This window comes from Triticum aestivum, chromosome 7A (assembly GCF_018294505.1).
Source record: "Triticum aestivum cultivar Chinese Spring chromosome 7A, IWGSC CS RefSeq v2.1, whole genome shotgun sequence".
NCBI classification, from domain to species: Eukaryota; Viridiplantae; Streptophyta; class Magnoliopsida; order Poales; family Poaceae; genus Triticum; species Triticum aestivum.
Genome location: NC_057812.1, coordinates 177,373,811 through 177,445,899, shown reverse-complemented (window position 1 = coordinate 177,445,899; position 72,089 = coordinate 177,373,811). Strand labels below are relative to the sequence as shown.

The following is a 72,089-nucleotide window of genomic DNA, read 5'->3' as shown; positions in this document are numbered from 1 at the left end:
CATCTTCTCGCGTCTTCTCCTCCCTGTACGCATGCCAATGCAGGAGCTTTGCTAGCTTAGGGTCCGCGAAATACCGCTGCAGACAAGGAGTGATCGGAAAGTACCACACCACTTTTCGAGGAGCTTTCTTCCTCTTCTTGTATCGAGTGACGCCGCACACCAGACATATGGTAGACTCCGGGTGCTCGTCCCGATAAATGATGCAATTGTTCATGCACACATGGTATTTCAAGTGCGGTAAATCCAGAGGACACACGATTTTCTTCGCCTCCTCGAAACTGGTCGGGCACTTGTTCCCCTTGGGAAGACGTTCATGCCAGAATGACATGTCATGGTCGAAGCATGCATTGGTCATTTTGTGTTTTACCTTCATCTCCAGAGCCATGACCGTTACTTTCAAGAGGGTATCCTCGGGCCTGCATCCTTCATACAGTGGAGTAACCGCGTCTATCTCCAGTTGATCCAGCTTGGCTTTCTCTCGGGCGGCAGCTCTTGTGTTATTCGTCTCCTTGAGAAGCAGCTCTTCAATATGAGGGTCCTGCACCCAGCCCATCGATGGTCCATCATCATCTGCTTCGGCATCTTCATCTTCATGATCATGCCCTTCGTCTGCTCCGGCATCTTCCTCATCATCATCTCCGGCATCTTCTACATGATGACTGTGTACTGCATCTACTTCGTTATCATGTCCTGGAGATTCTTCGTCTTCTCGCTCGCCCTCGCCGCGATTGTCTTGCTTCCCTTCCTCATTTCTTGCCCGGCCCCCATGGACGACTTCATAATCATCTTCACCACCTTGCCACCGATAGCCATCCATGAAACCACGCAAGAGGAGGTGGTCCCGCACCTGTACGGAATCCGGGTCCATAAGGCTCCTCAGCTTGCATCTTCGACACATACATCTTATCTCCGTCTCGTTCTTTTGAAGCATCTCGGCCTCGCGGAGCTCAAAAACCTATTCACGAAGCCTTCGGTCATCATACAGACCATGGTCGCCTGCGGGGTAGAGCAAAACGATATTTTAGAACCAAAAAAATTGGCATGACTTTGCCTAAAAATAGGACCAAAAAGAATGCATAGTGCCAAATTCTCGTCGAAACGGAAATGAAACAACATTCCGGCAAAATATTGGCAACTATCGCATTTCAAATACCGGTACCTGCAAACACAAACATATGCAACACCACAAACATACGTAGATCTAGGCCATAAAAAGTGCATGTGCATGTTGTTGGAGGGAGAAAAAAGTAGATCTACAACATAAAGAAGCTTTCCCCTTACTTACCTATCAAAAAAAAGGAAATTTAACCACTTAATTTGGGTGAATCTATGGTGCAAATGAGGTTAGGAGGAGGAGGCAGCCGAGACAAGCTTGGAGGAGGACGCGGAGAGAATGAAGTGGGGAAAGTGAGTGTGGTAGGTGGCTGTCCAAAATATCTAGCTAGTCTCAGGTTACTAATGGCGCACCACCTAATAATGCGCCATTAGTAACCCTGGTTACTAATGGCGCATTATTAGGTGGTGCTCCATTACTATTTATGCAAAAAGAAAAATTGTTAGTAGTGGCGCACCTTGGTTGTGGTGCGCCATTACTAGTTTGACCTAGTAATGGTGCACTCTACCCTGGTGCGCCATTACTAGTTTTGAAAAAAAATTGTTAGTAGTGGCGCACGGAGTGTGTGGTGCGCCATTACTAGTTAAAACTAGTAATGGCGCACTGTGCCTTGGTGCGCCATTAGTAGTTTTGGAAAAATAAAAAAAATTGTTAGTAATGGCACACCGTGTGTGTGGTGCGCCATTGGTAATGAGGACACTAATGGCGCACCTGTATCCGTTGCGCCACTGCTATATAGCAGTGGCGTACCACATATATGGTGCACCATTAATGTCCATATTAGCTATAGCCCTTTTCCTAGTAGTGCCTTGAACTTGTCAAAAACCTTCTGCGACAATTCGAGCTTTGTAGATAGTAACACTACTATCAGCGTCCGTCTTCCTCTTGAAGATCCATTTATTCTCAATGGCTCGCCAATCATTGGGCAAGTCAATCAAAGTCCATACTTTGTTCTTTATACATGGATCCCATCTCAGATTTCATGGCCTTAAGCCATTTCATGGAATCTGGGCTCATCATCGCTTCCTCATAGTGCGTAGGTTCGTCATGGTCTAGTAACATGATTTCCAGAACAGGATTACCGTACCACTCTGGTGCGGACCATACTCTGGTTGACCTACGAGGTTCGGTAGTAACTTGACCTGAAGTTTCATGATCATCATCATTAGCTTCCTAACTAATTGGTGTAGGAATCACTGGAACTGATTTCTGTGATGAACTACTTTCCAATTTGGGAGAAGGTACAATTACCTCATCAAGTTCTACTTTCCTCCCACTCACTTCTTTCGAGAGAAACTTCTTCTCTAGAAAGGATCCACTCTTAGCAACAAAGATCTTGCCTTTCGGATCTGTGATAGAAGGTGTACCCAACAGTTTCCTTTGGGTATCCTATGAACACACACTTTTCCGATTTGGGTTTGAGCTTATCAGGTTGAAACTTTTTCACATAAGCACCACAACCCCAAACTTTAAGAAACGACATCTTAGGTTTCTAGCCAAACCATAGTTCATACGGTGTCGTCTCAACGGATTAGACGGTGCCCTATTTAATGTGAAAATAGCTGTCTCTAATGCATAACCCCAAAACGATAGTGGTAAATCGGTAAGAGACATCATAGATTGCACTATATCCAACAAAGTACGGTTATGACGTTCGGACACACCATTATGTTGTGGTGTTCCAGATGGCATGAATTAGTGAAACTATTCCACATTGTTTTAGTTGAAGACCAAACTCGTAACTCAAATATTTGTCTCCACGATCAGATCGTAGAAACTTTATTTTCTGTTTACGATGATTTTCCACTTCACTCTGAAATTCTTTGAACTTTTCAAATGTTTTAGACTTATGTTTCATCAAGTAGATATACCCATATCTGCTCAAATAATCTGTGAAGGTCAGAAAATAATGATACCCGCCGCGAGCCTCAACACTCATCGGACCGCATACATCAGTATGTATTATTTCCAATAAGTCAGTTGCTCGCTCCATTGTTCCGGAGAATGGAGTCTTAGTCATCTTGCCCATGAGGCATGGTTCGCAAGCATCAAGTGATTCATAATCAAGTGATTCCAAAAGCCCATCGGCATGGAGTTTCTTCATGTGCTTTACACTAATATGACCTAAACGGCAGTGCCACAAATAGGTTGCACTATCATTATTAACTTTGCATCTTTTGGCTTCAATATTATGAGTATGTGTATCACTACGATCGAGATTCAATAAACCATTCACCTAGGGTGTATGACCACAAAAGGTTTTATTCATGTAAACTTAAATGAATAACCATATTGCAATAAACATGATCCTATCATATTATGCTCAAAGTAAACACCAAATAACATTTATTTTAGGTTCAACACTAATCCCGAAGGTAAAGGGAGTGTGCGATGGTGATCTTATCAACCTTGGAATCATTTCCAACACACATCATCACCTCGTCCTCAACTAGTATTTGTTTATTTTGCAACTCCCGTTTCGAGTTACTACTCTTAGCAACTGAACTAGTATCAAATATTGAGGGGTTTTCTATAAACACTAGTAAAGTACACATCAATAACATGTATATCAAATATAACTTTTTTCACTTTGCGATCCTTCTTATCCGCCAAGTATTTAGGGCAGTTCCACTTCTAGTGACCATTTCCTTTGTAGTAGAAGCACTCAGTTTCAGGCTTGGGTCTAGCTTTGGGCTTCTTCACGGGAGTGGAAACTTGCTTGCCATTCTTCTTGAAGTTCCCTTTCTTTCCCTTGCCCTTGTCTTGAAACTAGTGGTCTTGTTAACCATCAACACTTGATGCTATTTCTTGATTTCTACCTTTGCCGATTTCAGCACCGCGAAGAGCTTGGGAATTACTTTCGTCATCCCTTGCATATTATAGTTCATCACTAAGTTCTAGTAACTTGGTGGTAGTGACTAGAGAACTTTGTCAATTACTATCTTATCTGGAAGATTAACTCCCACTCGATTCAAGCAATTGTAGTACCCCGACAATCTGAGCACATGCTCACTGGTTAAGATATTCTCCTCCATCTTGTACGCAAAGTACTGTTAGAGGTCTCCTACCTCTCAACACGGGCATGAGTATGAAATACCAATTTCAACTCTTAGAACATCTTTATGCTCTGTGGCGTTCAAAAACATTTTTGAAGTCCCGGTTCTAAGCCGTAAAGCATGGTGCACTAAACTATTAAGAAGTCATCATACCAAGCTTTGTCAAACGTTCATAACGTCTGTATCTACTCCTGCAATAGGTCCGTCACCTAGCGGTGCATCAAGGACATACTACTTTTATGCAGAAATGAGGATAACCCTCAGATCATGGAGCTAGTCCACATCATTGCTACTAACATCTTTCAACTTACTTTTCTCTAGGAACATATCAAGAATAAACGGGGAGCTTGCTACCTCTTGAGCTTGCGTTGGGTTTCCCTTGAAGAGGAAAGGGTGATGCAGCACAATAGCCTAAGTATTTCCCTTAGTTTTTGAGAACCAAGGTATCAATCCAATAGGAGACTACACGCAAGTCCCTCGTACCTGCACAAACAAACAAGAACCTCGCAACCAACGCGATAAAGGGGTTGTCAATCCCTTCACGGTCACTTACGAAAGTGAGATCTGATAAAGATAATAAGATAAATATTTTTGGTATTTTTATTATATAGATTGGAAAAAAGATTGCAAAATAAACAAGCAAGTAAATAGGAAAATAATATGATGGAAGATAGACCCGGGAGCCATAGGTTTCACTAGTGGCTTCTCTCAAGATAGCAAATTCTATGGTGGGTGAACAAATTACTATCGAGCAATTGATAGAAAAGCGCATAGTTATGAGAATATCTAGGCGTGATCATGTATATAGGCATCATGTCCGCGACAAGTAGACCGAAACAATTCTGCATCTACTACTATTACTCCACACATCGACCGCTATCCAGCATGCATCTAGAGTACTAAGTTCATAAGAATAGAGTAACGCATTAGGCAATATGACATGATGTAGAGGGATAAACTTAAGCAATATGATATAAACCCCATCTTTTTATCCTCGATGGCAACAATACAATACGTGCCTTGCTACCCCTGCTGTCACTGGGAAAGGACACTGCAAGATTGAACCCAAAGCTAAGCACTTCTCCCATTGCAAGAAAGATCAATCTAGTAGGCCAAACCAAACTGATAATTTGAAGAGACTTGCGAAAATACTAAATCATGCATAAGAGATTTCAGACAAGAATCAAATATTGTTCATAGATAATCTTGATCATAAACTCACAATTCATCGGATCTCGACAAACACACCGCAAAAAGAATTACATCGAATAGATCTCCAAGAGAATCGAGGAGAACTTTGTAGTGAGATCCAAAGAGAGAGAAGAAGCCATATAGCTAATAACTATGGACCCAAAGGTCTGTCGTAAACTACTCACACATCATCGGAGAGGCTATGGTGTTGATGTAGAAGCCCTCCGTGATCGATTCCTCCTCCAGCGAAGCCCCGGAAAAGGCCCCAAGATGGGATCTCACGGGTACAGAAGGTTGCGGCGGTGGAAATAGGGTTTCGTGGTGCTCCTGGATGTTTTCGAGGTATATGGGTATATATAGGAGGAAGAAGTACGTCGGTGGAGCTGCGAGGGGCCCACGACGGTGGGGCGCGCCTACCCCCCTAGGCGCGCCCTCCTGCCTCATGGCCTCCTCGATTCTTTCTTGACGTCCACTCCAAGTCTCCTGGATCACGTTTGTTCCAAAAATAACTCTCCCGAAGGTTTCATTTCGTTTGATATTCCTTTTCTGCGAAACACCGAAATAGGAAAAAAAAACAACAATTTGCACTGGGCCTTTGGTTAGTAGGTTAGTCCCAAAAATAATATAAAAAGGTATATTAAAGCCCATTAAGCATCCAAAATAGGTAATATAATAGCATGGAACAATCAAAAATTATAGATACGTTGGAGACGTATCAAGCATCCCCAAGCTTAATTTCTGCTGGTCCTCACGAAAGGTAAATGATAAAAATAGAATTTTTGATGTGGAACTCTACCTAGCATAATTCTCAATGTAATTTTCTTTATTGTGGCATGAATTTTCAGATCCGAAAGATTCAAGACAAAAGTTTAATATTGACATAAAAACAATAATACTTCAAGCATACTAACAAAGCAATCATGTCTTCTCAAAATAACATGGCCAAAGAAAGTTATCCCTACAAAATCATATAGTCTGGCTATGCTCTATCTTCATCACACAAAGTATTTAAATCATGCACAACCCCGATGACAAGCCAAGCAATTGTTTCATACTTTTGATGTTTTCAAACTTTTTCAATCTTCACGCAATACATGAGCGTGAGCCATGGATATAGCACTATAGGTGCAATAGAATGGTGGTTGTGGAGTAGACAAAAAAGAGGGAAGATAGTCTCACATCAACTAGGTGTATCAACGGGCTATGGAGATGCCCATCAATAGATATCAATGTGAGTGAGTAGGTATTGCCATGCAACGGATGCACTAGAGCTATAAGTGTATGAAAGCTCAACAAAAGAAACTAAGTGGGTGTGCATCCAACTCCCTTGCTCACGAAGACCTAGGGCATTTTGAGGGAGCCCATCATTGGAATATACAAGTCAAGTTGTATAATGTAAAATTCCCACTAGTATATGAAAGTGAAAACATAGGAGACTCTCTATCATGAAGATCATGGTGCTACTTTGAAGCACAAGTGTGGTAAAAGGATAGTAACATTGTCCCTTCTCTCTTTTTCTCTCATTTTTTTTATTATTTGGGCCTTTTGCTCTTCTTCTTTTTTTGGTTCCCCTTTTTTCGTCCGGAGCGTCATCCCGATTTGTGGGGGAATCATAGTCTCCATCATCCTTTCGTCACATGGGACAATGTTCTAATAATGATGATCATCACACTTTTATTTACTTACAACTCAAGAATTACAACTTGATACTTAGAACAAAATATGACTCTATGTGAATGCCTCTGGCGGTGTACCGGGATGTGCAATGACTCATGAGTGACATGTATGAAAGAATTATAAAGGTGGCTTTGCCACAAATACAATGTCAACTACATGATCATGCAAAGCAATATGACAATGATGAAACGTGTCATAACAAACAGAACGGTGGTAAGTTGCATGGCAATATATCTCGGAATGGCTATGGAAATGCCATAATAGGTAGGTATGGTGGCTGGTTTGAGGAAGGTATATGGTGGTTTTATGGTACCGGCGAAAGTTGCGCGGTACTAGAGAGGCTAGCAATGGTGGAAGGGTGAGAGTGCGTATAATCCATGGACTCAACATTAGTCATAAAGAACTCACATACTTATTGCAAAAAACTCTTAGTTATCAAAACAAAGTACTACGCGCATACTCCTAGGGGGATAGATTGGTAGGAAAATACCATCGCTCGTCACCGACCGCCACTCATAAAGAAGACAATCAACAAATAAATCATGCTCTGACTTCATCACATAACGGTTCACCATACGTGCATGCTACGGGAATCACAAACTTTAGAACAAGTATTTATAAAATTCACAAGTACTCAACTAGCATGACTCTAATATCACCATCTTCATATCTCAAAACAATCATCAAGTATCAAACTTCTCATAGTATTCAATGCACTTTTTATGAAAGTTTTTATTATACCCATCTTGGATGCCTATCATATTAGGATTAATTTTATAGCCAAAGCAAATTACCATTCTGTTCTAAAAGACTCTCAAAATAATATAAGTGAAGCATGAGAGATCAATAATTTCTATAAAATAAAACCACCACCGTGCTCTTAAAGATATAAGTGAAGCACTAGAGCAAAATTATCTAGCTCAAAAGATACAAGTGAAGCACATAGAGTATTCTAATAAATTCCGATTCACGTGTGTCTCCCCAAAAGGTGTGTACAGCAAGGATTATTGTGGTAAACTAAAAAGCAAAGACTCAAATCATACAAGACGCTTCAAGCAAAACACATATCATGCGGTGAATAAAATATAGAATCAAGTAAAGTTACCGATGGACGAAGACGAAAGAGGGGATGCCTTCTGGGGCATCCCCAAGCTTAGGCTTTTTGTTGTCCTTGAATTTTACCTTGGCATGCCTTGGGCACCCCCAAACTTAGGCTCTTTTCACTCCTTATTCCAAAATCCATCAAATCTTTAACCAAAACTTGAAAACTTCACAACACAAAACTCAATAGAAAATCTCATGAGCTCCATTAGTATAAGAAAGCAAACCACCACTTCAAGGTACTGTAATTAACTCATTATTTATTTATATAGGTGTTAAACCTACTGCATTACAACTTCTCTATGGTTCATACCCCCCGATACTAGCCATAGATTCATCAAAATAAGCAAACAACACACGAAAAAACAGAATCTGTCAAAACAGAACAGTCTGTAGTAATCTATAGGTTTTGAATACTTATGTAACCCCAAAAATTCTGAAATAAATTGGTGGACATGAGGAATTTGTCTATTAATAATCTGAAAAAAGAATCAACCTAATCACACTCTCCAATAAAAAATGGCAGCAAATCTCGTGAGCGCTAAAGTTTCCGTTTTTTACAGCAAGATCGCAAAGACTTCCCCCAAGTCTTCCCAAAGGTTCTACTTGGCACAAACACTAATTAAAAACATAAAACCACATCTAAACAGAAGCTAGATGAATTATTTTTACTAAACAGTAACAAAAAACAAGAAACAAAAATAAAATTGGGTTGCCTCCCAACAAGCGCTATCGTTTAACGCCCCAAGCTAGGCATAAAAACAAGAATAGATCTAGGTATTGTCATCTTTGGTATGCAATCCATAAGTGGCTCTCATAATAAATTCATAAGGTAATTTAATTTTCTTTCTAGGAAAGTTTTTCATGCCTTTCCTTAACGAAAATTGGAATGTAATATTTCCTTCTTTCATATCAATAATTGCACCAATCGTTCTTAGGAAAGGTCTACCAAGAATAATAGGACAAGTATGATTGCAATATATATCAAGAACAATCAAATCTACGGGCACATAATTCCTATTTGCAACAATAAGAACATCATTAATCCTACCCATAGGATTCTTAATAGTTTAGTCCACAAGATGCAAATTTAAAGAACAATCATCAAATTCACGGAAACCTAACACATCACACAAAGTTTTTGGAATCGTGGAAACACTAGCACTCAAATCACATAAAGCATAGCATTCATGATCTTTAATTTTAATTTTAATAGTAGGTCCTCACTCATCATAAAGTTTCCTAGGGATAGAAACTTCTAATTCAAGCTTTTCTTCATAAGATTGCTTTAAAGCATCAACGATATGTTTGGTAAAAGCTTTATTTTGATCATAAGCATGAGGAGAATTTAGCATGAATTGCAACAAGGAAATACAATCTATCAAAGAGAAATTATCGTAATTAAATCCCTTAAAATCTAAAATAGTGGGTTCATTGATATGTAAAGTTTTGACCTCTTCAATCCCATTTTTACCAATTTTTGCATCAAGATCTAAAAACTCTGAATCATTGAGACGTCTTTTAACTAAAGTTGACTCATCTCCAGTCCCATCATTATCAAGATTTATATTGCAAAACAAAGATTTAATATGAGACACATCAATAACTTTTAGATCTTCATCCTTATTATTGTCTAACTCTTCCGGTTTGGCGGCCATCTTATTAACTAAGGTGGCCTACTTATCCGAAATTTGGGCTATTAATTTTCCAAGATGAGCAAACTGAGATTTCAAACCATAAAATTCCTTAGACATATCATCGAGCTCTTTATTCACGTACTCCATAAAACCTTTTTACTCTTTAAGCTCATTTCTGAAGAAATTATTATGCTCAAATTGCAAGGACATAAAACTTCTAACGTTGTTTTCAATTTCTTCCAACCTTCTATGGTGAAGATCAATACTTTTTGGCAGAGACATCGTGACAACCAATCCGACACACAAGGAAGCAAGAAGCAAGCAAAAAGAGGCAAACGGAAAAGAGGTGAATAAAATGGCAAGGGCGAAGTGGGGGAGAGGAAAACGAGAGGCAAATGGCACATAATGTCATGCAAGGGATAAGAGTTTGTGATGTGTACTTGGTATGTCTTGACTTGTGCGTAGATCTCCCTAGCAATGGCGCCAGAAATCCTTCTTGCTACCTCTTGAGATTGCGTTGGTTTTCCCTTGAAGAGGAAAGGGTGATGCAGCACAGTAGCGTAAGTATTTCCCTCATTTTTTGAGAACCAAGGTATCAATCCAGTAGGAGACTACACGCAAGTCCCTCGTACCTGCACAAACAAACAAGAACCTCGCAACCAACGCGATAAAGGGGTTGTCAATCCCTTCACGCTCACTTACGAAATGAGATCTGATAAAGATAATAAGATAAATATTTTTGGTATTTCTATTATATAGATTGGAAAATAAAGATTGCAAAATAAACAAGCAAGTAAATAAAAAAATATGATGGAAGATAGACCCGGGGGCCATAGGTTTCACTAGTGGCTTCTCTCAAGATAGCAAATTCTACGGTGGGTGAACACATTACTGTTGGGGAACGTAGTAATTTCAAAAAAATTCCTATGCACACGCAAGATCATGGTGATGCATAGCAATGACAGGGGAGAGTGTTGTCTACGTACCCTCGTAGACCGTAAGCGGAAGCGTTATGACAACGCGGTTGATTTAGTCGTACGTCTTCACGATCGACCGATCCTAGTACCGAAAGTACGACACCTCCGTGATCTGCACACGTTTGGCTCAGTGACGTCCCACGAACTCCCGATCCAGCTGAGTATCGAGGGAGAGCTTCATCAGCACGATGGCGTGATGATGGTGATGATGATGCTACCGTCGCTTGGCTTCGCCTAAGCACTACGATGATATGACCAAGGTGGATTATGGTGGAGGGGAGCACCGCACACGGCTAAGGGATCAATGATCAACTTCTGTGTCTATGGGGTGCCCCCTGGCCACGTATATAAAGGATGGAGGGAGGAGGAGGCCGGCCCTCATAGAGCGCGCCCAAAGTGTGGAGTCCTACTAGGACTCCCTAGTCCTAGTAGGATTCCACATCCTACATGGAATAGGAAAAGTGGAAGCGAGAAGGAGAAGGAAGGAAGGGGGCCCCCTTTCCCTAGGGAAGGGGCGCGGCCTTTCTCTCCTTTCCCATGTGGTCCATTAAGGCCCAATACGAATTCCCGTAACTCTCCGGTGCTCCGAAAAATAACCGAATCACTCGAAACCTTTCTGATGTCCGAATATAGCCTTCTAATATATCGATCTTTACGTCTCGACCATTTCGAGACTCCTCGCCATGTCCCCGATCTCATCCAGGACTCCGAACAAACTTCGGTCATCAAATCACATAACTCATAATACAAATCAACACAGAACATTAAGCGTGTGGACCCTACGGGTTCGAGAACTATGTAGACATGACCGAGACTCATCTCCGGTCAATAACCAATAGCGGAACCTGGATGCTCATATTGGCTCCTACATATTCTACGAAGATCTTTATCGCTCAAACCACATAACAACATACGTTGTTCCATTTGTCATCAGTATGTTACTTGCCTGAGATTCGATCGTCAGTATCATCATACCTAGTTCAATCTTGTTACAGGCAAGTATCTTTACTCGTTCCGTAATGCATCATCCCACAACTAAGTCATTAGTCACAATGCTTGCAAGACTGATAGTGATGTGCATTACCGAGAGGGCCAAGAGATACCTCTCCAATACACCGAGTGACAAATCCTAGTCTCGATCTATGTCAACTCAACAAACACCATCGGAGACACCTGTAGAGCACCTTTATAATCACCCAGTTACATTGTGACGTTTGGTAGCATAGAAAGTGTTCCTCCGGTATTCGGGAGTTGCATGATCTCATAGTCATAGGAACATGTATAACTTATGGAGAAAGCAATAGCAATAAACTAAACGATCATTGTGCTAAGCTAACGGATGGGTCAAGTCAATCGCATCATTCTCTAATGATGTGATCCCGTTGAGGGAGTCCTGAACTAACGGATGGGTCCTCGGGCGTCCGGCCTGTTATCCATGGGCCGGACTGATGGGCCGAAGACTGCACCGTGTCCGGATTGGACTCTTCTTGGCGTGGAAGACAAGCTTGGTGTCCGAAGATTCCTTCTTATGTAACCGACTCCATGTAAACCCTAGATCCCCTCGGTGTCTATATAAACCGAAGGGGATAGTCCGGAAAGGACATCATATATACTCATTACCATACACACATAGGCTGGACTTCTAGAGTTTAGCCATTACGATCTCGTGGTAGATCCACTCTTGTAACACTCATATTCATCAATATCAATCAAGCAGGACGTAGGGTTTTACCTCCATAGAGAGAGCCCGAACCTGGGTAAACATCGTGTCCCCCGTCTCCTGTTACCATCGATCCTAGACGCATAGTTCGGGACCCCCTACCCGAGATCCACCGGTTTTGACACCGACATTGGTGCTTTCATTCAGAGTTCCACTGTGCTGTCGACAAAAGGTTCGATGGCCCCCTCAATCGTCAATAATGACGCTATCCGTGGAGGAACTTTCCTCTCGAACATATCCTCGTATTCGGTGGCTTCGCACTACGGGCCAACTCGCTTGGCCATCTGGAGCAGATCGACAGCCACGCCCCTGGCCATCAGGTCGGATTCAGAAGCTTGAACCATGCCAGGGATATCCGTGGAGACTTGATCTTCGAGGGACTGGAGCCCACGGATATCGCTCCCCCTCATCCTGATGAACGTGACTTACATCTGTCATCGGATCACACCCACGAGATGGTTCCTGCGGCTGCAACGACCTTAGAGCTGAAGCAGACCGAGCCATCTGAGGCCTCAGAGTCCGCGGCATTGGAACCGCACGTGGACTCGACGCCCTGTGATATTCGCTTTAACAGAACTTCAGACTCGTCTCCGGTTACAAGTTCCGGACTGCGTAGACCCGCGGACACCGAGCTAGATCGGTTATCGATCCTCGAGTTCAGCGCCGCTGACGTGTTCCAACACTCGCCTTTGGGTGACGTGCTAAAATCTTTAAAGAATTTGTCCTTGGAAAAGGACTCACAGCCGAACTATGTCCAGTTCGAGCTCGAGACGGATGATGATGAATTTCGCTTCCCACCCGCCACCCACTTCATAGCCACCGTCGATGACTTAACCGACGTGCTTGACTATGGCTCCGAAGACATCGACGGTATGGACGACGATGCCGACAAGGAGCAAGGCCAAGACCCGCCATTCAATGGACAATGGACGACCACCTCTTCATACGTCGTGTACATGGTTGATACACCTAAAGGATCTAGCGACAACAAAGAAGAGCCGGATACGAACAAAACCTCCGAGACACAGTCCAAGTGCCGGCGGCCCAAACACTGCTCTAAGCACCGCCGCTCAAAGAACGGCAACACTAGCACCGGAGAAAATAGTGCTCCGGGCGACGACGAAAACAATGAAGGCCTTGTTGGGGCTACATCCGAACAGGACCACGACAACAGGCAAAACAACCCTGACGAATAGGCCATAGAAGATGACCCGGAGGATGATAGTTACAATCCACCCTCTGAGGAGGATACAAGCCTTGGCAACGGAGATTTCATCGTGCCCGAGGATCCTCTTGAGCAGAAACGCTTTAAGCTTCAGGCCTTCAGCTCATAGCCACTGCAAGAAGCCTGAAAAAGAAACAATAGTAGCTTCAAGCTGAACAAGACCTGCTCGTCGACAGATGGACTAATGTCCTGACAGCTGAGGAATATGGCCTCAAGCACCCAGCCAAGAGGTACCCAAAATGCAGACTACTACCTCAGTTCGATGAGGAGGCAACAGATCCCATACCTCATTCGCACAATGCGGATCGAGCACCCCGTGGTCGGGATAAAATGGCAACTCAGACCGAACAGCAGCCCGCCCAACCGCCTCGCAAAAACAGGGACAGACTAGCTCGAGACCACACATACGATCTTCGGCAGAAATTGGATAATAGAGCAGGACACACCAGATCTATATACGGATTGTGAGGACGCTCCCATACTCGGGAAGACAGGTACCTACTCGGACGTGACAAACTTAATCACATCCGGGCCGATAATCATAGACGGACGTCATCGGAGATACGTCGTGACACGGCCTGTTATAGAGGCGCTGCACACCCTCTCTGCATCACAGACGAGGTGCTGGATCATCAATTCCCCGAAGGGTTCAAGCTTGTCAATATTGAATCATACGACAGAACAACTGACCCCGCAGTATGGATAGAAGATTTTATTCTTCACATACACATGGCCCGAGGAGATGACCTCCATGCCATCAAATACCTCCCATTAAAACTCAAAGGACCAGCTCGACACTAGCTAAATAGTCTGCCTGAGAACTCCATCGGCAGCTGGGAGGACTTGGAAGAGGCCTTCTTTGACAACTTCCAAGGTACATACGTCCGGCCACTCGATGCCGATGACTTAAGCCACATAGTTCAACAATCTGGAGAATCGGCCAGAAAATTCTGGACTAGGTTCCTAACCAAAAAGAACCAGATCGTCGACTGTCCAGACGCTGAAGCCCTAGTGGCCTTTAAGCATAGCATCCGGGACGAATGGCTTGCCCGGCACCTCGGCCAAGAAAAGCCGAGATCCATGGCAGCCCTCACGGCACTTATGACTCGCTTTTGCGTGGGAGAGGATAGTTGGCTGGCTCGCAATACAAACACAGCCAACGAAACAGGCCCCTCCGAGGCCAAAAACAGCACCGGCAAGCTCCGGCGCAACAGACACAAACGCCGAAGCAATGGCAATAAAGCCGATGACACTACAGTTCACGTCGGATTCAGTGGCTCCAAGTCCGGCCAGCGAAAGAAGCCCTATAAAAAGGGCAGCGGAGGACCATCCAGCTTGGACCGCATACTCGATCGTCCTTGCTAGATACGTGGCACCCCAGACAAGCCGGCCAACCATACCAACAGATATTGCCGGGTATTTAAACAAGCCAGCAAGGTCAACAGCAGAAACAAGGAAGGAGAATCACAGAGTGAGGACGATGACGCGGAGCCCCAGCAGCTGAACACTGGGGAGCAAAAGAAATTTCCCCTCAAGCCAAAACGGTGAACATGATATACGCTACACACATCCCCAAAAGGGAGCGCAAGAGCGCACTTCGGGACGTCTATACGTTAGAGCCCGTCGCCCGAAATTCAATCCGTGGTTGTCATTCCCGATCACCTTCGACCGCCGAGATCATCCAACTAGCATCCGCCATGGCGGTTCAGCCGCACTGGTCCTCGACCCAATCATCGACGGATTTCACCTGACGTGAGTCCTAATGGACGGTGGTAGCAGCCTCAACCTGCTCTATTAGGATACAGTACGTAAAATGAGCATCGACCCCTCACGGGTCAAGCCCACGAAGACTACCTTTAAAGGAGTCATAGCAGGCGTAGAGGCCCGCTGTACGGGCTCAATAACGCTGGAGGTAGTATTCGGTTCCCTGGATAACTTCCGAAGCGAAGAACTAATCTTCGATATCGCCCCATTTCGCAGCGGCTATCACACTCTGCTCGGACGAACCGCATTCGCTAGATTCAATGTGGTGCCACATTACGCTTATCTCAAGCTCAAGATGCCCGGCCCACGTGGCATCATTACAGTAAATGGAAACACGGAACGCTCCCTCCGTACAGAGGAGCACACTTCCGCCCTAGCAGCAGAAGTACAGAGCGGCCTTCTCAAGCAGCATTATAATCCGGCTACCGAGCCCCTAGACATCATCAAGAGGGTCCAGACCACACTGCAGCAGGATAGCTCGGCTCGGCCGAATTAGCAATTTGACCTCCGTCCCAGCCCTGACGACGCAACGACACCAATACCGCGCATACATAAACTACGCACTCAAAACCCCAGCAGAATTGACGGAGGCATAACTCATTCACGATCCACTATACGGTTCGACCGACCCTGGGATTCGCACGATTTCACTTTTACTTTTCACGAGTTTTCTTCTATTTTGAAGGTCTATGCGGACAACCTACTTGCAGAACACACCAAGGAGGCAAGGAGCTCTGGCTTACAAGGGAATCCCCAGGTGGTCTCTACTAAACGATTGCCATACTTGCTCTTCATACCCGCATGTAGCTCGCCCTTAGTTGCGGCATGTTAAATAGCCCTATTCTTGCTTATCATATTACTTGTACAAAGTACGCCCCGGCGTAATAGTTACATCACAATGGCGAATACACAGTAGCGTCAGCTCATTATTTCATTTTTTCCGTTTACTCGCCTCGGTATTAATCACTTACCGCACACGTACGCCATGGTACGTATTACTACGCCAGGGGCTTCATTACACCCAACACTACGACAATAAAAGTCCGAACACTTTCATAGTATAGTTCGGCACCCTGAACTTATAGCATTATATGCATCGGCTCAAAATCATGTCTTTGGTCAATAGTTGGGTTGCCCGGCTCCTGTGCTTACTACCTTACGTTCCGCTATATCAGCTAGGGTAGTAAAGGGAGAACTACTGCGATTGTGTCCCGGTTCTTCCGGACGAGCACCTCAGTAGAGAAAGCCGAAAAGTGACTGTCATGATGCGGCGAGAGCCGGTCAGCTGTTCGAGAGGTTCCAAATCATTAGAATTTTTTTTCCACTTCTTGCGAAGAATCGGTTCCCCCAATTAGGCGTGCATAGCGCCCCTAGTTTGGTCTTCAGAATACCTGGGGCTTCGCCAACTTTCTTAATTGTCAAACTCCTATGGCTAAGTGAGGGCGGTAAAGGTCACATAGTCTGATAGCCTTGTTCGTTGCACTAAACACCTCCTTTAAGGACCATAATGTGGAGTAAAGAGTGTTTAGATTTATCCTGAACACCCCCGTACTAGCTACGTGGGGGCAGAAGCCGACGACTGGTCAACCCTCAGAGTTAATAAACGGCCGCACAGGAGGTAAAATTTAAATCATAAGCATTATACTACATAAAGACCATTGTTCCATATTACAGGGCAAGGTAATACACATGTTCTCATGAGAATGTGATATCCTTCGAACATTGCTCCGCCACAAGGAGGGACCCCTCTAGCACACCTTCAAAATAGTGCTCAGGTCGACGATGCTCCTTGCCCTCCGGTGGTCCCTCGGTCATTAGCTTCTTGGCATCCAGCTTTTCCCAATGCGTCTTGATGCGGGCAAAGGCCATACACGAACCTTCAATACAGACCGACCGCTTCACGGCTTCGAGCCGCGGACAGGCACTCACAAGCCGTTGCACAAGCCCGAAGTAGCTACTAGGTATAGGATCAGCAGGCCGCAGCTGGACTATTAGGTCCTTCATGGCTAGCTCTGCCAACCTATGCAACTCGACCAACTGCTTTAGCTAGTCGCTAAAGGGCACCAGATGTTTGGATCCCAGATATTGGGACCAGAACAGCATCTCTGTAGACATCCCTTCTTCGTCTTTATAATGCTCGGCAACATTTGACACACTGTGCGGCAGATCTATAAACGCCCCTGGAAAATCCAAATTCGGGATAAGTACAAGGAACATTTCTTCTACGCACTTGCTACGCGGGAAGGATTTACCCGCCGAAATATTCTTGGCCGCCTAAATTTCCTGGAGGGTGATCTGGGCTTCGGCTCGTGCATCCTGCGTGCTCTGGCGGGCCTTCACCAATTCGGACTCTTGCACCTTACAATCGCGCTCCAAGGACTCAAACCTCTCTATCGCGCCCTAGAGCTATGCTACCTCTTGAGCACTGCGTTGGTTTTCCCCGAAGAGGAAGGGATGATGCAGCAAAGTAGCATAAGTATTTCCCTCAGTTTTTGAGAACCAAGGTATCAATCCAGTAGGAGGCTACGCGTGAGTCCCTCGCACCTGCACAAAACAAATAAATACTCGCAACCACCGCACATAGGGGTTGTCAATCCCTATAGGGCCACTTACGAGAGTGAGATCTGATAGATATGATAAGATAATAATTTTGGTATTTTTATGATAAAGATGCAAAGTAAAATAAAGGCAAAGTAAATAGCAAAGGAAATAACTAAGTAGTAGGAGATCAATATGATAAAGATAGACCCGGGGCCATAGGTTTCACTAGTGGCTTCTCTCAAGAGCATAAGTATTCTACGGTGGGTGAACAAATTACTGTTGAGCACTTGACAGAATTGAGCATAGTTATGAGAATATCTAGGTATGATCATGTATATAGGCATCACGTCCGAGACAAGTAGACCGACTCCTGCCTGCATGTACTACTATTACTCCACTCATCAACCGCTATCCAGCATGCATCTAGAGTATTAAGTTAAAAACAGAGTAACGCCTTAAGCAAGATGACATGATGTAGAGAGATAGACTCATGCAATATGAAGAAAACCCCATCTTGTTATCCTCGATGGCAACAATACAATACGTGCCTTGCTGCCCTTACTATCACCGGGAAAGGACACCGCAAGATTGAACCCAAAGCTAAGCACTTCTCCCATTGCAAGAAAGATCAATCTAGTAGGCCAAACCAAACTGAAAATTCGAAGAGACTTGCAAATATAACCAATCATACATAAAAGAATTCAGATAAGATTCAAATATTATTCATAGATAGACTTGATCATAAACCCACAATTCATCGGTCTCAACAAACACACCGCAAAAAGAAGATTACATCGAATAGATCTCCACAAGAGAGGGGGAGAACATTGTATTGAGATCCAAAAAGTGGGAAGAAGCCATCTAGCTACTAACTATGGACCCGTAGGTCTGAGGTGAACTACTCACACTTCATCGGAGGGGCTATGGTGTTGATGTAGAAGCCCTCCGTGATCGATGCCCCCTCTGGCAGAGCTTCGGAACAGGCCCCAAGATGGGATCTCGTGGATACAGAAAGTTACGGCGGTGGAATTAGGGTTTTGGCTCCTATTCTGATCATTTGGGGGTACGTGGATATATATAGGAGGAAGAAGTACGTCGGTGCAGCAACAGGGGCCCCACGAGGGTGGGGGCGCGCCTGGTAGGGTAAGGTGCACCCCCTACCTCGTGGCCTCCTGTTACGTGCCTTGACGTAGGGTCCAAGTCTCCCGGGTCTTATCTGTCGAGAAAATCATGTTCCCGAAGGTTTCATTCCGTTTGGACTCCGTTTGATATTCCTTTTCTTCGAAACCCTAAAACAGGCAAAAAACAGCAATTCTGGGCTGGGCCTCCGGTTAATAGGTTAGTCCCAAAAATAATATAAAAGTGGATAATAAAGCCCAATAATGTCCAAAATAGTAGATAATATAGCATGGAGCAATCAAAAATTATAGATACGTTGGAGACGTATCAAGCATCCCCAAGCTTAATTCATGCTCGTCCTCGAGTAGGTAAATGATAAAAACAGAATTTTTGATGCAGAGTGCTACTTGGCATAATTTTAATGTAATTCTTCTTAATTGTGGTATGAATATTCAGATCCGAAAGATTAAAGACAAAAGTTCATATTGACATAAAAATGATAATACTTCAAGCATACTAACAAAGCAATTATGTCTTCTCAAAATAACATGGCCAAATAAAGTTCATCCCTACAAAATCATATGGTTTAGCCATGTTTCATTTTCATCACACAAGAATGCTCTCATCATGCACAACCCCGATGACAAGCCAAGCAATTGTTTCATACTTTAGTAATCTCAAACCTATAAACTTTCACGCAATATATGAGCGCAAGCCATGGACATAGCACTATAGGTGGAATAGAATATAACGAGGGGGTTATGTGGAGAAGACAAAAGAGGAGAAAGTCTCACACCAACGAGGCTAATCAATGGGCTATGGAGATGCCCACCGATTGATGTTAATGCAAGGAGTAGGGATTGCCATGCAACGGATGCACTAGAGCTATAAATGTATGAAAGCTCAACAAAACAAACTAGTGGGTGTGCATCCAACTTGCTTGCTCACAAAGACCTAGGGCACTTGAGGAGGCCCATTGTTGGAATATACAAGCCAAGTTCTTATAATGAAAATTCTCACTAGTATATGAAAGTGACAAAACAAGAGACTCTCTATCATGAAGATTATGGTGCTACTTCGAAGCACAAGTGTGGCAAAGGATAGTAACATTGTCCCTTCTCTCTTTTTCTCTCATTTTTTTGGGCCTTTTATTTTTTATGGCCTTTCTGTTTTTTTGGCCTTCTCTTTTTTTAATGGCCTTTCTCCCCTTTTTATATATATTCCTCACTTGGGACAATGCTCTAGAAAATGATGATCATCACACTTCTATTTATTTACAACTCGATACTAGAACAAAGTATGACTCTATATGAATGCCTCCGGTGGTGTACCGGGATATGAATGGACCAAGAGTGACATGTATGAAAGGATTATGAATGGTGGCTTTGCCACAAATACTATGTCAACTACAAGATCATGCTAAGCAATATGATAATGATGAAGGTGTCATGATGAACGGAATGGTGGAAAGTTGCATGGCAATATATCTCCGAATGGCTATGGAAATGCCATAATAGGTAGGTATGGTGGCTGTTTTGAGGAAGATATAAGGAGGTTTATGTGTGAAAGAGCGTATCATATCACGGGGTCTGGATGCACCGGCGAAGTTTGCGCCAACTCTCAATGTGAGAAAGGGCAATGCACGGTACCGAAGAGGCTAGCAAGGATGGAAGGGTGAGAGTGCGTACAATCCATGGACTCAACATTAGTCATAAAGAACTCACATACTTATTGCAAAAATCTACAAGTCATCAAAAACCTCGGTACTACGCGCATGCTCCTAGGGGGATAGATTGGTAGGAAAAGACCATCGCTCGTCCCCGACCGCCACTCATAAGGAAGACAATCAAATAACACCTCATGTTTCAATTTTTTTGCATAAGGTTTACCATACGTGCATGCTACGGGACTTGCAAACTTCAACACAAGTATTTCTCAATTGCACAACTACTCAACTATCACGACTTTGATATTATTACCTCCATATCTCAAAACAATCATCAAGCATCAAACTTCTCTTAGTATTCAAAACACTTTTAAGAAAATTTTACTAATCTTGAATACCTAGCATATTAGGATTTTAAGCAAATTACCATGCTATTAAGACTCTCAAAATAATCTAGGTGAAGCATGAGAGATCAATAGTTTCTATAAAACAAATCCACCACCATGCTCTAAAAGATATAAGTGAAGTACTAGAGCAAAATTATATAACTCAAAAGATATAAGCGAAGCACATAGAGTATTCTAACAAATTCCAAATCATGTATGGCTCTCTCAAAAGGTGTGTACATCAAGGATGATTGTGGTAAACTAACAAGCAAAGACTCAAATCATACAAGATGCTCCAATCAAAACACATATCATGTGGCGAATAAAAATATAGCTCCAAGTAAAGTTACCGATAGAAGTAGACGAAAGAGGGGATGCCTTCCGGGGCATCCCCAAGCTTTGGCTTTTAGGTGTCCTTAGATTATCTTGGGGGTGACATGGGCATCCCCAAGCTTAGGCTCTTGGCACTCCTTGTTCCATAATCCATCAAATCTTTACCCAAAACTTGAAAACTTCACAACACAAAACTTAAAGTAGAAACTCTCGTGAGCTCCGTTAGCGAGAGAAAATAAAAGATCACTTCAAGGTACTGTAATGAACTCATTATTTATTTATATTGGTGTTATACCCACTGTATTCCAACTTCTCTATGGTTTATAAACTATTTTACTAGCCATAGATTCATCAAAATAAGCAAACAACACACGAAAAACAGAATCTGTCTAAAACAGAACAGTCTGTAGTAATCTGTAGCTATCACAAGATCTGGAACCCCAAAATTCTAAAATAAATTGCCGGACGTGAGGAATTTATCTATTAATCATCATCAAAAATAATTAACTAAATATCACTCTTCAAATAAAAATGACAGCAGTTCTCGTGAGCGCTAAAGTTTCTGGTTTTTACAGCAAGTTCAACAAGACTTTCCCCAAGCCTTCCCAACGGTTCTACTTCGCACAAACACTAATTAAACACAAAAAACACAACCAAAACAGAGGCTAGATAAATTATTTATTACTAAACAAGAGCAAAAGGCAAGGAATAAAAATAAAATTGGGTTGCCTCCCAACAAGCGCTATCGTTTAACGCCCCTAGCTAGGCATAACAAGCAAGAATAGATCTAGGTATTGACATCTTTGGTAGGCAATCCATAAGTGGCTCTCATAATAGATTCATAAGGTAATTTAATTTTCTTTCTACGAAAGTGTTCCATGCCTTTCCTTAATGGAAATTGGAATCTAATATTTCCTTCCTTCATGTCAATAATTGCACCGATCGTTCTAAGGAAAGGTCTACCAAGAATAATAGGATGTGAAGATTGCAATCTATGTCAAGAACAATAAAATCTACGGGCACATAATTCCTGTTTGCAACAATAAGAACATCATTAATTATTCCCATAGGTTTCTTAATAGTGGAATCCGCAAGGTGCAAGTTTAGAGAGCAATCATCAAAATCACGGAAACCTAACAAATCACACAAAGTCCTTGGAATCGTGGAAACACTAGCACCCAAATAAAATAAAGCATAGCATTCATGATCTTTAATTTTAATTTTAATAGTTGGTTCCCACTCATCATAAAGTTTTCTAGGGATAGAAACTTCCAATTCAAGTTTTTCTTCATAATATTGCATCAAGGCATCAATGATATGTTTAGTAAACGCTTTATTTTGACTATAAGCATGAGGAGAATTTAGCACGGATTGCAACAAGGAAATACAATCAATCAAAGAGCAATTTTCATAGTTAAATTCCTTGAAATCCATAATAGTGGGTTTAGCAACATCCAGGGTTTTAATTCTTCAATCCCACTTTTATCAAATTTAGCATCAAGATCAACAAATTCCGAATTCTTGGAACGCCTTCTAGGTAAAGGTGGACCATATTCAGTTCCATCATTATCAAGATTCATATTGCAAAACAAAGATTTAATAGGGGACACATCAATAACTTTTAGATCTTCATCTTTATTTTCATAGCAATCCGGTTTAGCGGCCATCTTATTAACTAAGGTAGCCTGCCTATCCGAAATTTCAGCAGTTAATTTCTCAAGATGAGCAATTTGGGATCTTAAAGCATCGAATTCTTTAGACATATTGTCAAGCTCTTTATTCATAAAATTCATAAAACTTTTTTGTTCTTTAAGCTCGTTTCTAAAGAAACTATTATGTTCAAATTGCAAGACCATAACACTCCTGACATTGCTTTCGATCTCTTCTAATATTTTAAGGTGAAGGTCACCAAATTTAGGTAGAGCCATCATGACAAGCAAGCAAACTAACACACAAGCAAACAAAAAGCAAGCGGGCAAAAAGGGGCAAATAGAGAAAGAGAGGGAGGATAGAGAGAGAGGGCGAATAAAACGGCAAGGGTGAAGTGGGGGAGAGGAAAACGAGAGGCAAATGGCAAATAATGTAATGCGGGAGATAAGGGTATGTGATGGGTACTTGGTATGTTGACTTTTGTGTAGACCTCCCTGGCAACGGCGCTAGAAATCCTTCTTGCTACCTCTTGAGCACTGTGTTGGTTTTCCCCGAAGAGGAAGGGATGATGCAGCAAAGTAGCGTAAGTATTTCCCTCAGTTTTTGAGAACCAAGGTATCAATCAATTAGGAGGCTACGCGCGAGTCCCTCACACCTGCACAAAACAAATAAATCCTCGCAACCAACGCAAATAGGGGTTGTCAATCCCTATAGGGCCACTTACGAGAGTGAGATCTGATAGATATGATAAGATAATATTTATGGTATTTTTATGATAAAGATGCAAAGTAAAATAAAGGCAAAGTAAATAACAAAGGAAATAACTAAGTAGTAGGAGATCAATATGATAAAGATAGACCCGGGGGCCATAGGTTTCACTAGTGGCGTCTCTCAAGAGCATAAGTATTCTACGTTGGGTGAACAAATTACTGTTGAGCAATTGACAGAATTGATCATAGTTATGAGAATATCTAGGTATGATCATGTATATAGGCATCACGTCTGGGACAAGTAGACCGACTCCTGCGTGCATCTACCACTATTACTCCACTCATCGACCGCTATCCAACATGCATCTAGAGTATTACGTTAAAAACAGAGTAACGCCTTAAGCAAGATGAAATGATGTAGAGGGATAGACTCATGCAATATGAAGAAAACCCCATCTTGTTATCCTCGATGGCAACAATACAATACGTGCCTTGCTGCCCTTACTATCACCGGGAAAGGACACCGCGAGATTGAACCCAAAGCTAAGCACTTCTCCCATTGCAAGAAAGATCAATCTAGTAGGCCAAACCAAACTGAAAATTCGAAGAGACTTGCAAAGATAACCAATCATACATAAAAGAATTCAGAGAAGATTCAAATATTATTCATAGATAGACTTGATCATAAACCCACAATTCATCGGTCTCAACAAACACACCGCAAAAAGAAGATTACATCGAATAGATCTCCACAAGAGAGGGGGAGAACATTGTATTGAGATCCAAAAAGTGGGAAGAAGCCATCTAGCTACTAACTATGGACCCGTAGGTCTGAGGTGAACTACTCACACTTCATCGGAGGGGCTATGGTGTTGATGTAGAAGCCCTCCGTGATCGATGCCCCCTCTGGCAGAGCTTCGGAACAGGCCCCAAGATGGGATCTCGTGGATACAGAAAGTTACGGCGGTGGAATTAGGGTTTTGGCTCCTATTCTGATCGTTTGGGGGTACGTGGATATATATAGGAGGAAGAAGTACGTCGGTGCAGCAACAGGGGCCCCACGAGGGTGGGGGCGCGCCTGGTAGGGTAAGGTGCACCCCCTACCTCGTGGCCTCCTGTTACGTGCCTTGACGTAGGGTCCAAGTCTCCCGGGTCTTATCTGTCGAGAAAATCACGTTCCCGAAGGTTTCATTCCGTTTGGACTCCGTTTGATATTCCTTTTCTTCGAAACCCTAAAATAGAAAAAAAACAGCAATTCTGGGTTGGGCCTCCGGTTAATAGGTTAGTCCAAAAAATAATATAAAAGTGGATAATAATGCCCAATAATGTCCAAAACAGTAGATAATATAGCATGGAGCAATCAAAACTTATAGATACGTTGGAGACGTATCAAGCTGCTGCTGCGCCTCGCCAACCCGGGCTTCGTGCTCCTCGCGTGAGGCGCGTTCTTTGGCCGCTTTGTCCTCGGCCTTGGCTAGCGCCTTCTTAAGGGCCGCCACCTCGGTCGTGGCCACTAAGAAAGTTTATGACACTTTAAGTCCGGCTGGACAACTCATTTTTTTGAAATGTACCCACAGGTTACTGCATACCTTGGCTATATTACAGCTGTTTCTTCACGAGGCCGAGCTCCTCCTCAACCCGCTCCAGTTTCCGCTTCAGTCCGGAAACTTCCGCAGCGTGAGCAGTGGCAACCTGCAGCGACACCTGCTTATTCACATAGACAACTCATGTTAGACTCCTGCGATATTCATTCTTGATCCTCTGTTTGGCTTTTCCTCCCGAACGCCAAATAGAGCATCAGGGGCTACTATCTATACGGTGATGTTTTTCCTACAATTACATTACTTACCTCAAATCCCGTTAGAATGCTCGTGCAGGCTTCGGTTAGTCCGCTTTTGACAAACTGAACCTTCTCTATTACCGTGTCCATAAGGACACGATGCTCATCCACGATAGAGGCGCCTCGTAGCGCCTCCAGCAGATTATCCGGTGCCTTTGGTTGGACAGAGATCACCGGACGAACAGGTACATTCCCTCCTTGGGGGGAATGCCATTCGCTGGACCCCGGAGCCACGTAGAGCTCCTGAATGGTATCCGGCTGAGGCCCAAAGGGAACTCGGGCCCCGTCACCAGTCCCCGTGGGGACTTTTTTTTCCCTGTATGTCCGGCGGCCGAGGAGTCATCCCGGGACGTCACCCCGATGGTCTCCGGAATCTCCCCCCGTCCCGGGAAGGTCTTTTTGGACACCACCTCGTCATCTCCCTTGTGTGAGATGGAATGGGCAGGTGGCGGAGATATGCTAGCCATCTCCTTCGAGTCTAGCGAATCCTCTGTCGAGGATCGCGGGGAGCCATCACGTGCCGGACTGCAATGACAAGGTTTAAGATGTATCAATATTATAGACCGAGAAGGCCAGATGTTCTCGATTCTAGTACTCACGAGGCGGCCCGAGGCTTGGTCCGGCGATGTCGCTCTGGACTGTTGTCGACATCCCACGTAGAGTTATCCGTGAGGGAGCCTTTTCCCCTTCTGGGCGCCTCTGCCTCCAAACTCGTGGAGGCCTCCCTTTTCTCCCTTCCTCTCGGAGGAGGGGAGTCGCCTCCCTCCTTGTCGTCATCATCGAGAGCCCAAGGGTCTGTCTCATTGTCAGACGAGATGACCAAGGTGCTCCTTCGGCGAAGCCCACTCCTGGTCCCCTTGGCCATGGTTTTGACCTTCTTCTCCGGTACGTCGTAAGGCACCGTAAATAGCATCTTCATGAGGAGTGAGGTTTCTCCACCTTCAGGCAGTGGAGCCAGATTATTAATCCGTCCCGCTAGGTCAACCCAGGCCTGAAAAAGAAATTGATGAGAGGGCTTAGTATCTTTCCTTGAAGTATGTCCTTAAAGACTATACCTTGATAGCCTACCGAATTGGCCTGGCGCTTAAAATTGAGCCCGCGATCCTTGGTCAAGGGTGGCAGTGTCTTGCTGCCCTTGAAGAGCACCTTCCAGATATCTTCGTGCGTCGTGCCAAAAAGCCTTAACAGCGTCTGGTGCTTGGCCGAATCGAACTCCCACAAATAACAGGTCCGACATTGACACGGAAGGATCCGGCGTACATGCATGACCTGGATCACATCAACGAGCTTGATCTTTCGGGTTATCATATTCTAGAGGCACGTTTGGAGCCTCGTGATCTCTTCCAAAGATCCCAAGGTCAGGCCTTTCTCTTGCCAGGAGGTAAGCCGCATCGGGACTCCGGATCAGAATTTGGGAGTCGCCGCCCAGTTGGCGTCGCGTGGCTCGGTGATGTAGAACCACCCCGATTGCCATCACTTCACCGTCTCTACAAAGTAGCCTTCGAGCCAGGTGGTATTGGGCATCTTGCCCACCATGGCACCTCCGCACTCGGCCTGCTGGCCGCGCACCACCTTTGCCTTTACATTAAAAGTCTTCAACCACAGGCCAAAGTGAGGTGGGATGCGGAGAAAGGCTTCGCACACCACTATGAATGCGGAGATGTTAAGGATGAAAGTGGGGGCCAGATCGTGGAAGTCCAACCCATAGTAAAACATCAATCCACGGACGAATGGATGAAGAGGGAATCCCAGCCCGCGAACGAAGTGTGTGAGAAACACAACCCTATCATGGGGCTCGGGGGTAGGGACGGTTTGCCCTTTTGCCGGGAGTCGGTGAGCAATCTCCTTGGCTAAATAGCCGGCCTCTCAGAGCTCCGTGATGTTCTTCTTCTCAATGGAGGAGGCCATCCACTTGCCTCCAGCTCCGGATCCGGACATGATTGGAGTGCTTTCTCGAAAGAGGAAAAGCTAAAAGCTTGGGCGCTAGAGCTCGAGGACGGAAGGACTGAAGATGAAGAAGGATGTGGGTAAAGTGAGAATGTTCATATCCCCTTATAAAGGCCGCGAATATCAAGCGCCTCCCCGCTCGTCCTGAAAATTCGCCTATTCCCAAGGGCTGTGTAAACGACATGGTTGAGTTAGCCATGCCCGCATTGATGAGAATCCCGCGATAAGGGGACACGATCTCTGCTTTGACAAGACATGCCAATGGCAACCGCGTCTCAAAACATGGAGCGGAAGAAGAAAAATGGTTCGAAATTATAACCGGACAGACGTAATGTCGTGTTGGAAAAAAGCTGTCAACAGATTAGATTCGTGCAAATATTATATTCTCTCTGTGGTTGTGTATGTGTGCGTAACAGGTTAGGATACTATTATTGCATCCGAAGACTACCTTGGAGTTCAGAGAAAGGGGAACCCGCCTTGCAATTCTGAAGAAAATCTGCACGTCGGCCTCCTCATCATTGAAGGCCAGGTTCAGGGGCTACTGAGGGAGTCCTGGACTAAGGGGTCCTCAGGCGTCCGGCCTGTTATCCATGGGCCAGACTGATGGGCTGAGAAGACATGAAGGCCGAAGACTGCACCGTGTCCGGATTGGACTCTTCTTGGCGTGGAAGACAAGCTTGGTGATCGAAGATTCCTTCTTATGTAATCGACTCCATATAAACCGTAGATCCCCTCGGTGTCTATATAAACCGAAGGGGATAGTCCAGAAAGGACATCGTATATACTCATTACCATACCCACATAGGCTGGGCTTCTAGGGTTTAGCCATTACGATCTCGTGGTATATCCACTCTTGTAACACTCATATTCATCAATATCAATCAAGCAGGACGTAGGGTTTTACCTCCATAGAGAGGGCCCGAACCTAGGTAAACATCGTGTCCCCCGTCTCCTGTTACCATCGATCCTAGACGCACCATTCGGGACCCCCTACCCGAGATCTACCGGTTTTGACACCGACACCCGTTAATCAAATGACAACTCATGTCTATGGTTAGGAAACATAACCATCATTGATTCAACGAGCTAGTCAAGTAGAGGCAAACTAGTGACACTTTGTTTGTCTATGTATTCACACATGTACTAAGTTTTCGGTTAAATTCTAGCATGAATAATAAACATTTATCATAATATAAGGAAATATAAATAATAACTTTATTATTGCCTCTAGGGCATATTTCCTTCAATTACTATCGAGCAATTGATAGAAAAGTGCATAGTTATGAGAATATCTAGGCATGATCATGTGTATAGGCATCACGTCCGCGACAAGTAGACCGAAACGATTCTGCATCTACTACTATTACTCCACACATCGACCGCTATCCAGCATGAATATAGAGTACTAAGTTCATAAGAACAGAGTAACGCATTAGGCAAGATGACATGATGTAGAGGGATAAACTCAAGAAATATGATATAAACCCCATCTTTTTATCCTCGATGGCAACAATATAATACGTGCCTTGCTGCCCCTGTTGTCACTGGGAAAGGACACTGCAAGATTGAACCCAAAGCTAAGCACTTCTCCCAATGCAAGAAAGATCGATCTAGTAGGCCAAACCAAACTGATAATTCGAAGAGACTTGCAAAGATATTAAATCGTGCATAAGAGATTTCAGAGAAGAATCAAATATTGTCCATAGATAATCTTGATCATAAACCCACAATTCATCGGATCTCTACACACACACCACAAAAAGAATTACATCGAATAGATCTCCAAGAGAATCGAGGAGAACTTTGTATCGAAATCCAAACAGAGAGAAAAGCCATCTAGCTAATAACTATGGACCCGAAGGTGTGTGGTAAACTACTCACACATCAACGGAGAGGCTATGGTGTTGATGTACAAGCCCTCCATGATCGATTCCCCCTGCGGCGGAGCATCGGAAAAGGCCCCAAGATGGGATCTCACGGGTACAGAAGGTTGCGACGGTGGAAATAGGGTTTCGTGGTGCTCCTGGATGTTTTCGGGGTATATGGGTATATATAGGAGGAAGAAGTACGTGGTGGAGCTGCGAGGGGCCCACGAGGGTGGGGGGCGCGCCTACCCCCTGGGCGCGCCCTCCTGCCTTGTGGCCTCCTTGCTTCTTTCTTGACGTCCACTCCAAGTCTTCTGGATCACGTTTGTTCCAAAAATAACTGTCCCGAAGGTTTCATTCCGTTTGATATTCCTTTTCTACGAAACACTGAAATAGGCAAAAAAACAGCAATTTGCACTGGGCCTTTGGTTAGTAGGTTAGTCCCAAAAATAATATAAAAATGTATATTAAAGCCCATTAAACATCCAAAACAGATAATATAATAGCAAGGAACAATAAAAAAGTATAGATGCGTTGGAGACGTATCAGAGCTACATCGCAAGTTATTGATCTACAACATAGATATGCAAATACTATCAGGACTAAGTTCATGATAAATTAAAGTTCAATTAATCATATTACTTAAGAACTCTGACTTAGATAGACATCCCTCTAGTCATCTAAATGATCACGTGATCCAAATCAACTAAACCATGTCCGATCATCACGTGAGATGGAGTAGTTTTCAATGGTGAACATCACTATGTTGATCATATCTACTATATGATTCACGCTCGACCTTTCGGTCTCTAGTGTTCTGAGGCCATATCTGCATATGCTAGGCTTGTCAAGTTTAACCTGAGTATTCTTCTTGTGCAAAACTGGCTTGCACCTGTTGTATGTGAACGTAGAGCTTATCACACCCGATCATCACATGGTGTCTCGGCACGACGAACTGTCGCAACGGTGCATACTCAAGGAGAACACTTATACCTTGAAATTTAGTGAGAGATCATCTTATAATGCTACCGCCGAACTAAGCAAAATAAGATGCATAAAGGATAAACATCACTCGCAATCAAAATATGTGACATGATATGGCCATGATCATCTTGCGCCTTTGATCTCCATCTCCAATGTACCGTCATGATCTCTATCGTCACCGGCATGACACCATGATCTCCATCATCTTGATCTCTATCAATGTGCCATCACATGGTCATCTCGCCAACTATTGCTATCGCATAGCGATAAAGTAAACCAATTATTCGGCACTTGCATCTTATGCAATAAAGAGACAACCATAAGGCTTCTGCCAGTTGCCGATAACTTCAACAAAATATGATCATCTCATACAACAATTTATATCTCATCATGTATTGACCATATCACATCACAACATGCCCTGCAAAAACAAGTTAGACGTCCTCTACTTTGTTGTTGTAAGTTTTACGTGGCTGCTACGGGCTGAGCAAGAACCGTTCTTACCTACGCATCAAAAACCACAACATAGTATAGTGATTGCCTTTTGATCTTCAGAAAGAACCTTGTTCATTGAAACCGATTCAACTAAAGTTGGAGAAATAGACGTCCACTAGCCACCTGTGTGTGAAGCAAGGCGGTAGAACCAGTCTCGCGTAAGCGTACGCGTAATGTCGGTCTAGGCCGCTTCGTCCAACAATACCGCTGAATCAAGAATCAACTAGTAATAGCAAGAGATATGTATATACCCACGCCCACAACTCCTTTGTGTTCTACTCGTGCATATAACATCTATGCATAAACCTGGCTCGGATGCCACTGTTGGGGAACGCAGTAATTTCAAAAAAAAATTCCTACGCACACGCAAGATCATGATGATGCATAGCAACGAGAGAGAAGAGTGTTGTCCATGTACCCTCATAGACCGTAAGCAGAAGTGTTATGACAACGCGGTTGATGTAGTCATACGCCTTCACGATCGACCGATCCTAGCACCGAAGGTACGGCACCTCCGTGATCTGCACACGTTTGGCTCGGTGACGTCCCACGAACTCACGATCCAGCAGAGTGTCGAGGGAGAGCTTCGTCAGCACGACGGCGTGATGATGATGATGATGATGTTACCGGAACAGGGCTTCGCCTAAGCACCGCTACGATATGACTGAGGTGGATTATGGTGGAGGGGGGCACCGCACACGGCTAAGAGATCAATGATCAACTTGTGTGTCTATGGGGTACCCCCCTCCCTGTATATAAAGGAGTGGAGGAGGGAAGGGGCCGGCCCTCTCTATGGCATGCCCTAGGGGAGTCCTACTCCTACCGGGAGTAGGATCCCCCCTTCCCTAGTTGGAGTAGGAGAGGAAGGGAAGGAGGAGTAGGAGAGAAGGAAAGGGGGCCGCCCTCCCCCCTCCCAAAAAAACCTATTCCAATTTGGCCTCCTAACCAAGGGGGGTGCACCAGCCCCTTGTGGGCTGGTGTGCTTCCTTCTTATGGCCCATAAGGCCCATAACTTCTCCCGGGGGGTTCTGGTAACCTCCCAGTACTCCGGAAAAATGCCTGAACCATTCAGAACCATTCCGATGTCCAAACATAGGCTTCCAATATATCGATTTTTATGTCTCGACCATTTCGAGAATCCTCGTCATGCCCGTTATCACATCTGGGACTCCAAACAACCTTCGGTTCATCAAAACACATAAACTCATAATACCGATCGTCAGCGAACGTTAAGCGTGCGGACCCTACGGGTTCGAGAACTATGTAGACATGACCGAGACTCACTTCCGGTCAATAACCAATAGCGGAACCTGGATGCTCATATTGGTTCCTACATATTCTATGAAGATCTTTATCGGTCAAACCGCATAACAACATACGATATTCCCTTTGTCATCGGTATGTTACTTTCCCAAGATTCGATCGTCGGTATCTCAATACCTAGTTCAATCTCGTTACCGGCAAGTCTCTTTACTCGTTCCGTAATGAATCATTCTGCAACTAACTCATTAGTCACAATGCTTGCAAGGCTTATAGTGATGTGCATTACCGAGAGGGCCCAGAGATACCTCTCCGACAATCAGAGTGACAAATCCTAATCTCGATCTATGCCAACTCAACAAACACCATCGGAGACACCCGTAGAGCACCTTTATCATCACCTAGTTACGTTGTGACATTTGGTAGCACACAAAGTGTTCCTCCGGTATTCGGGAGTTGCATGATCTCATAGTCATAGGAACATGTATAAGTTATGGAGAAAGCAATAGCAACAAACTAAACGGTCATTGTGCTAAGCTAACAGATGGGTCAAGTAAATCACATCATTCTATAATGATGTGATCCCGTTAATCAAATGACAACTCATGTCTATGGTTAGGAAACATAACCATCATTGATTCAACGAGCTAGTTAAGTAGAGGCATACCAGTGACATTCTGCTGATCTATGTATTCACACTTGTACTAAGTTTCCGGTTAATACAATTCTAGCATGAATAATAAACATTTATAATGAAATAAGGAAATAAATAATAACTTTATTATTGCCTCTAGGGCATATTTCCTTCAGAAACGCCCAGTACTTTAGTACCACCTCGCCGCGCGAGGGGTCGGTCGACAGGCTCAAATAGCCGGGCGAGCCCCAAACGCTGAGCTCCTCTAAAAAAATGTGACGTCCTGTCGTCACCCCCTGTTGGCTTGTCTCCGCCGTTGCCCGGTCAGAAAGGCCATCCCTTGTTGCCCGTTTATGCTTGATTCGGGATGGGTCTAATAGGTTTAGGCCCGACGGCTCGAGCGGGCTTTTTTAAAACAAATTATAACCTTCGGTCGGCTTGCCGGGAATTTTTATTTTTAAAAATTCATATATAGATTACAAAAAAACTGGACGGTACAGGCGGCCATTTTTTCCCAACAATTTTTTTCAAGAGTACGCCTAGGCGTATCATAGCTTTATAGAAGGCAGAATTGTAAGTACAAGAAAACTACCACTCGCTGCGAACAATGAGGGTAGCACAAACACCACCAACGAACAACAACACTACAAAGCACAAGCGCCTGCCTAACTAAAAACAACACTACATCTCGACCCACACCGGCACCTCTGAAGACCACCTGCTCCCGTTGAACTTTGCTTGTCGACGCACCATCCATCCTGAATGTCGAAGATGAGGTGACACGTAAATGGCAGGATTTGCTCCAATCCGAGGAAGACACCGTTTTGGAAGCACCGGCGACGGCCATGCATAGCGCCATCGAGAATCAGAATAGGACCACGGCAAACACCAGAGAAGAGCAATGAGGAACGAAGCTGTGTCTCCAAACATGATGCTCCCAACGAAGGAGTGACGCCGAGACGCCACCATCGTGCCGATCCGACTGAATCAAGGCTTTCGCCCGGAGACAACAACCAACTCCACACGAGCGAGGGAAATGTCGAAATCACGTCGACGACACCTCCAAGGAGGGGGACGACACCCACGGGTGCCATCACCGGGGGGGGCCGGCAAGAGCCATGCAAGATTTACATCCGATTATCGCACATCTCCACACCTCGAAGGAATTGAGCAGCATCGTCCAAGATGCTTCGCACCACCACCGCCGCAACGCCTCACCATTGTAGCTACATAGCCAAGGACCGCCGACAGTCCGCACAGCAAGGAAAATGCTGCCCACCAAACATCTACAACCTGGCCGAGGAACAACAGCCACCCAACTCCTCCAGCAAGGGCTAGAACCGGCATTGAAAGCTATCATCCGCTCCAAAGTGACAGCCTTTCGACGATCGAGCACCAAGCCGCGGGAAACTCCCACACATGCACCACCGAATGAGCACCGCCGCTCGCCACACAGCCCAGAGGTGGCCCGGATGCTCGCTACTCGCTAGGAACTCCATCCTAGCTGAGCCATCGCACCACCGCCACCAACCTGGAAGGTGGTTCGTGCTGCCACCTCTAGTAAGCACCGCTGCAACCAGCTCGCCTCACCACACCGCTACTGTCCCTGCCAAGATCACCGCTGCTCCACTTCTTCTGATGTGCACCGTCGTCAGCCACCACCACACCGAGCCCCCAACGCAACCGCCAGCACCACCACTGTGACAGCAGCCATGGAGGCCCGGCGTCACCACGCCCAGGTCCCGACCGGCCAGATCCAGATCCAGAGAGGGGGATCGGGATGGAATCGAGACCTTCGGTCGTCGCAGCCGTAGGCAACACCGCCGAATGGAGCTCCATCACCCCAGCAGCCACCGCGCCATACCACCGCCGCGCCCTCGCAGCACCATGCCGCCAAGCACCGCCAACGATCGAGCACCGCGCCATGACCATGTGGCGGGGAGCCGCATCGAGGAGAGGCCCCGCTGCCACCGGCCCTGCCTAGGCTTTGCCCAGCAGAGGCCCTCGGCGGCGGCGAGGGGGAGGGGAGGGAAGGAGGACGACCGCCAGCAGGGATCTGGAGTCCCCCCCGTGTCGCCTTGAGTAGGGACGCGGGGATGGGGTCGTGCCTCTCCAACAAATTTTAAACGGGTGAATTTGGACATAATTTGTACATAATTCATATTTTAGGATTTTTTACAAAGACTGGAACAAAATTTGAACTAAACTTTTTAAATAAAACAACTAATCTACTCGTCATCGCGTGCGCTGTCCAGCATGACGAAGTCGAGCCCGCTGCCATTGTCGTCGCCCGGGCCGTCATCACCGTCGTCGTCATTGTCGTCCGCGCCGAGGAAGTCGAGGTTGTTGTCTTCCTCACCGCCGCCGCCTTCATGGACAAGCGGAGGGCCTTGTTCCACCCCTGAGCCGTAGCTGACTCGCGGATCGCCCAGAAGAGATCGAGCATGTCGTCGGGGTTGCTAGCCTCTCTGAGCGCCTCCAGCTTGGGTGTCATCTTCGGCGCGGGTCTGCGACCACCGCGGGCATGGCCGGAGGCAGGGCGACCACCGCGGGCCCAGAACAAGGCGGGGCGTGGGAGGATGGACATGTCGCGCCACGCCAGTCCGGAGGCACGCAAGTACCCGCCGACAAGCCTCCACAATGACCTCGTTGAAGTTCTTCCCCTCCAAGAATTCGCGTCGGCCGTCATGGTGCTGCCGCTGCTCGTCGCGGGGGACAGCAGGTATCCCCTCCCAGAAGTCTATACGTACTATTAAAACAAGGTGATATTCTTGGTTTCGTCCCGCTTAGGTGATTTGATATTTAAGATATATAAGCGAGGTGGTACTATTTGTAGGAAAATCCACGCAGTCCATTAAAATTTGTTTCATGCGTCGCTTGAAGCCCTAGCCTCAGCCCGTTTTGTATATTACCTGGGCCAAAACCTCAGCCCGTTTCGTACGTCACCTGGGCCAAAAGTCTCAACATGGTCGGGCTTCTGAGGGAGTGAAAAAAAGTTGGCGTACCATGGTCTAGCTCGCTTGAAGCCAGAGCCTCAGGCCGTTTTGTATATTACCTGGGCCAAAACCTCAGGCCGTTTTGTACGTCACCTGGGCCAAAAGTCCCAACATGGCTGGGCTTCCGAGTGAGTGCAAAAAAGTTGGCGTATCATGGTCTCGAGCTCGCGAGTCCTCTCCAAAGTCTATTAGTGCCATAAATTGAGCTATATCACGTCTGTGATTTCTATATCTACTAGCAAAAGAGCCTGTGCGTTGCAACGAGAGAGAAAACATAACACACGCTCTTGACTCAACAACCATCACTCAAGACCACATTAGGTCCATCTCCTTTATTTTTGTGAGGCATCATATTTGTGTTGCCGCTTATCCTCCTTCTCATCCTCGCCGGCGATGACCTCGATGTTCACACAAAACAACAAAAAACATGTGTTGAATATGATTAATCCTAAGGCGTCTCTCTTTCCCTCTCTCTTCCCTCTCCCCCTCTCTATCTCTCTCTCTCTCTCTCTCTCTCTCTCTCTCTCTCTCGCTTGCTTTCTCTCACTCTCGCGATGAGAAATATGTTGTTTTCCCCTGCGACATTTTTTTAGAGGTATGCATGTGTAGTTATTGATATTTTCTTTTCCGTATATGGCTATAGTGGGGTGTTTATTTGCAATCCGGATCGCCGCCGGTATGAAAAAACATGAATCTTGCGTTATAAATTATAAGTTTGCTTCCATAACAATATTTTAAAAATATTTAACAGGTAAAATTAACATCATATTTAGATTCCACACATTTTTCTAATAAAATTTCATATATAATATGTTAAAATCGAAGTTACGGTTTAAAAGATACAGATAATTTAAAAAATCATTTGGTTTGACTCAAATATATTCCAAAATAATATTTAAAAATACTTAACAGGTAAAAAAATCTCATATTCATATTCTACATATTTTTTGAATCAAATTTCATATATAACACGTTCAAATCGGAGTTACGGTTTAAAAGATATGGATGATTTTAAAAAACATTTGTTTGACTTAAATATGATCCGTGGATGAATTACCTAAAACATCAGGGATTTTTTGAAAAATGTAAAATAACGGTTCGAGTATGACTTAAATCTAGACGGCGGGTTGATTTCAAAAAAAGACAGGGACTTTTATATAAAATACAAAAATAACGATTCGTTTTAACTTAAAACAGGACTGCGGGTTGAATTGTCTGAAATAGAGGGACTTTTCTGAAAAATGACATGACGGACAAAAGAAACCCAATTTGCTTTATTATTAGGTATAAAGATAAAGATATCTATACTCTATGCCTACTATTAAAGCAATGTGATATTCTTGGTTTCGTTCCGCTTAGGTGATTTTATATTTATAAGATATATAAGTGAGGTGGTACTATTTGTAGGAAAATCCATGCAGTCCATTAAAATTTGTTTCATACGTCGCTTGAAGCCCGAGCCTCAGCCCGTTTCGTATATTACCTGGGCCAAAAGCTCAGCCCGTTTAGTACGTCACCTGGGCCAAAAGTCTCAACATGGCTGGGCTTCCGAGGGAGTGAAAAAAAGTTGGCGTATCATGGTCTCGAGCTCGCGAGTCCTCTCCAAAGCCTATTAGTGCCATAAATTGAGCTATATCACGTTTGTGATTTAGAAGAAAAAAAATAGCTATGCCACATTTGTGCTCTTCTGATTAATAGTCCCACGTCACTTTTTTATAACAAATCACATCAACTTATATATGCATGAGTTGCGAGAATTAACAAGCTGCTGAGGCATCAGCAGAGGGTGCGTTTATTGAACAAGAAAAGAAATTAGCGAGGCATCTGGAGGAAAAGTAGAGCAGCCTTGAGAGGTGACTGGCGGATGCATGTTATGGGCAATTAGTCATACCAATAAAAGATGTGCAAAAGAAAAAGAAAGCAAGGCACACAATATTTAATCATTTCGAAGCCCAGTAGTCTGAAATAAACTGTTTTTTCAAACTACTAATCCGATTTTAATGGGGAAAAGCAAGCGCCCTACTTGAGCAATTTTTCATAATGTGTTTAAGACCATGGCTTGCGCCCCCCTCGTCGCCGGATGGCATTGCTTGAATGTTGTCGTGCCGTGTTGATAAATGTTTCGATGTACACACTAATTTGTCTCTCGTTACAAGGCACGGCACGGGCATATGTGCTAGTATTACTCAAACTGAATCAAGAATCACAATCAGCACGGCACGTCTTCAGGACCGTATCATGATCGGATTGACGGAAATTTTCAGAAAATGAAAGCAAACGGGAGCGGCAAACTGAACTGGGGACATTTTCGGATTCAGATAAGGAAATCTGACGCGCCAGCGTCTTTAAATATCAGCAAAGACCACCTGCGCGTCCCACAACACCTTCCCGATCCCGCAGACAAACCTCTCCCGCCCGCCCTCGATCGACAGCACCCTTTCCTAGCTAGAACCCTAGCAGTAGATCGGGCAGCCGCCGACCGGGATGGAGGGGCTCGACGTCGACGACGTCTTCCACCACTACCGGCTGAGCCCTACGGAAGTGGACGCCGTCACCTACTACCTACCACGCCTCCTCTCCGGCGAGACGCTGCACGGCGTCGACAAGCTCATCCACCGCGCCAACATCTCCGGCTGCGAGCCCAAGGATCTGGCCGCCCGGTACGCGCCCATGCCGCAGGCCGTGAGCAGCGGCGACCGGTTCTTCTTCACCACGTGCAAGAGCAAGAACGGGAGCAAGCACCAGAGCGTGCGCGGCGCCGGCACCGGCACCTGAACCATCCAGAAGACCACGGAGATTTGCCACGCGGGAGTCAAGGTCGGCGAGGTCAAGAACCTGTCCTTCAAGAAGAAGGGCAAGTCCACGGGCTGGGTCATGGAGGAGTACCGGTGCCTGCTGCCGGAGGCCACCGTCAGCGACGGGGTGAAGGTCTTCTGCAAGATGCACTTGGCTCAGCATGCCCCTGACGCGGCCCGACAGGAATCGGAGGCGTACAAGCTTCAACAACCGCAACCGGAGGCCGTGACCCAGAGCACGCACGTGCAGAAGAGGCCAGCGACCGCTGCCGCCGCCGAGCCTCATCCGGCGAGCCCCAAGAAGAGGATGCGCGGTGCCGTCCCGGTCCCGGCACCTGCCACATCGTCGTTCACCGCTGCAGCACCGGTTTTCTTGCCGGATGAATACGTACGTGAAGCTGACGACGACATGGCCCGGTTCTGTTGCACAATCGATGAGCTTCTCGGGTCACAAGCGGAGGAAAATCTCCCGGTCGGAGCTACTAACAGCATCGAACAGAATTTCTACTTGGAACCAGAGGGGCTTTTCGCTGATGCTGCAGAAGAAATCGTCCCGCTCGAAGCTGACGAGCTGGAGTTCCTTAGGACCTTCCTCGATGAAGAAGCAGAAGAGTCGACGAACGACAAGTCATCCATTGCCCAAGACGTGGGGACTTACAAGCCGCCGCCGCCGATCATCTTCCATGATCCATTTGAAGCAGCGTGGAAGGCCGAAGAGGCGCTGGAGAAGGAGAAGAGGTGCAATGCCGCGGCCAATCTTCACGCTGGAGGGCACAGCAACTTCTTCTCGCCTGCAAGTGTCTACTAAGTCCGATGTTGAAATTGCTTTCAAAGTGTATACGAGGATACTCACTGGCTGATGTATTAGTTCGTCCATGTACGATCGCCACGGATGTACCTCTGAGCAATTTGCTCCACTAGTTCATGCAAGCTGTACTAAAACTGTTGTTGTTCTTCTTGCTCCTGTGATGGATTTTCTGAACCTTGCACTCGCTCCTGCACCAGTACTTCTTCTGCTCTGTTTCCTGTGATGGACCATGTTAAAACTGCTCTTATCTTTTTGTATTAGGCTCAGATAAGTAGTAGGAGTAACTATGATGCACTTATGATCTGGGCAACCACAGATAAGTAGTAGGAGTAACTATGTTTGTAAATTAAAACTGTTTCACCACTCTTGATAATCTGTAGAACACCTAGAAGTTCATAAGTTGCAGAGCAGATTCAAGTTGTGGCAAAAAAGAAAATTTGTTCTGTCTATTTACAGTGTGGAGTAAACAGTTATTACAGTGTCAATGTTCATGATTTACAGTGTGGTGTAGTCATATTTTTCCTTGAAATCTAAGTGCAATATGTCTGTCTTGTTGCTAACTGAATTTACAGTATCTAATTGATCTCCAAATTCTGTAGTATTTATGTTCATGACTTACTGAACTATGTTGTCTTTTTTAACAATGCCTTGATCTAGCTAGTTGTACTTTAGCTCCATAGTTCTGTGTAATTTGTGCCTTAATTTTGTTGTTCCTGTGCTTTTTACTCCTTAATTCACACATGTACAGGAAGAACAAGAGGTTAAATTGAACCTAACCCTCCAATGTTATATGTTTGGAACTCCTTTCTGAAATCCCTTTTGTTATTTTTATCTCAAACAAGTAGTACCTGTAATCTGAGATAGTGGCCTTGTATACAAAAATGGAGGGAGTACCCAGGTTTATAAAGATGTAGTGAGCATTGCCAATGCTGTAGAGGGAGTGATCTGACTAGGTCTTATGTGACTCATCTTCATTAACTTTTCTCTCTAACCTTTTTTACAGTACAAATGATAATAGTTTACATTGCCAATGTAGTAGTTGTCTTTTTAGTGCAAACTCTGTACTTGTCGATCATTTAAGTCTGAACTTTTCTGACAATTCCGGACTTTCTTTTGTAGTTTCATTGACTATGCATGAATCTCATGATTTAGTTGTATTTTTTACTGGTATACGTGAAGGCGATATGAAATGCTTGACTTTGATCCAAAATCTATACGCGAAGATCTTCAATAACCGCAATGGCAATGCCGACTTATAATCTGAAAGGCCTACGTGTAAGTGTGTCACGCCTGCTGAAGCAGTGTAGCTTTCTTCAGTTAACTGTTGAAGATTCAGACAAAACGCGCGAGTCGTCCGATCCCTACTGTAACGTTACCGCGTAGTAACTGTTCCCTTTCACTCCGTTGCCGGGGACAGCACACCTACTTAACAGCCAGGTTGTGGCTGGCTATTCATTCATGCTTATTCTCCAAGTTTGCCTATCTGGCTATGAACACATACACTATATACGCTATAGTTCCTCTTTTATAGTAATACATCCAGATTCAGGCCTGATTTCCTCATTTGATCTCTTGATTTGATCGATTGCTAGCGCCTCAACCCACTCGGGCCTGACAAAGTAGCAAGTGGAGCAAGGTTTTCTTACAGGGATTCAGAAGTACAATCATAAAAAAGTACGTTTGGACACAAACAAAACCTTATTGTGTTTTAACATAACCCACATTTTCAAATTTGAACTTGGATGGGCAAATTACGCCTTGCAGTTCAAAAGAGTGAAGGGACGTTGATATTTTGCACCATAATTAGTCATTAATTTTCATCATTGAAATACACGCAAAAAAAATTGTCATCATTAACCTACTTTTTTTTAGAAAAGATCATTAACCTACTGAAGGGACTGTTTTGTGGATTTAAACAAACTGCCTGCAGTACATAAAAGATATATCAGCTTACATGCAAAAAAGGTTAAATCTCTATTTCATGAATAAATTAATATTTTCCTCAAGCAAAAACCTAAATAACCAGTTCTAAGTTTAGCTGAAACTTTAATTGAGTTACTGAGTCGCTTGTTATTCTGTTCATAGCTTTTAAACCGCTTAACCTATTTCAGCAAATAAACACTTCTCAGATATCTACAGAGAATTCCATACAAATTTATTTTAAGGTGACTGGGACTAAAACTGTCTCTAACTTGGTCGAGCACAGGTAAATAACCTTCAATCATGTTTACTTAATAGGGCCTCATACATGTAAGTTGGTGCTTGTGCAGTCTGCTAATTTTTTGTCCCATTGTCAAATACTAAGTACTAGCTGGGAACTTTGCAATGTTTATTCCAGGAAAGTGGAATGTCCAAAGCTTCTTTCTTGATTAGTTACTTGCTTTGCCTTAAAGACAGTCCCCATGTATGTCCCATGTTTTCTTTTTGTATGAACTTCATATTCCCTGGAATATGAGAATACACCATCCTGATAGACCAGTGGACCAACACACTACCTTGGGATTTTAGAAAAAATATATGTGAATTTGCACACATTTTCTAAATTTCTATCTTTTCTTATCCATGCTCCCGCGTAGATAAATAGTAGGCTCAACAGAAATGAATGTTCACTTGTGTTCAAATTTCAAGGAAGTGTGCTTCACGCTTCGGTTTCTGCAATATATATGTTTTAGAGTATATGATTTAATTTTCCTACTTTTCCAATTATAAATTTATTGGCATCGAAGTAGAGCTTCAGGTTTATAGTTCAGTATATCATTGCAAAGTAGTTTATGGCTCAGTATATCACTGCAGTTTCCTTACACCATCAAATTTCAATGTTTTTGTATTATTGTCGATGGAAACATGTTCTTCAACTATAAAATAGCAGGATTTCTTTTCTTATCAATTCTATCCCTTTTTGATGCATTGCAGGTTTGCTATCAAACTCTCAAAAAGGAAAAACAACCTTACTCTATTTTTTGGAGAACCTTCCCGTAGAGTCACTACCTCGACAGAGACAAACATGCAATCAAGGATATATTCAATGGATTTTCAGGCATAACTTGGAGGATATTTTTGCAGGTTCATCGCTTGCTTTATTGTTTTCTTACCTTCCGTTCTTCAAGACAATATCTTCCTAGAGTTGCTCTATAAATTTAAATCCATCTTTTTGTTCTTTGGATTATCATGGAGTACTCGTCCTTGTTAAACACAATTACATAGCGTGTTGTAGCGTGGCAGGATTGCATTACTTGCGCATATATGTTAGGTAGTTAGGAAGGACATTTATCTTAACTAGAGTCCTTATCTCTACCTCTTTCTTTCTTCTCAAGTTTGTAATCTCAACTGCTGTATGCGCTATCCAGGGAGGTGCGCCCCTGGCCTTTATAACACGCAACAGCGCCCCCACGATGGGTAAGACGCTTTCGCCTATTCGCACATGGTATACAGAGCCTCCTCTTCCAAACCCTAGCTGCTCCATAGTCCCAAACCATGTCTTCCTCCAGCGCCGCCCCAAGCAATCTCGGTCAGGTCATGGAGAAGCTCTCCCGGACGAACTACGTCCTGTGGCGAACTCAGGTTACGCCGCAGCTGAGGGGAGCTGGGCTCTTCAGCTACGTCGATGGAACGATGTCGGAACCCACCCGCCTCCTCGTCACCAAGGACAAGGACGGCAAGGAGTCGTCTGAGCTCAACCCTCTCCATCCCATCTGGGTGAAGGAGGATCAACAAGTGCTCGGCTACCTCCTCAACAACCTCTCCAAGGAAGTGTTGATCACGGTGACCACGGTCACCACCGCGCATGCCCTCTGGGTGGCGCTTGCAGGCATGTTTTCTTCTCAATCTTTGAGCCGTGTAAACAATATTCGCACTGCCTTGATCAATGCACAGAAGGGCACCCAATCGGTTGCTGCATATTACGCTCATATGCGTGGCTTTGCGATGAACTCGCCGCGGCCGGCAAGCCCATCCAGGACGATGAGCTCATCTCCTACCTGCTGCATGGGCTGGATATGGACTACCAGCCTCTCGTCTCCGCCCTCGACGCCCGTGTCACGCCGGTCTCCATCGACGAGTTGTACTCCATGCTGAGCAACTTTGATCAGCGTGTGGCACAGTTTCACAGCACCGGCGGCGGCTTCAAGTCTTCGGCCAACGCCGCCACTCGTGGGCGCGGCGGGTACTCCTCACGCTCTCGCGGTCCTCCTCGACACAACGGCAAGCAAGGTGGTGGCGGCTCCAGCAACTCCTCTCGCGGCGGACGTCCCAACTTCACCAACAACAGGGGCCGTCGCGGCGGGGGTGGCAGCGGTGGCGGCTCGGGCAGATCACGCCCTGATGCCGTACGTTGCCAGATCTGTGGCAAGCCTGGCCACACGGCCAAGGACTGCTGGTATCGCTTTGATGAAGACGATGCCTCCTCTGATGAAGATGACAAGGTAGCTGCCACCACTGATGGGTCATATGGCGTTGATACTAATTGGTATCTTGACAGCGGCGCTACCAACCACCTCACGGGAGAACTTGAGAAGGTGACTCTTCGTGAGAAATATCATGGCAAAGACCAAATTCACACGGCAAATGGTGCAGGTATGAGGATAAGTCACATAGGTCATTCGGTTATACGTACCCCTTCTCGCAAGATTCATCTTAGAAATTTTTTGCATGTTCCTAGTGCCAACAAAAATCTTCTCTCCGTTCATCGCATCACCATTGATAATCATGTATTCATTGAATTCCATCCTTTCTTCTTTTTGATCAAGGATCAGGCCACGAGGAAAGTTCTCTATCGAGGTAGATGTGTTCGAGGGCTTTACCCGTTGATTCCGGAGTTTAGAAGATCAAATAAACAAGCTTGTGGTGCTATCAAGCTTTCGTCCACCCGATGGCACGATCGTTTAGGACATGCATGTTTTTCTTTGGTTGAACGTTTGCTTAGGAAAAATAAGCTCCCATTTGTTGGTGAGCGAAATATTGAAACTATTTGTGATTCCTGCCAAAGAGCAAAATGTCATCAATTACCTTACCCTATATCTACTAGTGTTTCCACTCAACCTTTGCAATTGATATTCTCTGATGTTTGGGGTCCTGCCCCCACCTCGGTTGGTCGACACACATACTATGTTAGCTTTATTGATGACTATAGCAAATTTTCTTGGATTTACCTTCTCAAGAAAAGATCCAATGTTTTTCAAGTGTTCAAAAATTTTCAAGCACTTGTAGAACGCAAGTTTGACAGCAAAATTATTGTTGTCCAATCCGACTGGGGGGGAGTATGAGAAGATCAACTCCTTCTTTCAAACCTGTCGTGGGTTTGTCACGGCAGATGTCCTTGTGAAAGGACTTAGTCGTGGAGCCATCGCAACGGGTTAGCTTAAAGGGGTTGAAAGGATCGATATGGTTGACTAGAGGGGGGGTGAATAGGCAACTAACAATTTTTAGCTTTTCTTTAACAATTTAAACTTTGCATCAAAGTAGGTTGTCTAGATATGCAACTAGGTGAGCAACCTATATGATGCAACAAGGATAGGAACGCAAGCAAGCAAGATATATGAAACAAATAAGCTTGCACAAGTAAAGGCACGAGATAACCAAGAGTGGAGACGGTGGAGACGAGGATGTGTTGCCGAAGTTCCTTCCCTTTGAGAGGAAGTACGTCTCCGTTGGAGCGGTGTGGAGGCACAATGCTCCCCAAGAAGCCACTAGGGCCACCGTATTCTCCTCACGCCCTCACACAATGCGAGATGCCGTGATTCCACTATTGGTGCCCTTGGAGGCGGCGACCGAGCCTTTACAAACTAGGTTAGGGCAATCTCCACAACTCAATTGGAGGCTCCCAACGACACCATGAAACTTCACCACAATGGACTATGGCTTCGCAGTGACCTCAACCGTCTAGGATGCTCAAACACTCGACCCAAGAGTAACAAGATCCGCAAGGGATTAGTGGGGGAATCAAATATCTCTTGGTGGAAGTGTAGATCGAGGCCTTCTCAACCACTCCTGAGCAAATCAACAAGTTTGGTCGGCTAGGGAGGGAGATCGGGTGAAAATGGAGCTTAGAGCAATAATGGAGCTTGGGGGTGGAAGAGGTAAGTCAACGGGGAAGAAGGGGGCCCCTTATATAGTGTGGGAAAAGGATTCAACCGTTACCCATCAACCAGCCCGCGGCCAGTGGTACTACCGCGCCTGGCCAGCGGTACTACCGCAAGGCCGCGCGGTACTACTGCTTGCAACCAAGCGGTACTACCGCACGGCTGTGCGGTACTACCGTACCGACCCATGGTACTGCCGCAACCCCAGCAACAGAAAAGATAAACGGACGCGCAGGAGCTGGAGGCGGTACTTCCGCACGTGCGGTACTACCGCGCCCCCCATGCGGTACTACCGCAAGGCAAACACCCCAGCCAGGGGGAAGGGAACTTCCGTGCCTACTTCCGCAAAGAAACGGAAGTAGCAAAAACCCGACACAGTAGTACTACCGAGGGGAGGTACTACTGCCTAACTGCATAGCGCGGTACTACCGCTCGGCGAAAGCGGTACTACCGCGGTAGGTGCGGATGTAAAAAATTACATCCGCCCCTACTACCACAAAGGGGCGGCACTAGCCTGGTGGGCAGCGGTAGTGCGGCTCCAGGGGAGCGGTACTACCGTGGGCACTTGCGGTACTACCGCGCCTTCGCACGGTACTACCACGGATGCCTATGGTACTACCGTTTTCCTGGGAGCAGTACTACTGCAACCAACCACAGCAGCCAGACAAGGGAGGCAAGAAAACGGAGGAAGCTCCAAGGAAAAAGGAGGGGACAAGAAGGAGATGTGTACGTGATGATTTCCACCCAAACCTTTCCAACGCGGACCCCCTCTTAATAGTACGGCTTTCCTACAACTCAAATCCACCAAAAAGAAACGTAGAAAAGACGCTGTCTTCATCAGTCTTCGAGGGGCACCCAATCGTCTTGTGCCTAGCAATGAAGTGTCTGGAATACTCAAGGCACACGATTAGTCCGCAAATGCGTTGTCATCAATCACCAACACACTTAGGGATAAATATGCCCTTACAATCTCCCCCTTTTTGGTGGATTGATGACAATACGGGATTTGCACAAGGAAAATAAAATTAAGTAAATGCAAACCCCTCCTCTCTAGAATATAGATGGGCTCCCCCTAGATGTGTGCCACCTACAAGAGTGCTTTGGACTGCATGGCACATGAACACTAGGAACACAGCTCCCCCTATATTATAGAGATAAGGCATATCTATCACTAGACAAGATAGCACACACATAAGTTAACTACGATAGATAAAGTGCATTAACTACGATAGATAAAGTGCATATGTCTTACACCATATGAGGAAAGGTCTCGAAAGCACAAACCAAACAAGAGCAAACAAAGCAAACAAGCACAAACGAGGTCCAAAAGACAAAGCAAATAAACGCGCCAAGCACTACACAACGCAAATCCCTACACTCTCTCCCCCTTTGGCATCGAGACGCCAAAAAGGCAGAGAGGACACCTACACACACGGGGTGGCTCAGGCAGAGAAGTCGTCCCACTGCTCCTCGTGCTCCTCGTCAGACTCAGCGGTGGGGATAGTCTCCTCGAAGTCATCCTTTGAACTGGTCCACTTGTATCCCTGCTTTGACATCTAGGAAGCCTCAGGTGTGATGACGTCCTCAGACCCGCCAGACACATCCTCTCCAAAGAGCCTCATAACCTTCTTGTCATGGCGGCGACTCTCCTTGTCTGCCACGTGAGCCCTGTACTGTCCCTTCGCCTGCATGCAGAAGAGAGTCTTCATCTTGTCCTTTAGCTTCTTGGCCCATGACGGCTCAGAGGAAGGAGTGGTGGACCTGGCAGCACGGTCCTCAGCAACATTCTCAGCAGCAGCAACAGCCTCCTCCTCACCAGCAGCCCTCCTAGCAGAAGAGGCCTCAGCACGGGTAGTGGTGTTGGCTCAGTTGGGCTTGACGCCGAGGCTGATGGACTCATGGCGAATCCAGTCTAGAGCAAGGAACTCATCACCCGGGTACATCTTCTCCCAAGTGGTGGAGAGCAGCAGAAATAGGTACGGTCCATAGATAGGTACCTTGCGAGTGAACACCGCAAACCGAAGCTCACACCACATGATGTGTGAGACATCAAGTGGCTGAGTCTGAGAAGCACGTGCCTCTGCACACAGGAGCAACATGTCCACTAGATATGCATGGACCTTGTCCTTGTCGCCAATGCGTGGGAACAGAGTGTTGCAGAAGATGCGATGCATGATATCCAGAAAGGAGTTTAACACCCAAGTTGACTTGCCATTGGGGAGCACCTTCTCAACAAGGAAAGGCTGAAGCAGGTTCTTGTTGTCAGACTCAGAGTTGGCATGGGGGCGAACACCAACGGGGGTGCGAAGCCCGTCATCAGGAATGTGCAGCAGATCCATGAACTCTTTCCATGTAGCAGACAGCTGACGGCCATTGGTCATCCAGGTCATCCTCCGCTCCTCCCCGGGATGAAAGTACACTGAGGCAAAGAACTGACAGATGAGCTCAGGGTCATAGTCATGGTGAAAAGAGATCACCGGCTCAATAGCAAACTGCTCCACCAAGTCCAGAGCCTCTCCAAAATAGTCACGAAACTTGTCCTTCCGCATGTGATGCATGTCTATCCACTTGACCTCCATGAAGGTATTCTGCTTGCTCTTGATCACATCCATATAGATGATAACATGTTGCTTGTTCCAGAACATCTCAGTTCCTCTGAGCACAGCCCGAGGAGTCACATAGGGATTGATCCTCCGACGTTCGACATACTCAGAGACAGAAATCTTGTCCATGCCCTTAGCAGGTTCCTTTTGCTTGCTAGCAGTGTGGTCTTGACATTGTGCTTGGGGGCATTGGAGCCCTCTGGGGCTTCATCTTGGGGGTTGCGTAGACGCTTGGAGCCAGTGTCACGACTAGGATTGGAACGGCGAGAGCCACCACCTGAGACACAAAACGCAAAACACCCACAACAGCCAAGAGGGATTAATGCAAAGACCACAACAAAGCAAGAGAAACAAGCAGAAAGCACACATGATAAATGCCTAGAGAGAGATTTGATCCCTACGGTAGTACTGCCAAGTGCTGCGAAGCTAAGATAGTAGTATCGCTCTTAGACGCGGTAGTACTGTGCAAGGTCACGGTAGTACCGGGTCTAGGAGCGGTAGTACGACCTTAGAGCCTCGGCTAGCGCGGTAGTACCGCATCTGTTGAGCGGTAGTACCGCATGAGCTAGCACGGTAGTACCGCACCTGACTGGCGGTAGTACCGCAAGAGCGGTAGTACCGCACATCAGACACGGTAGTACCGCACCGCGTCAGATCTGAACAGGTTCAAATATGAGAAAAGCCCGTGAAACCATGGCGGTACTATGGTTGGACAAAGCTACCACAAGACAGCATATCAAGTATGATTCCTACGCATCACGACTCTCCTAGATCCTACTCTTGCATAGATTTGGCCTAAAATCTCAAGAACAACAAGTTTCTCCCCAAAAACCTAGAAGCAAGAGAACGGCCAAGAAAAGGAGGGATTTGGGGAAAAACCTTGGTCCATGGCAAGAGGGAGTGGTGGGGAACGATCCCACCGGTCGGAATCCGAGGAGAGTGGCCGGAGACGGAGATCCGGCGAGGGCCTCCGGCGCCGTTCTTGAGCTAGAGAGAGAGACGTGGGGAGAGAGACAAATGAATGGGTATGGGGAGTTGGAACTCCCCTGCCCGAGTCATAACCCCCATGCTCCCTCGACGGCGCGGTAGTACCGTGCCCCGACGCGGTAGTACCGCCCGGCGCGGTACTTCCGAAGTACTGCACCAAAGCGGTAGTACCGTGTTGTGGCGCGGTAGTACCGTGCCTCCCAAAGCGGTAGTACCGCGGCCAGACGCGGTAGTACCATGAGCTCAAGAAGATGCACGTTTCGAGCACACGGAAAACTGGACCTTTGCACAAACACTCCGAGCCAACACGATACCACAGGACCACGCAACACACAAAGCCAGAAAGGCACACGACAAACGAAACAACCACGAGACACCACCTCTCCAAAGAGAGGGCGGTGGCCGTAGCCACCTATGTTTGAGTCAATTGGTATGGCACCGCGAAGAATTATCCTTGGGTCCATGACCAAAACTCGTCTTTGAAGCACAAGTACCATCAAACATGGCTAATGTGAAAGACTTGATCGATTTATGCATAATGGGGGGAGGGAGAGTTCATTGAGAGAACATCACTCCCCCTATGTCCATGCCTACATCTAAATAGGACAACACGTTGAGTATGGTGGGGTGTGCAAGGGTTCAAGCAACATTGCTCGAATCAATGATATTTAGATCATGCCTTAACTCGCGAAATCTTGCTTCATCCAAGGGCTTCGTGAAGATATCTGCAGGGTTATCATGAGTGTTGACATAGTTGAGCTCGATCTCTCCTCGCTTAATGTGATCCCGGATGAAGTGATACCGAATCTCAATATGCTTCGTCTTGAAGTGTTGCACCGGGTTGAGAGAGATCTTGATGGCACTTTCATTGTCACACCAAAGAGGCACTTTGTCACAAATGACACCGTAATCCTTTAAAGTTTGCCTCATCCATAAGAGTTGTGCACAACAACTACCGGCCGCCACATACTCCGCTTCGGTGGACGAGAGACACACAACTTTGCTTTTTGGAAGACCAACTTACCAAAGAGCAACCAATAAATTGGCACCCTCCAGAAGTGGACTTCCTATCCACTTTGTCTCCCGCCCAATCGGAATCCGAATACCCTACAAGCTTGAAGTTTGCTCCTCTTGGGTACTATAGGCCAAAGTTTGGGGTATGAGCCAAATATCGAAAGATCCGTTTGACCGCCACATAGTGACTTTCCTTAGGTGCGGCTTGAAAACGTGCACAAATTCCCACACTCAACATGATATCCGGTCTAGATGCACAAAGGTAAAGCAAGGAACCTATCATGGAGCAATATACCTTTTGATCCACCGCTTTACCATTGGGATCTATGTCAAGTTGGCACTTGGTGGGCACGGGAGTGGAAGCCGGCTTGACATCACTTAGCTTGAATCTTTTGAGCATGTCTTGAGTATATTTGGCTTGATTGATGAAGGTTCCTTCTCTTCTTTGCTTCACTTCGAACCCTAGAAAGAACTTCAACTCTCCCATGGAAGACATCTCGAACTTTGAGGTCATGAGAGCGGCAAATTCCTCATTGAAAGCTTTGTTAGGGGAACCAAAGATAATATCATCAACATATAATTGGCACACAAACAACTCCCCTTTGACCTTCTTAGTAAAAAGAGTGGGGTCGACTAGCCCAACTTCGAAACCACGGTCTTGTAAGAACTCGGTAAGGTGGTCATACCACGCACGTGGGGCTTGTTTAAGGCCATAGAGTGCCTTATCGAGTTGATACACATGATCGGGAAAGTAGGGATCCTCGAACCCGGGGGGTTGCTTGACATAAACCAATTCATTAATGGGACCATTAAGAAAAGCACTCTTCACATCCATTTGTTGTAACTTAAAGTTATGATGAGAAGCATAGGCAATCAACATGTGAATAGATTCAAGACGAGCAACGGGAGCAAAGGTTTTACCGTAGTCGATACCCTCGACTTGGGAGTAGCCTTGTGCTACCAAACGAGCCTTGTTGTGAATGATAATCCCATGGGCATCTTGCTTGTTCTTAAATATCCACTTGGTTCCGATGACATTGTGCTTCCCCGTCGGTCTTGGCACCACTCTCCACACTTTGTTGCGCTCGAAGTTGTTGAGTTCTTCATGCATGGCATTGAGCCAATCTGGATCTTCTAGCACCTCATAGACCTTGTGGGGTTCCACACAAGAGACAAACGCGTGATGCTCACAATTATTTGCTAATTGTCTACGAGTGCTTACCCCCTTTCGTAAGCTTCCAAGCACATTCGTCATGAGATGATCCTTGGTGGAGAGCTTGGTAGCAACCTTGGCGGCACGACGCTCTAATTCCTCCTCGGGGGTGAGACGAGGAGTGGTCACTTGATCATCTTGAGCGTCGTCTTGAGCTCGTTCTTGTTCTTGAACTCGCTCGAAGGAGAGAACTTGACCTTGGGCATCACTTGGTGTGTCAACACCGTCTTGAGCGTGATCTTTCCCTTGGTCATGTTCTTGAGGATAAGGGCCTTCATGTTGTTCTTCGGAAGCGTGTGGGCCTTGGGTTGGTGATGGCTCTGCTTGAGTGGAGCTTTGTCCTTCTCCTTCGGCCACAAGGGGTTCCTCAATGGGTAGGATAAAGCCAACACCCATTCTTCTTATGGCTTGGGGAGGAATTTCATCACCTACATCACAAGTGCCACTTTGCTCCACTTGGGAGCCGTTATTCTCATCAAACTCCACGTTACACGTCTCCTCAATAAGTCTCGTGGATTTATTGAGGACACGGTAAGCATGAGAGTTTGTAGCATAACCAACAAATATGCCCTCATAATCTCTAGCCTCAAATTTAGACAACCGAACACCTTTCTTGAGAATGAAACACTTACACCCGAACACCCGGAAGTACTTGAGGTTGGGCTTGTTACCGGTGAGTATCTCATATGGAGTCTTGTTCAAGCCCTTGCGGAGGTAGAGCCGATTGGATGCATGACACGCGGTGTTGATGGCTTCGGCCCAAAATTTGTACGGAGACTTGTACTCCGCCATCATGGTCCTTGCCGCATCCATCAATGTCCGGTTCTTCCTCTCCGCAACACCGTTTTGTTGAGGGGTGTAAGGTGCGGAATATTGATGCTTGATCCCCTCATCACTAAGAAACTCATCCAAGGTGTAGTTATTGAACTCGGTGCCGTTGTCACTTCTTATTGTCAAGATCTTTGCATTGTATTGACGTTGTGCTTCATTTGCAAAGTCAATGATGGTTTGTTGGGTCTCACTCTTCCTCTTGAAGAAATACACCCACGTGTACCTTGAGTAGTCATCCACAATCACTAAGCAATACTTCCTACCTCCAAGACTATCGAAGGATGGAGGCCCAAAGAGATCCATGTGAAGGAGCTCCAAAGGCCTCTTTGAATAAATGATAGTCGTGGGAGGGTGAGCCTTCTCATGTAGCTTTCCTTCGATACACGCACTGCAAGCACGATCTTTAGCAAAACTAACATTCGTTAGTCCACGGACATGGTCCCCCTTGAGGAGACTTTGCAAATATCTCATATTGACGTGGGCTAAACGGCGATGCCAAAGCCATCCCACATCAACTTTAGCCATTAGGCACGTCGCGGTCTTAGTGGGTCGCTCCGAAAAGTTAATCACATATAGACCGTTCTCGACATGCCCAACAAAGGCTACTTTAAGAGTCTTGCTCCACAAGAGGGCCACGGTATTGATATCAAAGAAAGTGGCAAAGCCCATGATTGCAAGTTGACGAACGGAAAGTAAATTGTATGCAAGGGACTCAACAAGCATGACCTTCTCGATCGTGAGATCATGAGAGATGAGCACCTTGCCAAGTCCCAATACCTTAGAAGATGAGGCGTCACCCCACTCGACATTGGTGGGCATATATGGAACCTTGTGCACGTCCACCACCAAGTCCTTGCTTCCGGTCATATGATTTGTAGCTCCGCTATCGAGCAACCATGATCCCCCACCGGAAGCAAACACCTACAAGAGGTCAATGCTTGGTTTTAGGTACCCATTTTGTAATGGGTCCTTTGATGTTAGTAACAAGGGTCTTTGGAACCCAAATAGACCATTCAATGTATTCATGAAGAGAACCAACAAATTTGGCATAAACATGCCCATCACTAGCACGGCATAACACATAAGAAGGATTAAAATCGCCGGCTTTGATGGGAGGGGTGGCATTGCCCTTCTTGACATTGCCGCCCTTTGCAATGTTCTTCTTCTCCTCGGAGGCACTCTCTCCCTCCTTCACAAAGGTTTGCATGAGAGGAGGAGGTCGTTTGGTCTTGTCATTCTTCTTCTTGTTCTTGGAGTCGGGCACGTACCCAACCCCTTCCTTGGCCACAACTCCCTTTTGGTTGATCAAGAGATCGTTGAGGTTTTTCTTGCCTTGTATGCAAGTCGCAAGACCTCTCTCAAGTTGCCCCTTTAGCTTAGCGTTCTCCTCAACGAGATGCACATGCTCACAACACGGGTTAGTAGCATTTGCATTATCAATTAACATCATACGAGGGAAAGTGGCTTTTTCCTTGGTTAGCTTTACTTGAAGTTGATCATGCGACTCTTTGAGGCTAGCATGAGCACCCTTTAAGACCTTGTGAGCCTTGTCAAGTAGATCAAACTCCTCTTTGAGTCTAGCAAAATCAACCTCAAGTTCGGCCTTCTCGGAGTTTAGCACATGAGAAACAATGAGGACATGATCATAATCTTTCTTTAACTTAGCATGATCAACATTGTGTGACTCCTCAAGAGCCAAACGAAGACCACGCTCTTCCTCAAGAGCATTGGAAAGATCCGAAATCTCATCGGCATAGTCACGACTATGCCCTTCTATCTTAGTGATGGTGTTTTCGTGAGCCTCGATCATGTCATTGGCTTCACCAAGTTGTTCCAAGAGAGCAACAAAGTGCTTCTTGGATTTTCCCTTGAGTTTGCCCATAAAGGCCTCAAACTCATTAGCCTCCACATTATCCTCCTCAAGTTCATTAATGCTATCCATCGGAGAAGGATGATTAATGATGGTAGTTTTGATGTTGGGGGTTACCTTGTTGGTGGCTTTAGCCATGAGGCACTTGGCGGTGATGCTCTCATTGGGTGAGTCGAAGAGAGACACCCGTGGAGTCATCGCAATGGCAACGGATGCCATGGCAACCGACTCATCACTTTCATCATCGTCATCATCTTCATTGTACTCTTCTTGTACCACCAATGCCTTGGGAGGAGTCTTCTTGGTGAAGTTGCTCTTGTTGGGGAACGACCTGGCCTTGTCCTTTCGGATGAGCTTGCCACCATTGTCTTCCCTCTTCTCATACGGGCATTCCGCAACAAAATGACTCACGTTGCCACAATTGTAGCAAGTCCTTACACGCTGCTTGCTCTTCGTGCCACTTGAGTTGTTTTTGCTAAAGGTTGGCCTCGAGTTTTTCTTGCTCCAAAATTGCCTTGAAGCAAGTGCAATGTGTTCATGATACGCATACTTCGTATCTTCGGGGTTGCTCTCCTCTTCTTCCTCTTCTTCTTCTTCAACGGTGAGCTTGGCCTTCAATGCAACGTTAGGCTTCTTTGCCCTTTGAGAACGAAGCACTGCATTGTCAGCGGTCTTGTCCAAAATGTTCATGGCCACAAACTCATCCAACACTTCGCTTGAGGTTAAAGTGTGGAAGTCCGGTCTTTGACGAATGACAGAGGACATGGCCTTGTGATAGGGCATCATTGCCTTGAGGAATTTGCGCTTGATCCAATTGTCATCCGTGTCCTTGCTCCCGTGATCTCCTAGTGAGACCGCGAGTTTGGTTACTCTCCGATAAAGCTCACGAGGTTCTTCATCTTCTTTCATTGCAAACTCATCGGCCTCATCTTGTACCACTTCATAGTTGGAGCGTTGAATGCTTGCGCTTCCTCGGTAGAGAGAGACAACACAATGCCATGCATCTTTGGCCAAGGCGAAGGGACGAAGATGAGGTAGGTCTTCGGGTGGAATTGCATCTTGAATGATGAAGAGAGCATTCTCATTGAATTGATTATCCGCGGCTTCTCAAGGAGTGAAGTTGCTTGGATCATGCGGATAGAAACCTTCTTCAATGATTCTCCAAAGGTTAGTGTTCACATGATTTAAATGACGTTTAAAGCGGTAAACCCAAGAATCAAAGTCCTCATTTTTCACAATCTTAGGGGGAGGACCGGCATGATTCAAATGAGTGGAAGGAACCGGTCCACCATAAACAAGTGGTGGTTCCACATGGGCAAAGATGTCGGTGTCATTCTTACCACTAGAAGAAGGAGCCTTTTCACTACTAGCTTCCCCCTTGTCGGGGATAGCATCCGTCACCTTGTCGGCGGGGTCACCCACTTTCAACGGTGCGGTGGATAGTTTAAGCCCCTCAAGAAATTTAGTAAACATGCTTTCAACTTCGGTCGTCATGGAGGTTTTCAATGTCTCCAAGGCCACATTGAACTCCTCACGAGAGACTGAGGTTCCCCCATCGCCCATAGACGAGGTCAGATTCACACCAGAGTGTTCCTCCACACCGTCTACGGTATCAACCATACTCTTTGGACGGTAAAGTCCTTAATAAAGAGACGAGCCTCTGATACCAATTGAAAGGATCAATATGGTTGACTAGAGGGGGGTGAATAGGCAACTAACAATTTTTAGCTTTTCTTTAACAATTTAAACTTTGCATCAAAGTAGGTTGTCTAGATATGCAACTAGGTGAGCAACCTATATGATGCAACAAGGATAGGAACGCAAGCAAGCAAGATATATGAAACAAATAAGCTTGCACAAGTAAAGGCACGAGATAACCAAGAGTGGAGACGGTGGAGACGAGGATGTGTTGCCGAAGTTCCTTCCCTTTGAGAGGAAGTACGTCTCCGTTGGAGCATTGTGGAGGCACAATGCTCCCCAAGAAGCCACTAGGGCCACCGTATTATCCTCACGCCCTCACACAATGCGAGATGCCGTGATTCCACTATTGGTGCCCTTGGAGGCGGCGACCGAGCCTTTACAAACTAGGTTGGGGCAATCTCCACAACTCAATTGGAGGCTCCCAACAACACCACGAAGCTTCACCACAATGGACTATGGCTTCGCGGTGACCTCAACCGTCTAGGATGCTCAAACACCCAAGAGTAACAAGATCCGCAAGGGATTAGTGGGGGAATCAAATATCTCTTGGTGGAAGTGTAGATCGAGGCCTTCTCAACCATTCCCGAGCAAATCAACAAGTTTGGTCGGCTAGGGAGGGAGATCGGGCGAAAATGGAGCTTAGAGCAATAATGGAGCTTGGGGTGGAAGAGGTAAGTCAACGGGGAAGAAGGGGACCCCTTATATAGTGTGGGAAAAGGATCCAACCGTTACCCATCAACCAGCCCGCGGCCAGCGGTACTACCGCGCCTGGCCAGCGGTACTACCACAACGTCGCGCGGTACTACTGCTTGCAACCAAGCGGTACTACCGCACGGCTGTGCGGTACTACCGTACCGACCCACGGTACTTCCGCAACCCTAGCAACAGAAAAGATAAACAGACGCGCAGGAACTGGGGGCGGTACTTCCGCACGCGTGGTACTACCGCGCCCCCCATGCAAACACCCCAGCCAGGGGGAAGGGAACTTCTGTGCCTACTTCTGCAAAGAAGCGGAAGTAGCAAAAACCCGACATAGTAGTACTGCCGAGGGGCGGTACTACTTCCTGACTGCATAGCGCGGTACTACCGCTCGGCGAAAGCGGTACTACCGTGGTAGGTGCGAATGTAAAAAATTACATCCACCCCTACTACCGCAAAGGGGTGGCACTAGCCTGGTGGGCAGCGGTAGTGCGGCTCCAGGGGAGCGGTACTACCGTGGGCACTTGTGGTACTACCGCGCCACCGCGCGGTACTACCGCGGATGCCTACGTTACTACCGTTTTCCTGGGAGCAGTACTACCGCAACCAACCACAGCAGCCAGACAAGGGAGGCAAGAAAACGGAGGAAGCTCCAATCAAAAAAGGAGGAGACAAGAAGGAGACGTGTACGTGATGATTCCACCCAAACCTTTCCAACGCGGACCCCCTCTTAATAGTACGGCTTTCCTACGACTCAAATCCACCAAAAATAAACGTAGAAAAGATGCCGTCTTCATCAGTCTTCGAGGGGCACCCAATCGTCTTGTGCCTAGCAATGAAGTGTCTGGAATACTCAAGGCACATGATTAGTCCGCAAATGCGTTGTCATCAATCACCAAAACACTTAGGGATAAATATTCCCTTACAGGGGTTAAACCGGACAAGGGGACACAGGGAGTTTTATACTAGTTCGGCCCCTTCGATGATGGTAAAAGCCTACGTCTAGTTGTGATTGGTATTGCTTGGGTTTTGAAGGCCAGGGAGCGAATCCGCTTTGTCTGGCTCTCAAATTGTTGCCTATCCCTTGAACCGCTGCCGGGTCGTCCCCTTATATACACGGGTGGTGCCCGTCGGTTTACAGAGTCCCGCAACCGGCTCATAAACGTGTCCGGTTCGGCCTCTACTCTTTCTATCTTACAATGCAAGTTACATACTAATGCCGGTTTATGGCTACAGGCTTTAAACCGGTTTCTGGGCCCTGGGCCTTTCCTCTTCTGTCTACATGGGCTTCAAGCATAATCCACTACGGAAGAAATTAACCCGGCCTTTTCTGGCCGGTTTACACCCAGTAGTAATATCCCCAACATTAGGCCCCAGATTGATTTGAACAGGTTCATGTCAATCCTTAGTAAAAACTTCGTCTTCAACATCTTCTCATAATTTAGTAAACTGTTGTGACGTCATCTTCTTGGATCGTGGTAAACCGTCGTGACGTCATCTATAAAAAAAACTGCGTATGACACATCTTCATTAATGGGCCTCCGACAATCGAGGCGAAAGCTCTGCCTCACTTCCAAATTTATGGCCCCTCGATTTTCGCGCCTGACACTTATCCCTTGCCTTTATAAATAGGACCGAGGGGTCATTTTCACCTTTTCCCCCTCGTGCCTCTTCGCGTCATCTTCCTTGCACTGCTCAGCCTCCGGAGCTCCGCCGCCACCGTCGACCGTCGCCTCTGCTCTGATCCTGGCCGCTGCATCACCCTGAACGCACCAGAATACTGCGGCACCTTTTCGCTTCCTCATTAGCTCCGGTAAGTTCTCTGCTTCTTTCTGCCATGGATCTGTTCTAGGGTTTCGACGTTCTTCGGCGTTCACCAGCGTTCTTTGTTCATACGATGATTCTTGACAAAACTCTAAATATCTGTTCTGCATACTGATAGCTTTTAGCCTCTGTTTCCATTTATGTATCTCAAAACAAAAGATCTCATCTGAACCTTCACCCATTGATTTAGTACTGCTTCTTCGGCTTTGAATATATTTCCCTTTTTCTGATATGCCTCAGATCCGAAACTGCAACATCAACTTGTGAAACCTGTTTTACCTTACCTAGTTGTTTTTTCCTTAGATCTGTACCCTCTTATCACTTCGGGGATTTACCTTTGTATAAGCAATCTATACCATTAGCCCTCTGATAAACCGGAGGAGCCTTTTACCTCCATCGTTATACTTCGGTTTAACAGTGTCTGGATACCCCTGTTCTAAAATTGCCTTGTTATCCATTATTGCATTGGTCTCCGGTTTATGCAATTTCACATAGTAGTATATCTTTTACTCCACTGCATCTCGCATGTCATCATGAGTAATTTGTAAATCGGTCTTTCTTTTCCAGCCTTTTTGTTCCACAATGGCCAAGCAATTTACCACTTGCAACTGGGCTCGTTCCCGGGTCACCGTGGAACAATTGAACGATATGGTCAGCATCGGCACCTTTCCTAAGAAAACTGAAATTAAATCTTGAGTTCCAGGGGCAGAAAATCCTCCGACCCCGAGGCAGGGTGAGGTTGTGGTCTTTGTTGACCACATAGGCCATGGCTTCAAACCGCCAGGGTCAAAGTTTTACCGAGATGTGCTTGCCAGTTTTCAACTTCATCCTTAAGACATCGGACCCAACTCGGTATCCAAACTATGCAACTTCCAGGTCTTCTGTGAAGTGTACCTACAAGAAGAACCAATTGTGGAGCTATTCCGGGACTTCCTTCATCTGAACCGGCACACAGGATTTGTAAATGGCCCCAACACTGAACTTGGTGGTGTCTCAATTCAGAAGCGGAAGGAAGTTGAATTTCCTCATGCCAAACTGCACAGCCACCCCAAGGAATGGAACCAGACTTGGTTTTACTGCAGAGATACTTCTCCTGAAGATGAGAATCCCCTCCCAGGCTTTCGTGATCACCAGCTTTCCAACACCCATCCAATGCCGCAACGCTTAAGTTCCGCAGAAAGGGCCAAATATGCCCCTCAACTCGCCAAACTCCGAGCTTTTATTGCCAATGGTTTAACATGCGTTGATTTCGTGCGCTGTTGGATATCTTGGAGCATCTTGCCGCTAAGTCGGCGCCCCGGTTTAATGTGTGAGTACACCGGTGATGTTGAAGACCCTCAACACCATTGCAACATTCAAGTGACCGATGAAGAGGTCACTGAAGGTGTAAAGAAAATTTTGAATGAATCGGAATTAGTCTGTAGTCAAACCGGCTTGCTCCCCTTCTACACTCGGAACAAACCGCCTGCTGTAAGCACTATACTTCTTCATCTCTGATATCTTTAATGTGCACAACTTATAATCCTTCTTCTGTGTATGTATGTATAGGGTGATGATCCCTTCTAGAAATGGAAATTCGTAGAGAAAGCAGTAAAGCCAACTGGGGATAAAGCGGTCAAACCATCTCGCCCCAAAACCAAAGCCGTCAAACGGATGTTAAAATTGAAAACAGCTGACCGGATCAATATGGAACTTGATGACGATGCTGATGATCCGGAAGTTGAGGTAGAACTTGACTCACTTGGCTCCCTTTTCATGCATCTCATTAACAATGATCTTCCTCAGGAGGACGCAGAAGGCAGCCAAGCTGATGATGTAGAGGTAATTACCTTTTCCTCCGGTTCAGACTCTAAGTCAACACAAAAAGAACCCGTCAAGCAGTCCGAAAAGTAAGCTTTTCTCATCCTCTTGCTCACTTGGATCCAACATTTATTTTGAAGACTCAGCAGCATGAAGCTCGCCGGACAACCCGACACAGTGGCCAACAGGTCACTTCGGCCGGTTTACCTGATACCACGGTTCGGAAGCGCCGGTCTGAGGTCTCTCCTACTCCTGACAATTCTTACCCCAAGGCAGGTTATTTCAGACAACCTCTTAATCCGTCTGATTCAAATTATCAGGTGACACCTACCTCATCCTCTAGCGAGTCGACAGCAACTCAACTCCCTCCTCTGAAAACTGTGGCTGGGTAAGCTTTAAAACCTTTCCCTTCAATGCATTGTAAATCTTGAATAAGATGCTAACCCTCTTTTAATTTTTTTTTGCAGAGCCAAAGCCAGACCCAACAAGAAAGCTCGGGTCAACAATCCGCCCGAAGACCCGGCCGCTTTTGTAGAAGAACCAAGAGGTGAACCGGACCAAACTTGTGAACCGGAGGGCCCTCATCCTGAAGCCGCCTTTGATGAACCGCCCCTTCAATGTCCAAACACTGATGAACCAACAGACGCTGAGCCCACCGCGCCTGATACTGAACTGGCAGCGCCAAACCGGGCTAGTCCGGTGAGAGATGCTGAGACTCCATTATCCCCAGCCAAAAACACTACAGGCCAAGGAGATGACGTTATCATTACCAGAATGGGCCACAGCTCTCCTGGCCATCCCGTAGTCTTGGCTCAACATAGTGCCAAAGAAGAGTAGGCTTCTAGGGAAAAAGGAAAATGGAGTAGTGATCTATCAAGTTATGCCCATCTCAACGCTGAAGAGCTTCACTCCGGTTTTTAAACCGTTTGCACTCAAACCGTGACTATGAAGCCGGTTTGGTGAATTTGATGAAGGAACACTACGAGGTATTTTCATCTCCCTTTACTTGTTGGTTCCAAAGTTGAAAACACCAACCCAAGCAGCCCCCAAGGGCCGTTTTATGATGTTATCATGAACCGGGTCTTTGTAATACTTTAAGTCTCTTCCACTGATCCTCAAAATGTTAGGTCTGTAGTAAAAACCAAGGCCGATACCTGACCAATGTGATAATATAGTTTTCCTCAACGTAGCCCCCAAAGGCCGGTTTAGCTTTGCAAGGTAAGCCGGGTTTTAATCCTTGCATCCGTTTTGAACAGATATACATTATCCCCCAAGTGTCAAGGATAATGCTTGCATTGTTCTGGAGACTAGATAAAAGAAGTAGTGAATCAGAGAAAATAGGCATTAGCCCCCAAGTACGAAGTGCATAACTTGTTATATGCTTTGTACTTTAGAAAATATATACCCTGTTGTTTGACATTTTTTCATTACTATAGGCCGAATTAAGCAATAGAGATGCCCGGACTGCTGATTTGCAAGAGAATGTGAAATCTCAACAAGCAGTGGCTGCAAAAGCAAAGGAGGAGCTGACCAAAGCCCTGGCAGCGATGGAAAAGCTGAAAGAGTCTTTTAACAAAGATCATGCTGACTGGGAAACCGAGAAAACCGGTTTAACCAAAAGAGCTGAGGATGCTGAGGCGTCCCTGAAACCAGTTGCAGATGAATTAGCCGGTTTGAAACGGCAAATCAACGCCATGACTTCCGCTGTGTTTGGTAAGTATCTCCTTGTGCAGTTCATCCAATTCATGGAATCTTATTATTGATTAGAATGCTGATTTTAAACCGTCACAGGCACTCGTATTGCTCATCTGGGCACAGACATGCGGATGAAGCTTAAAGCGGCGTATACCTTGATGGAACAGTTGTACTCTAGGTCGCAGCGGGCTATTTGCACTGCCGCTTATAATAAACCGGCACCATCATTGATAAAAGAGACTCTTGAGAAGCTGGCCATGTTACCAGCCCAGATTACCGATCTGAAGAAGGCAGCTGCAAGAGCAGGCGCATTAACCGCACTAATCAGAGCGAAGGCATAAATCCCTGATCTTGAAGCGGAGGACATTATCAAAGGATACCCAGGTGTAAAGGAGGATGGTTCAAACTCCGACAATGATGACCTCCGAAGGCTGACCAAACAAATGCGGCCAGTAGCCAGCAAACTGGCAGAGGACACAGACTTGTCTCATTTCCAACCGGCTTATGACACCGAAGGGAAGAGACAGCCTACCGAAATCCATGAAGTTGAAGAACTTGTACCTCCAATTCGTAAGCATACATATGCTCCTGATATTAACCCTTCCAGCCTTATCCATGAAGAGGTTGCATTTCAAGCGTTAACTGGAATCGATTGGTCGACGGTTGATTTTCAGCGTCTGGGGAGGGATGAAGAAGAAGTGGTCGCACCAACTGACCCTCAACCATCAAACCGTCCAGATGAAGAGTCTTAAACCGGCCGCCGGTTTACCAGCTATTGTGTGCCAATGCTTAAAAACAACTATTCAATTGGAGCCGTTTGAAAGCTTCATGTAATAGGATAGCAGAAAACTCCTTTATCTGTGATGCCATCGAGCATGTTTTGTGACACTTTGCTGATGTGAAAACTTGTTCTACCTTTTGGTATCGATTTATCCTTAATGCGGGAAGAGTTTCGTTCCTGAATACAAAAATTGGCCATGTGTCCTAGTGGTTTACTACTGGACGGGTTATGATGCTCAAGAAATATACAATACTTAGATGAATGATCAAAGTTGTTGTATAAAAGTAATATGTGCAACATACCTCGTTGGTTGACCAACTGCTTATTTGGTAAAGGTGTTAACACCAATCCGGAGTATTAATAACTCCATCCATATATTGCCAGATTATGATAATAAACCATACCGAGATATAATAATCACCGGGTTTTCTTTATAGCACTGGCGATTTAGTCAAACCAGACCGGGGTAATGAACACCGGTTTATAACTGATCATGTACTGACAACTTGTAGTTGAAAAGTAAGCCGGGTCAACGACACCGGTTTATCAAAAGACATTATGAACTTTTTATAAAGTAAAAACCTTAACAAATAAGAGTTAAAAAGGAAATATGCAAGGCTTTTTACGAGCTGCCAGGCTCCAAATCGAGGCTTTTCATGGGCTGCCAGGCTTCTGAGTTAAACCATTTAACAAAGCCTTTTAAGATGGGCCTCCAATTAACCAATCGTCATTTTAACTTTGACAAGTTCAAGGTCTGTAAAAGATTGACTTGTCAAGCGTTCGGCGGGTCATACCAGGATTACCTGGACAGGAGTGGCTTACTTGATGAAGGCAGTTAACCTGGGGTTTTAGGTGAATACACCAGGCCTCCAAGCCGTGGCCTGATAGCCAATTACAAGGGTCCTTTCAAACTCTTTGTTGCTTTGCAAAAAGAGCCCCCAAGTAACATTGTGAGCTGTGCTCAGTGGGTGCCCATGTTTGAGTTTGTGCTTGGTGCAACACTCTCTTTGGCCCCACATAATTTCCGTTGTGGCTTAAACGCCTATCAAGAGGTGTAGCTATGGTGCGATAACAACCAAGCCCCCTAGTGATATCCCTTCGTGGTTTCAAACCGATCAAGAGGTGTAGCTATGGTTCAAATATGACAAAGCCCCCTAGTGATTTTTTATATCTGTGTGGCTGCAGAGACCGGATTAACAAAGAACTCCGCTTTGTCAGTAGCAAACTCTTGTAAGCACACACATGATGTAAAAATAACAAATACCCCGCTTTAATGGAGGCTCCGGTTTATTATATAATATATACATCGTTGTAAATATGTACATATGAAGAGCCTACAGCTCAAGTATAGTAAGGCCGAAGAAGAGCTATGTTCCATGGCCGCTTGGTCTCCTCCTCCGATTTACGTGAGTCTTTGTGCTCTTGAACATCAATGAGGTAGTATGACCCGTTGTGCAGATTCTTGCTGACCACAAAGGGTCCTTCCCAAGGTGAGGATAACTTGTGCATATCAGTCTGATCCTGGATGAGCCGGAGCACCAAATCGCCTTCTTGAAAGGTTCTAGTCTTAACCCGGCGGCTGTGATAACGTCGGAGATCTTGTTGATAAATCGCCGAACGTGCTGCTACAAGATCACGCTCTTCATCTAACAGGTCCAGGGAATCTTGGCGTGCCTTCTCATTATCAGCTTCAACGTAAGCTGTCACACGGGGCGAGTCGTGACGGATGTCACTAGGAAGAACTGCCTCCGCTCCATAAACCATGAAGAAAGGTGTGTAACCCGTAGACCTATTGGGTGTGGTGTTGATGCTCCATAACACACAAGGTAGCTCCTCAACCCAACAACCCGGTGTCCGCTTCAAAGGAACCATAAGCCTGGGTTTGATACCTCATAAAATTTCTTGATTTTCCCTCTCCGCTTGACCATTAGACTAGGGGTGAGCCACTGATGCTATATCTAGCCGGATGTGCTCACATTGGCAAAATTCCTCCATCTCCCCCTTTGATAGATTAGTACCATTATCAGTTATAATACTGTGTGGAAAGCCAAACTGGAATATCACCTTTTTGATGAATTTAACCGATGTGGCCCCATCACACTTACTGACTGGTTCTGCCTCCACCCATTTGGTAAATTTATCAACTGCCACTAACAGGTGGGTCTTTTTGTCCTTGGATCGCTTGAAGGGTCCAACCATATCAAGCCCCCAAGTCGCAAACGGCCAAGTTATTGGAATCATCCTCAACTCTTGAGCCGGAATGTGAGCACGGCGGGCGAATTCTTGACAACCGTCACATCTCTTGACTAAATACCCCGCATTAGCATGAGCTGTTAACCAGTAAAAACCGTAGCAAAAAGCTTTAGCAACCAAAGACTTTGAACCGGCATGGTGACCGCAATCCCCTTCATGGATTTCTCGCAAAATCTCACAACCCTCTTGAGGAGAAACACAACGCTGAAGTGCTCCTGAAACATTGTAATGATGTAGCCCCCTGTTGAGTATGGTCATGGACTTGGAACGCTGGATTATCTGTCGGGCCAACGTTTCATCGTCTGGTAACTCACCCTGGTTCATGTAAGCCAGATATGGGATTGTCCAATCTGGTATGACGTGCAAAGCTGCCACCAATTGAGCCTCTGGATCAGGAATAGCCAACTCTTCTTCTGTTGGTACCTTGACTGACGGATTATGCAATATGTCAAGAAAGACATTTGGCGGAACCGGTTTACACTGAGAACCAAGATGACTTAAAGCGTCCGCTGCTTCATTCTTTCGCGGGTCTACATGGTCCACCTGATAACCCTTGAAGTGACCAGCCACTGTATCCACCTCTCGCCGATATGCAGCCATGAGTGGGTCTTTAGAATCCCAAGTGCCAGACACCTGTTGAGCCACCAGATCTGAATCCCCGAAGCACTTAACCCGGCTTAAGTTCATCTCCTTAGCCATCCGAAGACCGTGGAGTAAATCCTCATATTCAGCTGCATTGTTAGTACAAGGGAACATTAAACGGAGGACATAACAAAACTTATCACCTCGTGGGGAACTTAGTATGACTCCAGCCCCCGAGCCCTCCAACTGTCTGGACCCATCAAAATGAATAGTCCAATATGTATTATCCGGTTTTTCTTCTGGTTCCTGTAACTCCGTCCAATCATTGATGAAGTCCACGAGTGCCTGGGATTTTATCATTGTGCGGGGTAATAAAGCAAATCACTACCTTTAGGTACTGTTTCAAACTCATTCCAATTTCATATTAGAACTATATCTACTGTATTCCAACTTCACCATGGTTCATACCCCCTGACACTACCCATAGGTTCATCAAAATAAGCAAACAACACACGAAAAACAGAATCTGTCTAAAACAGGACAGTCTATAGTAATCTGGAGGTTTAGTAAACTTCTGTAACTCCAAAAATTATGAAATAAATTTTGAAATTTGGAAAAAATTTACATAAGTAGCGTGCAAAAAGTTTCAGACCCATTTGACTTTCCAGTAAAAAATGTAAAATCACGCGCTACAGCCAAAGTTTCTGTTTTTGTTCTGCACATAGTAAGCAAGCAATCTAATCATCCTAAAACCAAGGCTTGGCATATTATTTTTATAATACAATGTATATATATATATATATAAGGAGATAATTATTTACAAAAGAAACTTCCATGAAAAATTCTACATTGTTTCCGTGAGCATGAACACAAGTGCTCAAGGTCGACCCTCACTTCTTCAATGCATAACTTTCCAATCACTTCTCTTTTTGAAAAACTTTTTAGGCATGAGAGGCAAGTAATTTTTTTGTACTTTCATTGTTAATTTTTTTGTATGTTTCACCCACAATTAAACAAAAACAAAAAGAAAAAACAAAATCTACTTAGTGAAGAAAGAAAACAAGTATACACGAGAATATCAACCCCACGCTATTGCTCCCCGGCAACGGCGCCAAAAAAGAGCTTGATAATCCCCAAGTGCAAGGAATCATCGTAGCAATTTCCAAAGGTGGAAGTGATAAGTATGGAGTGTCGAACCCACAAGGAGCTAAAGGTAAGATCAATATTCTCTCAGGCCCTATCTGCCACTGATACGACTCTACGTACACCGAACGTTTGCTTCCAACTAGCAACAAGAGATAAAACTACGTTGTGGGTATGAAGTGTATAACTTTGTATGATATCGGAGAGCTAAAATATGAAAGTAGGTGTTGTTATCATAAAGTTAGAATATATTACTAAATATTATAAATAGCGAGTGTGGAATAATGGTGGATCGGTGTGCGGAATTGTCCTAGGCAATTGTTAACAAGACCGGTAATCACTATTGCAATTTCATATGAGGGAGATGCATAAGCTAACATACTTTCTCTTCTTGGATCATATGCACTTATGATTGGAACTCTAGCAAGCATCCGCAACTACTAAAGATCATTAAGGTAAAAGCCAACCATAGCATTAAAGCATCAAGTCCTCTTTATCCCATACGCAACAACCCCCTTACTCGCGTTTGTGTTTCAGTCACTCACGCAACCCACTATAAGCGAATCATAAACGTATTGCAACAGCCTACAGCGGGAATCCCTCATGCTTGCGCGACACGGAGGCCACCATAGGACAACACCAAAGTAAAACATACAACTCATACCAATCTAGATCATTAATCAACCCAAAGACAAAGGATATCTACTCAAAACATCATAGGATGGCAACACATCATTGGATCATAATATGTGGCATAAAGCACCATGTTCAAGTAGGGATTACAGCGGGGTACGGGAGAGTGGACCGCGTAAAAGAGATGAGGATGGTGATGTTGATGAAGACGATCACCGCGGCGATGATTCCCCTCTCGATGGCACTCCGGTGTCACCGAGAGAGAGGAGGAGAGGTTCCCCCCCTTGTGCTTCCTCCTCCATGGCCTCCCCCTGTATGGGGAGAGGTCCCTCCTCTGGTCCTTGGCCTTCATGGTGATGATGGCCCTTCCAGGATCCTCCTCCATGCCCTCCGGTGATGATGGCCCCCTCCGGCACGGTGCCAGAGAGGGCCTAGATTGGTTTTCGGTGGCTACGGAGGCTTCTGGCGGCGGAACTCCCGATCTAGGTTAATTTTTTGAGGTTTCTCTATTTATAGGAATTTTTGGGGTCGGTCTCACGTCAAGGAGGTGCCCGAGGCATCCACGAGGCAGGCCCACGCGCCTGGGGGAGGGGGGTGGGCGCGCCCCCACCCTCGTGGATGCCCCGGGACTCTCCTGGCCCAACTCTTTTACTCCGGGGTCTTCTTTTGGTCCATAAAAAATCGTCAAAAATTGGCACGTCAATTGGACTCCGTTTGATATTCCTTTTCTGTAAAACTCAAAAATAAGGAAAAAACAGAAACTGGCACCGGGCACTAGGTTAATAGGTTAGTCCCAAAAATCATATAAAATAGCATATAAATGCATATAAAACATCCAAGGTTGATAATATAATAGCATGAATACTTCATAAATTATAGATACATTGGAGACGTATCAGAGGCCGTCCATGCACACGCTTCGGCAGTGCGCCATCACCAAGCGCATCATGAGGGGCGACATCCCACCTCCTCCGGCCCCGGCTCCGGGAGCAGGGAAGCCGCCTCCGCCTCCTCCATCGCCCCCGGCTGGCGGCGCGATGTGCGATGATGTCTACCATGCCCAGAACACGGCCTATGTTGTCTTCACCAGCCTCGGTGACGACAAGCGTAGCAAGCGCCTGCTCCGGTAGGAGGTGAACACCGTCATCCCGGCCAAGCCAGAATACATGCACTGGTCGGAACGCTCGGTCACCTGGACCTGGGAAGACCACCCAGCAGTCATGTCGAACCTGGGTGGCTACACCCTCGTCCTCAACCCTACCATTGTCGCGCCCCGGCGCACGTGCATATTCTCCCGGGTTCTCATCGAGAGCGGCAGCAGCATCAACATCCTCTACTGCGACACCATGACCAAGCTCGGCCTCGAGGCCAAGGACCTGGAGCCGACCCGGACGATCTTCCACAACATCGTTCCCGGCCTCTCCTGCTCTCCGATCGACCGAATCCGGCTCGATGTCCTGTTGGGCACCAGCGACCACTTCCGGCGCGAGCTGCTCTGGTTCGAGGTGGTGGATCTGTCCAGCGCGTATCACGCGCTGCTGGGCCGGCCTACTCTCTCCAAGTTCATGGCGATCCCCCACTACGCTTAACTGAAGATGAAGCTGCCGGGTCCGAGGGGCCTCATCACCATCACTGGCGATTACCGCATGTCCCTGGAGTGCGCCTGAGACGGCGCCAAACTGGTCGAGTCGCTGGTCATAGCCGAAGAGCGGCGCCAGCTCGACCGAATCGTCGCCCTGGCCAGCCAGATGTCGGCTGTGCCGGTTCCGGCCGAGGAGCCGGTCGACGTGGCCTCGTTCAAGCCCTCCAAGGAGACCAAGAAAGTGAAGTTGAACCCGGAAGACCCCAGCTGCAGCAAGTATGTTGTCATAGGCACCCGCCTCAACAGCAAATAGGAAGGCAAGCTCGTCGACTTCCTCCGTGAGAATCAGGATATCTTCGCATGGACCCCAAAGGACATATCGGGTATCCTGAGGAAGTACGCCGAGCACAAACTCCATGCCCGCAAGGATGCCAAGCCTGTCCGCCAACCCCTACGACGTTTCTTTGAGGAGAAGAGAAGAATCATTGGTGAAGAGGTCGCCAAGCTTTTGGCGGCCGACTTCATCATGGAAGTGTTTCACCCCAAGTGGTTGGCCAACCCAGTCCTCGTCCTGAAGAAGAACAAGACCTGGCGCATGTGTATCGACTACACCAGCCTGAACAAGGCCTGCCCCAAGGATCCATTCGCCCTCCCGCAGATCGATCAACTCATTGACTCTACCGCCGGCTGTGAGCTCCTATCCTTCCTGGATGCTTACTTCGGCTATCACCAGATAATGCTGGAACCAGACAATGCCCTGAAGTAGTCCTTCATCAGGGCCTTTGGGGTGTATTGCTACATCACCATGTCATTTGGCCTGAAGAACGCCGGCGCCACCTTCCAACGCTGCATGGAGAAATGCTTGTTGCCGCAACTCGGCCGCAACATCCACGTTTATGTGGATGACATCATGGTGAAGACCAAGCAGCACCTCACGCTACTCGATGACCTGAAGGAAACATTCGCCAACCTGCGCGAATACCAAGTCAAGCGCAACCCGAAGAAATGTGTTTTCGGTGTCCCAGCCGGAAAGCTACTCGGCTTCCTCGTCTTGAAGCACGACATTGAGGCAAACCCAGAGAAGATCAAGGCCATCGAGTGCATGTGCAAGCCGGCTCGGTTGCGCGATGTCTAGAAGTTCACCGGTTTCTTAGCGTCAGTCAGCCGGTTTCTCAGCCGGCTGGGCGAGAGGGCCTTGCCCTTGTATCAGCTGATGAAGAAGATGATGCCGTTCGAATGGAGCGACCAGGCAGATGAAGCTTTCTGGAACCTCAAGCGCATGCTCTCCACTGCACCCGTCCTGGCCGCACTAGCTGAGAAGGAGCTGTTGTTTCTCTACATTGCCGCCACCTCGCGGTCGGTCAGCACAGTGATTGTGGTCGAGCGACCGGAGAGGGGCAATATCCAAGCCGTCCAGCGCTTGGTCTACTACTTGAGCGAGGTGCTCTCTGCCTCCAAGCAGAATTACCCACACTACCAGAAGATGTGTTATGGAGTGTACTTCACCGCCAAGAAGTTGAAGCAATATTTCCAAGAGCACATTGTTACCATGGTGAGCATGGCCCCCCTCGGCGAGATCATCGGGTGCCGGGACGCTTCTGGCCGGGTTGCCAAGTGGGCACTCGAGCTAGTCGGCCACACCATCATCTACGAGCCCCGCACAATGATCAAGTCCCAAGCTCTGGCCGACTTCCTCATCGACTGGACCGAGACCCAGTACCTGCCACCCCCGCCGGATTCGACGCACTGGCGTATGCACTTCAACGGCTCCAAGATGTGCCTTGGCCTATGGGCCGGCATCGTGCTATCCTCCCCGAAGGGCGACCGGCTTCGGTACGCACTCCAGATCCACTTCGCGGCCTCCAACAATGTCGCCGAGTACGAAGCCCTTGTGCATGGCCTCTGGCTTGCCAAGGAACTCGGTATCCAGCGCATACTATGCTATGGCGACTCGGATTTGGTGGTGCACCAGTGCTCTGGCGAGTGGGACGCCCGCGACTCCAACATGGCAAGCTATCGCTTCCTCGTCCAAAAGCTGTCTGGTTTTTCCGTAGGCTGTGAATTCCTCCATGTTCCGCATGTGGAAAATGAGGCCGCCGACACGCTCGCCAAGATCGCCTCGTCCCGGCAGTCCGTCCCGTCCAACGTCTCCCTCGAGCACCTACACAAGCCGTCCATCAACCCGTCCCCAGACTCCGAGTCCATCCTCATTCCGGAGATACCGGGCGCGCCTCAACCTGGCCGGGGGCTGGCGAACCCGGCTCGGGGACTGTCGATCCCGGCCCGGGGGCTGCCCAACCCAGCCCGGAGACTGCTGGACCTGTCTCGGGGGCTGCAGCCATCAACCTGGGCCCCGTCATCCTCGACCTGGCTGTCGTCGTCCTCGACACGGTCGCCGCCATCCCCGACCCAGGGGCTGCTGCCTCCAGCTCAGAGGCCACTGCCCCAGAACCCGCCTTGGTGGTCGTCTTCGCCGTAGTGACGGCTCCATCGTGGGCCCTACCCATATCAGAGTTTCTGGAGAACGGGGTTCTCCCCATGGACGAGACCGAGGCCCGACAAGTGTAGCGCCGGGCATCCGCCTATAGCATCATCGACAACGAGCTCGTCAAGCGTAACTCTACCGGCGTGTTTCAGTGCTACGTCGAGCAAGACAAGGGCATTGAGATCCTCCTCGACATACACCAGGGCAAGTGCGGGCACCATGCCGCCTCAAGGTCCTTGGTAGCCAAGGCTTTTCGCCATGGTTTCTACTGGCCTACGACCCTCCAAGATGCCGAGTCGCTTGTCCTCAAGTGCGAGGGATGCCAGCGCTTCAGCAAGCACAACCACTAGCCATCCTCGGCACTCTGGATCCTGATCGCCTGGCCTTTCGCGGTCTAGGGACTCGACATGGTGGGGGCCTTCAAGACCGCCCGAGGCGGCATAACGCATTTGCTGGTGGCGATGGACAAGTTCACCAAGTGGATCGAAGCAAGGCCGATCAAGAAGCTGGACGGGCCAACAGCCACCCGATTCGTCAAAGACCGGTGCGCTACGGCATGCCGAACAACATCATCACGGACAACGGCACCAACTTCGCGAAGGGCGCGCTGGCGCAATACTTCTCTGTCCCCGGCATCCGCCTCGACCTGGCTTCTGTGGCACACCCACAGTCCAACGGACAGGTCGAGAGGGCCAACGGCCTCATCCTATCCGGCATCAAGCCGCGACTTGTCGAGCCGGTCATCCGCTCGCCGGGCAGCTGGCTCGACGAGTTGCCAGCGGTCCTCTGGAGCCTCTGCACCACGCCAAACCAGTCGACCAGGTT

At 46.3% G+C, this 72,089-nt stretch overlaps 1 pseudogene; it reads left to right on the top strand.

The window, feature by feature from the left end:
- The first annotated feature begins 38,283 nt into the window (after nucleotides 1-38,283).
- Nucleotides 38,284-39,491, top strand: LOC123153232 (uncharacterized; annotated as a pseudogene).
- Nucleotides 39,492-72,089: the final 32,598 nt, after the last annotated feature.